Here is a 72,089-nt window from a genome sequence, read left to right on the forward strand (position 1 = left end):
TGATCTTTTTCCGGAAACACAGGTTGTTCGTAGATCAAACAGGAGTCATCATGAGCCCAAGTGATATTATAGATTTCTCTTGACTCAAGATGATGATGTAATGCTTATAGACAATGATGAGCCTCTTACCTACTAAGAAGCTATGTACATTCCAGACTCCGAGAGATGGCTAGAAGCCATGAAATTCGAAATGGAATCCATGTATCAAAATGAAGTATGGACTTTAGTTGATCCACCTGAAGGGTAAAACCTATAGGTTTTAAGTGGGTTTTCAAGAAGAAAACTAGCATGGATGGTAAAGTACATACCTATAAAGCACGACTAGTGACAAAAGGTTTCAAACAAATTCATGGTATAAACTATGATGAGACTTTTTCACCAGTTACTATGGTCAAGTCCATCGGGATTTTGCTAGCAATAGCTGCTTACTACGACTATGAGATTTGGCCAATGGATGTCAAAACGATGTCAAAACCGCTTTCTTAAATGGGAGCCTTGAAGAGGATGTATACTTGATACAACCTGAGAGTTTTGTCGATCCCAAGTTTGCTAAGATGGTCTGTAAGTTGCTTCAATCTATTTATGGATTGAAGCAAGCCTCAAGGAGATGGAATCGTCATTTTGATGAAACGGTCAAAGATTTTGGCTTTATTCAAAATGAAGATGAACCGTGTGTTTACAAGAAGGTTAGTGGGAGCCATGTGGCATTCCTAGTACTATATGTAGATGACATATTACTTATAGGGAATGACATACATTCTCTACAGATTGTTAAGACTTGGTTGGGAAATAGTGTCTCCATGAAGGACTTAGGTGATGCTACCTATATATTAGGGATCAAGATCTATAGAGATAGATCAAGGAAATTAATCGGCCTAAGTCATAGTACATACATTGATAAAGTATTGCATCGTTTCGGGATGAAAGAGGCAAAAATAGGATATATCCTAATGTCTCATGGGATATTGATCTCAAAAGACAACTACCCTAAATCATTAGATGATAAGGGCTGTATGAGCAAAGTTTCATATGCTTCAGCAATTGGATCTATAATGTATGCGTTGATATGTACTCGTCCTGATGTTTCATATTCCTTGAGCATGACGAGCAGATACCAGTCTAATCCAGGTGAGGGTCACTGGACAACTGTCAAGAATATTCTTAAGTACTTGAAGAGGACTAAAATTCATTCTTGGTGTATGGAGGAGATGAGAAGCTGGTTGTAAAGGGTTACACTGACGCCAGCTTCTAGATAGACAGAGACGATTCAGTATCTCAGTCAGGTTTTGTGTTTTGCCTTAATGGAGGTGATGTAAGCTGGAAGAGTACAAAGCAAGTGACAATAGCTGATTCTACAATGGAAGCCGAGTATATTGCTTCCAGTGAAGCAGCCAGGGAGGCTGTTCAGATACGGAAATTCATAACGGGACTTGGTGTGGTTCCATCAATTATAAATCAAGTTGATCTTTACTGTGATAATAATGGAGCAATTGTGCAGGCTAAAGAACCAAGGTCCCATTCTGGGGTAAAGCATATACTTAGGAGATATCAACTTTTTCGAGAAATTAATGAAAGAGGAGATATACATATTGTAAAGTGCATACTGATGAAAATGTTGCAGACCCACTCACTAAGGCTTTGTCGCAGCAAAAGCACGAAGATCATACTAGTTCCATGGGTATTTGATACATATATGGGTGATTGGTTCTAGTGCAAGTGGGAGATTGTTAGTGTGTGTGTGACCTAGAGACAACACTATTATGTTTATGTTATGAAATATTTGGATTATTAATTATGATTATATGGATTATACTTAGTAATTTATTATATCTTTATTTTTTGCGATAAAATGATAGATTAATAAATGTCCTTGGAATATGATACGTAAATCTATATCTCTAAGTACGTGACTTAGAAATGAGATTATGAGAATAGTATTAATATTCATAAAGGTCCCTAGTCAAGTATTATTATTAAGGGACGATAATAAATATGCTGAGACTAGCGTGTTTGTTGACTGATGATCACATCTCTTTGATAATAGGTATGATGATACTAAAGTCAAAACACAGGCACATGTATTAAATACATGGTGCTACATTGACCCATTGTGAGATACTACATGTTTAAAGTGTCATAAGTTAATCTCACAGTGACAATGATGTATTGGTCCTTAGACCTGGAATAATTATATTTCTATACGAGAATTAATATACTTTGATACTATTGAAAGTTATCCTTGACCGGGTAATCATAAAAGTAGACATTGGGTATATTATGAATCGTATGAGAAATATGAATGATCTAGATGGGATTTAGCCCTCCTATATTAAAGGAGTGATATTATTGGCCTTTTGATTGAGTAAGACAATAAAATGCATGGTCGTGCTCAAATACTGATTTGTTTAATAGTTTACTCATTGATCAAAGAAAGAAGGATTAAACGTTAACAGAGGATGACACAATGCATGCCACGAGTTTAATCTATAATATAAGGCTAAAGGGATTATATTATATTGTACATTATTCATGAAAGTTTTAATTGAATCACCAATTATTATTATTACTTGGGGAGCAATGATGTATTACTAGATGTCACTCATTGTTTATAACTTTATTATTAGAAAATAAAATTATTGCCAACGTAATAATTGCCAACGTTTAAAACGGAGTGTTATTTAAATTATGAATTTAAATATTTTATTGTTGTTTATTCGAATTAATTGTTAAATAAATTAAGTGAGACTTGATTAATTGTATATATATTAGAATTCGAATTTAATAATAATATAAATCCAAAATCTGAATGGGTCATTTTAGAAGCCCGTTATGATTAGGGTTAGGCCTGAATCTCCTCTCTCTCCCTATATATACATTAATATTTATATTTTTGGGTTAAGAAGTTAATCACGTTTTTTAGAAAAAAAACCCTAGCAGCTCTACATCTTAGGGAGGCTAGAGAGAGAGAGAGAGAGAGAGAGAGAAGGAGGCAACTAAATTGGCTAGTACCGGCTCCGGTGATCGTTAGACGGTCGGACGTTCGTGTGGATACCTTTGGAGAGCAGATCTTTGAAAGGAGGGCTGTTGTGTCGGTTCATCAAGATCAGAACGCCCATTACAGTCAGAAGGAAAGCTTTATTAAGGTAAACATATTACAGTCAGAAGGAAAGCTTTATTAAGGTAAACATCTATTCTCCATAATTATCCAGTCATTATACATAGATCCTGCGGTAGGGATTCAAAATTTTTATTTTTCCGTTGCATTTTAATGTTCGAATCCCTAACATCTAGATGGTCTGAATTTTTGAAGAATTTAGTATACATGAAGCACAAAGGAATGACATACAAGTCTAATTACATTCGAAAGTATATTAATGAATCTTGAGATACTGTTGATATGCCTATTGGAGGAGCCAAAGTGGTTAAATCTTTAAGAAGAGAAGTTCTAACTTTCAGTCCTGATGGTAAGATAATTGGATTTCTGGAACTGGATGACTTGGCACTTGGAGAATCTAATCTACATGACCTCACAGCTGCTGTTGATCAGAATGATGAGTCAACAAAGGAGCTCAATGATATCAAACAGAGAATGGAAATGTATGTGAGTGTGCTTGAACGACAACTACTCAAGAAATTCATTGATGAAGCTACTGATTTTACTGCAGTTCAAGATTGAAGATAAAGTCTGAAGACACTGATTGTAAGATTGATTATTTATTTTTATTTTTACATTTAGATAGTTTTGACATCATCAATTTAAAACTTGTACATATATTCCTAATGCACATGTTGGGGGAGATTGTTAGAAGAAATTGATTATAGTAGCTTATAAACTATCATAGTTTTTTATCAGTATTTGATATCAGAGTTTAGCAGATGGTGCTGTCATCAGCATTTATTATCAACATTTGCTAATCAGTAATTGATATCAGTATTTGATCACTTCAGCTGAAAGTCAGTAGATATCAAAGAAGGAAAGGATTGCAGAATACAAGTCGGTGTAGGACTTTACTTATTGTAGCAATCAATACATGGATATGTTTTGGGATTCCTTATTCTAATAGAATAAGATTATTTATTGATTGTGTAACTGTGCAGTATATAAGCACATATTAACTTTACACTTTATGTGTCACGAATTGATACCTCTTGTATGTAAGCCAACAGCTCTCAAGAATATTTGTTCATCCTTTGAAAGGGTAGTTTTGTAATCAGTTTTTATTAATCAATACAAAACTGTTTTATTCTGTTGAGTACTTAATTCGATTTGTCTACATAAACTGTATTCACCCCCTCTACAGTTGTATTAAAGACCTAACATAATAAATTCGATCAAGCAAAAAACCTTCCTTTGGGCTGGTTAGTTACTCACATGAAAATATTTTAATTATTACATCCCGCATGTACATTTATTATTTGGCCATTAAATAACTTTCATTAGGGCCGATTATTCAACGCATAAATAACAGATATACACATCATAATATTTCAAAATAGATAAATCTACGCATTAATAAATAACTCATGTATTACAAGGATTTTCAGAAAAACATTAAGATGAACTATAATATTTTTCAGATGATGTAAAACTATAATGGATATTTTTCTATATATTATTTCAGTTAATTAATAAATTTCTCATTTGCTTTTGTATGGAATAAAAATTTACTTACGTTATTAATTTGTTATGTCATATTAAATTATAAAATTTCTTATGGTTATTTTGTCTGAAAATCATGTATGTTCATTAAAAATATCAAATTTATCTATGTGCCGCTTGTAAGTATTTTTTTTAAACTTTTAGTTATTTTTAAGATTCTCATAATTTTTTAAGGTAAATGATCAAAATCTTGAAAATACTTAAAATATTTTCTAATTATGTAAAAATTTACTGTACGGACCTTTCAAGAAAATGACAAGAATATTTTATTAACATTTTTATAGGTACTATTCGTAGAATTCTCTTCTTGATAAAGTCAAGGATGGGGATATTTGATGTAGTGGTGTCGTATTGGAGATGTAGGGTTAATTGGTTAATTGGTGTGTGTTTTTGGAGCTCTGTTCTTTTTGTTATTAATAATTATATTTGTTGAAGAATTTTGGAGTATTTTTTAGTTTGCACCCAATAGTTTGAGATAACGTGGACGATCTCATTCTGCCCATAGAAAATGAGTCTATCATACTTGGGTAAATCGTGACTATACGTGTGTTCGTAATCAAAGGAAATAGTTGGTAGCGGATTATCATCATTAACGAGGGGATGCATTATCAGTCAAGTCCCGCGATTTCGGAAAAATATAGTTCTTTTATATATTTTATACTTAGTTAAGACATTTTATTGAGAAATATTAATGATTTATGATATTTTAATAATAGAAATAAATTTGAAAGGATAGAGGTAAAACTCGATAAATTAACACACTCGGGATCGTAGAAAATATTTATCAAACGAAATATTAATTAATGGATAAACTACTAATTTATTCATTCATCAATATCTATACTATACTATAATAGCCGGGATGGAGTATAATTTATAGTTTGGTTAACCCCTCATTTTGGTTATCTCTTTCTATCACGACCGTCGGATCTTCTTCATCAAATAATCAGACCCGTTAGATCTAAATACTAAAAAAATACACTCCACGAGTTTTCAGGTTCGAATCCTGTCAAAAACAAATATTTATATTATTATTTTTAAATATACATATAGGTTCTCAGGTTCGAATCTCGTTAATAACAAATATTTATATTATTTATAAAGATACATATAAGTTTTCATATTCGAATCTCACTCACCAACAATAAATATTTACATTGTTATATACGAATAAGATTTCATCAATCATATACTATTTATACTATTTGAACCTAACTTGAAATAATAACTATATAATCATTATATATTATTTAATTATTTATATTGAATTTTAATAAAATTATATAAAAAAATTTAAAATATATAAATACTAATCAAGACTCGTGCATTGCACGGGCCGTAAGCTAGTATTAATAACTTTTGAATTTGTGTATTTATCAGTTTTTATTTTTGGGCAGATAACGGGTTGAAATTTCAAAAAGGAAAAAGAAGAAACTGACAGAGAATATGAGTATGACAGAAAGAGGACAATTCTCTTAATGGTCGAACGTGAGAGCTTGAGTAGTATATATTCTTTTAGTATCTGAATGTAACGGTCGTGATTACTTGATTAAAAACATCTGACGGTCATAAACGGGGATGACCAAACTAACCAAAAATGCATACCAAATTATACCATATTTTGGTTATTATAGTATAGTAAGTATAGTATATAGTATAGTATAGATTAACACGCAACCAACAGGCTTTCTAAGTATCACTTGATAGCGTTTTCTTCTCTGCCGTAGGAAAGCATTGTAATGTATGCTGGTCAGAGCATAGGCCTCATCAAGGAGATTCTTCCTACAGGTGAACTTATACCAAGGATCGTTAGCAACTCAAAATGTGATTGGCAACTTATTTATATTTATTTTTTATTCTGTTTATAATAGCAAGAAGTAATACCAGTAACATTTTTGCTTGGCAATTTCCCTCACTAAATCATCATACATATTTATGGTTTGTGTTTAAGAATTTCAGTGATAAATACTACATTTTGTATCAGAGCGACGTTTTCGGTGAATGCCCAAATATATGCCAAAGATTGAAACAATGGAGACAGACAAGAGCACGGAAGGATCAGTGGGATTTAGCTACCTGATGCTGACTAGAAGCAATTATACTTTATATGTCACATCCATCTTATATGAATGTGTAAATTAGATCGCCTCCTCTCATTTTTTAAAAGACTATATACTTCTGCACCATTAAGCAAATATATGCACGTGTTAGATCTAATCTAAACGACATGCAACGATAGGAATAAGAAATCTGCCATTTCGCAGGGACAGCTCCGAACGTGACAATGGAGACATCAAACGTATTCAGCCCTCGATATACTACTGTTGAGTAATCAGCTCATCTAAAACCTTAAGGTGCTAGAGGAAGGCCCTAATTGAATCATATACTTAACACTCCCCCTCTCTCGAAAGCCCATTTATGGGTCGAAGAGCACCGGCACCCATTTTTTGGGTATTAATTGTCTTTAGTGTCCACGATAAATTGTGAGAATGTTGGGGGTGGCTGGAAATCGAACCTTAGTCCTCCCACCAGCCTAAGCTCTGATATCATGTTGAGTAACCAGCTCATCTAAAACCTTAAGGTGTTAAAGAAAGGCCCCAATTGAATCATATATTTAACAATTACTTATAAAAACATAGATTGCATTGCTTCAAATGCAACAGAGCGTCACAATTTTATTGTTGGAGGTCAAAACTTGAAACTGGTTTTACGGTCTTTACATAATTTGTATAAAGAAGTAATACATGAAACTGAGATTTAATTGACCCGATTTTTTCATATAGAAATTGAGATTCAATTGACCACATTTTGGTTTTATTTGAATAAAAACATTTTTTTAACTCTTTAAAATCCGAGAATGGTCCAAAAATTCCTAAGAAGTTACGGGAACACACAGTACAAATTGAAAAACAAACACAGTTAGTGGTTTTCCGGCGAGGGAGGTGCTAGTCGAAGTTGAGTTTGTTGTTACTGTGAACACCAAGCTCGGAGCTGTTTTATCTTAGAGGAGTTGTTGCAAACATCCCAACACAGCATGTGGGGCAATTATTTTTCAAGAGCAATCCGTAGTTCGAGTAAGGCGTGGCGACCCAGTTGTAAAGCCTGGCGACCCAGTTGTTAATCTATTTTGTTTGTTCCTGTTGATGGCTTCACCTTTTCTGTTTCTTAATAACTCTACTACAGTTATGGTTACGGGTTCAATTTCTGAACTTTCAATGTTATTATAGTTGCTGATATTCATGCTAATATTTTCATGTTTTGTTCGCTAATTATTTACTTGACCTTGACTTGTTAAATATGTTGTATAACTGTCTCTATGTTGTTTTAATAATTAATATTTCCAACAAACAAGGTGTGGACAGATTGTGTGACATCTTCGGACTGAGGCAGACCATCAGGGATCATTTTGAAGTGGAAATCAGGCAGGCCGTTAAGTGAGTTCAGGCCTCTTGATTTTAGCAAGCGTCTGTGATTAAACTCGGTGTTGACAAATGTTATGTGAAAGCCCTTGTGATGAAAAAGCATAGCTAGTTTTAGCATGGGATTTATATGACTCTGAGCCGGAAATGGTATGCACACAGCATGAGGCTTACATTTTCATATGCTAAAAGCTCCATCTCTTGTTGAAACTATGTTTAGGCTCTCAAATATGCAGGTATTTAGTCTCAAAATGAGTGAAACATACATAAATAAGTTATGCCAAATATGGCGGGCTATGCAATATATGAAACTATACATTTTTCAATCAGTAGTAGATACACAGTTTTTTTCTGATGTCTGCAGAGTAACGGTACTGTTTTTTGTGCCAGGTACATTAGGCTTAGCGTTGGTTTTGCTTGAATAGTGAAATGAGAACCACACGAAAACATAAATCTCATCACGCTGTACTTATTTTTAAGCTATTACTTAATATCCCTATTAGGTAATTATGATAATATTAAGCTATTACTTAATATCCCTCCTCCACCGTTCAACAAATTTCCGTTGAACGAGAATTGAATCCAGAAATAAAGGTTATATACTAACAAATGAGAAATCTCATCACGCTGTACTTATTTTTTGAACAAAGAAAAATTTGCCACCTGCTTACATGGATCAGTTTTGTGAACACTAGAACCTTAATTTCTATAAGTGTAAAATTAATACTGAAGTGTTTGTTTAACATTATATGAATTAAAAAAAATGTAAAACTTGTTACAAAATCATAATCCGCACCACGTTGGGGAACATTTTGTTAACATAACTTGAAATCCATAGATTGAAACAGAAGGTTCAACTTAAAGTACTCGTGCATTGTTTACCTTTCCATACAAAAAACTTCAGGGTTTGGACAATAGGACCTTATTCACTAATTTTTCTAGATCAGAGGATGATGAACCATATAATCCTACTGCTGCATTAGCCTTTTTCTTCCACTCGGTGGCCTTCTTCCTCATTTCGGTGCCTTTCTCTCCTTGCATCAATTCCCTGACATGCATCTCCAGTTCATCTCTATTAAGATTCTTATCAATCTCTATGCCTACACCCCAGTCACCGCAAGCCAAATTGCAGTTAGTAGTTTGATCAGCAAAAAATGGCCAACAAAGCATCGGGACACCACTGTATAAGCTTTCAAACATGGAATTCCATCCACAATGTGTCAAAAATCCACCAACAGCTGGATGATTAAGAACTTGTTCCTGTGGACACCATTCTGCTATAAGCCCTCGATCTTTAGTTGCCTCGAGAAATTCAATAGGAAAAACTGCAGTTTCACCAACAACCAAATCAGGCCTAACAATCCACAAGAAATTTTGGTTGCTATTAGCAAGCCCCCATGCAAATTCTACTAGCTTTTCAGGTGTCATCACCGTAATGCTTCCGTAACTCACATAAATAACTGAATTTGTTTCCTTCATATCAAGCCACTTTAGGCATTCCATATCTTCTTTCCATAAGCTGGATCCAAGGGACTTCAACTTATTTTCTGGAAGTTGGTCGACGAGTAACTGAAGAGGGCCTACAGCATGGACTGGTGGACAAACACATGAGAGGGCACCTAGAACATCAGACTCCAGAGCATTAAAAGAATGGAAGATTATAGCTGAGCCCGTGGTGCATCTTTCTACTTCAGTAACGAGGAACTGAACCATTGGATCATTGGAATCAGTTGTATGAAAGAAAGTCGGGAAATCTTTAATTTGTATACTTTTTATTCCTGGAATCCAATTTACAGTGGTGCTCAGCTGGTCATTCAAAGAACAGCTTCCGGCTGTTGAGACAATCAAGGTAGACATTTTCGATATTACAATTACCCATAAATGCTCGAATTAGTTCAGAGGCTTTAAGGGAAAAAATTAATATAATTCAAAATTTAATATACCTATGAGAAGTAATATTTAGGATAAAACAGGTTAAGCATTGAGCACATCCCCACATATTAATGGCCTTCAATTCATCAAATTATCTTAAGTAATTTTTACTATGCCAATGAAATTAACTATTTCGCTATATCTTCTTCAGGAAACAATGGGAGTAGTATTGGTTCATCGATCAAATTGATTGTCACTGATCCATTAAAGAAAGTGTTGCATTTGTAAACTCTGTTAATACGTTGATCTCCTTCACGGATTAACTATTTATTTTGTAATGTGACATATGATCTTAAAAATCTTGTCGATTTCTACATACATACCTTTTAGTGGTAGAAGGCCTTTTTCTTCAACTTGTCTATATTGCATGATCAACAAGAAAATAATAGCAGGTGAAGTAGAAAAACAAGCACAGGGGACACCGATCTCTTTGGCAGCTATGACAGCGAAGCTCATGATCGCATCTGCTACTATGCAAGTCACTTGTGGTACACCAGTAGACGAAGAGTTGAGCTTTTCCAGCAATAGCCGAAACGGGGCTAAGCAATTGTTTGGTGTTGACAAGAACAGTGACTCAGCAGATTGTGTAACATTTTCGTCCGTTGGAGGCAGACCATCAGGGATTGTTTCAAAACAGAAGTCGGGCAGGCCATCTAGTGACTCGAGGCCTCTTGATCTGAGCAAGCGCCTATGATTGAACTCGGTGTTGACAAATGTTATGTGAAAGCCCTTGTGGTGAAGAAGCATAGCTAGTTTTAGCATAGGATTTATATGACCCTGAGCTGGAAATGGTATGCACACAGCATGAGGCTTTCCATTTTCTGATGCTGAAAACTCCATCTCTATTTCTGATGGTGAAACGGTATGCTCTGTACTCTGTGTCCTATAAGCTCCCAGAACATGCAAGTCAACTATGGGGAGTATGAGGAACAAAGATAGATCTGTAAACTTGTCAGCATAATACAAGTGTTAGTTTAGTCAATACTTTCAAAAGATGACAGGGATTTGTGAGTCATTACAAATTATAATATTCCCTTGGAGATTTGGTAAAATATAATCTAATACTCCTCTTATTTTTTTAATACACGATATACAACTTTTCTGCACATTTCTTTAAATTCTTTAATTGCATGATTAAAATTGAAATTTTAATTTACAAAAAGAAAAATTTAGGAATAATGATTTTAACTACGCGATCAATGTATTTTAAAAGAAAAATGTTTTGTGTACAAATTGTGTACACAATTTTGTACATAATTTTTTAATTGGTGTTGTTGATGTAAATGCAAGGGACCATATTTTTTCAGATGATTAGAACTAATTTTTCTCAAATTCTCATATTTTAGCTATTTTGTTAATTTCCCTCACTCTTGTCAAGCCCAACTATTTGCAAAATTTAGGTCAATGTAAAACTCCTTGCATTCCGAGACGATGACCTTTTATTTTTCAAATAAATACTTGTCATTAATTCTTGACCTTATGGATTCTGTGGAGGTGTCTATATGTACCCGTCTGGCAAGTTTTTTTGGGTTGTTTGTCATGTCTAAGGAAAAGCATGTGATTTTTTCGTATATGTCTCTGCATTTTTATATGCATACTCAACTATATCATCTATAAGTTATATGAATTGTGTGTATGTGATTTTGCATGTTTCTTTCTCCCTTTATTTATTGGCCTTGCGGGTTTATATCTTGCATTCTGGAATCCATTTTTAAAATTTTGGAATAGTCAAAAGTGTCGATCATCAATAAAAAAAAGGTAAGGATTACTCATCTGAATTTTTATATTTTGATGAACTTGCAACTTTAAACATCTGCTGTCTCATGTTTCAGCTTCCCACTATTCATCATGTCACATAAATTGTGTATCTACACTCTAGATTACACTCACCAAATTATTTTCTACGAAAAATTCTGGTCCCATTTTTTCTTATTACCAAGGCCACTCTTAATTAATAAGAATTTCTAAATTTAAATTCATGTTACATTTGCAATCATAGATAAACATGAAGCATTTTAGACGGAGCTAAATTGCAAAATAATGTATTAAGTATTATTGAGCACCTAATCGGAAATGAAGTTAATTGTTAATGAATAATTTGACTTTGATGGACCGCTAGCATTGGTTAAACGAAAATGATTGTCGTGAGTATCTAATGTCACTACTACTTGATGTATGATTTTTGGAGTTGGCTGGGATTAAAGGTAGTAATAATAACAGTCATTACTCTTTATTTTTTGTCAGCCATCGGTATAGAATTCAGCAAGATAAGCAAACCAAGAGTTTGTTGCTCAAGATCTTGGGCTCCAATAAAGTCAATTAACCAAAGATGCTATAAATTGGTGCAATTCAATGAAAGTTGTTTTAGTTATTTGTGTATAGGAGTTGAAAATATTAGTCAAATGACTTATATTGTAAAAGTCACTGGGGTCATTAAAGAGAGGATCACTCAAAGATTTTTATTACTTCTTATAATGAGTGACTCGCTTATTTTTAAAAAAAAGAAGAATAGATGAGTGAGTTGAGTTTGGTAGCTATCATGGACAAAAATATTTCTCACATTTGTAGAATGTAAGTCATGTAACTGGGACCAATACAAATACGACATACAGAACTAAGCTATTTTTTCACTTGTAATTAATTTCTAAAAAACAAAAAGGATACAATGATTAAATTAGTTGCACAAATTGAAGGTTTGTGGAACATTAATTTTTTTTAAATCATATCATTTTAGTAACTTACCTATTCATTCCAATAAGTCATGCATACGAAGAATCATAATTTTAACTAAAAAAATTAAAATAAAAAGTTTATCGTTATATTTTTTTGAAATTTAATGAATAAAGAGATTTAATAACTTAATTAAACTCGATTTATTTTAGCACAATTGAGCTTGATGGTAATGAAAAGAAAACATATTGTAGAGTTTCTATATATATATATATATATATATATATATATATGTGTGTGTTCATGTAATCATTCAAATAAATCAAACATAAACGAATGATAGTACTAATTTAAAAAAACTTTAATTAACAAAAAGAAATTGTTACACTACATGTTATTTTCAATACATGACACATATTTCGTAATTTTTTTCCTAAAAGTTTCTTTTTTATTAAATGTTAAATATTAATTTTTATTTAAAAAAATCATTTAAAATGTGTATCGAATTTCCTGTCCTGGAGAACTCCGGGGAAACGAGTGAACTGATCAGGGAGCAATAGGGATTTTTCAATTTCAATAATCAGCCAAGAAGTTGAGGATATAATTCAAAAGTTAATTATACGAATATTCTAAACTTAAACTTGAGAGTTGCGAAAAAAGCTAAGTTTATAAATCATCAATGAAAAAAAGACAATAAAAGTTATAAATTTTAAATTATACTCCATCTGTTCCGCTCGATTGTTTTACATACTTTTTACTCATACTTAATACGCATTTTAACCCTATTATAAACTATAGTTCTATATTTTATTTTTAAAATTTATTTTTCTGTATAAAATTTTAAATATTATTTTTTATTTAAAAGAAAATATATTTAAAATTATTTAGAAAAATATGTTTTACTATAATTTTAAAATGCATGTCAATCTCCGTCCCCAATATAAAAAATCGAATGGGACCAAGGGAGTACAATATCATAATATCAAGCCCATTTAGAATAAATAAAATGTTAAGAGTTCGTAGAAAATCTTTTTGTATATTATATTGTACATATATTTTTGCTCTAAATATTTGTTTGGACCGCGCGAAGCGCGGTTTATTTACCTAATTTTAAAATATGTAAAAAAAATGCCAAACCACTTATACTTAAGTACGCAAATTCAGACTCTGCTTCAATATACTAGTTATAATTTATAGTTTTATATGATTCATGCTATGATTATCTTTTATCAAAAGGGAAGTTCAAGAAGTAATGGAAAGTATAAAAGACTTGCGAAGAGTAATAAGGAAAAATTGAATAGAAAAAAAAAGTACAGGGGTGATTTCTTTAAAAAACTAAAAAAGGAACATTAGTGAGAAGCTGATAAAAGGTGGAGTAGCCATATACTCGATAGATTTTTCGAAAATCAGTCGTAAAGAGAGAACTCGTTCAATTATTGTTTAAGTCATTTTTTTTTTTGAAATATGGATATCGAAATTTGATCCTTATTTTGTTCATATCTAGTTCAAAAAACATGATTACAAATTCAACCATCTCCAAATAAAATATGTGATCTTTTATAGGGCCATATTCTTAAAATTGGTTTGGGAACTAGGTTCAAAATTTGTGGTGAATCTTTTTAGCTCCGGCTATCTTATTAAAATTGACGGAAAATAAAATTCAACCCCGGTTAATATTTAAAATTTCACTTGTAATTTTGTACAGGAACTTCAACTCTGCCATAATTTTTAAAGCCCCACATGCATACTGATTTCAGCCCCCATTTGAATTTTGAGGTTAAATTAATGAATTCCATCTAAATGGATTACAGAAGGGTCAAAATTATATATGACTAAATTTTACAGTGGAGTGTAGAAAAACCGTTTTGCTCATTTTTAACTAAAAGTTAGAATTAATTTTATTTCCTTAAAATATTTACACAAACACCTTAGAACTATTTATGAAGTCTCACAAGTCACAATAAATTAGAAATATAAATTAAATTTCAAAAATAAGATTCATACAACTGGAGAGTTAAAATAAAATTTTTATAACTAAAACTTGAACACACACAATTTTTTATTTTTTTTTAAAAAAATCTTCTTTTAAAAAATAATGACATGTCATTTGACACATCATGCCACTCTATACATCCGTCACCTTTTATGTATTAAATCAAATTCCTGAAAAATTTCAGATATCCATTAGTTAAAAATTTCAACCAATACCATACTTGGATTTGAAAGGGACTGAATCAATCCCCAATATTGAAATCTTTTGAATCAAATGACCATTACAAAAATATCAAATACCAAATAAAAATAAATTATGATTTTGACTTTAGTGCAAAATCGAATTAATAGAATGATGCGGGCAAATGACCATTACAAAAACATCAAATGACAAATAAAAAGAAATTTTAATTTTAATTTTAGTACAAAATCGAATGTCTATTATAAATTAGATGACTGTTTGGAAGTGCTGTTAAAAACTACTATACCGTGAGAAAAGTGGAAAAAGTATTGTCACGAAAATTAGATGACTATTTGGTAAATTTTTTAATTTATGCATATTTTGAGATATAATATATAAAAATAATGTTTATGTTTTTGCTAACGGTTAGCAGCTTTTAGATAAAAACTTTTTCCAAATAAAAGTTTTTAAAATTTTACCAAACACATTTTTGAACAAAAAGCTATTGTACCAAACGGAGTCTAACTTAACAATGAAGTCAAGTTAACAATGAAATTTTGACTTGTATGATAAGAGAACAAAACAGAATTCAGTATGGAAATCAGTATGCTATCTCTCTATTCCTATTTCATGGCAAATTGTCAAGTATAGTACATTGTACGATCTACTAATCTGTCAAAAAATCCCAGGCCCGGATGCATTGGGAACGAGTGCATCGCAGTAACATACCGGTGCAACGTTATTTAGCAATGAATGAAGTCGTGTTGCTAGGAACAAGAAGATAAACAATGTAGAATGAATCAAAAGGATAACCCGTGGTTATACATCGTCGTGCTGTCATTGAGAGCTTTTGAGTTCTTAAGGTTGGAAAGTTCTTCAATTAGTTTCCTCTCTTCACCACTCAACCGTTTTGGTATCTCCACTTGAACTCTCACCAATTGATCACCCCTCTTGTTCTTTTTGTTTAATATAGGTACACCTTTTTTGGCCATCACCAATGTCGTCCCTGGTTGAGTACCTTTCGGAACTTTCAGATCTACCATTCCATCAACTGTGGGAACCTTAATTGTGGTTCCTAATATAGCATCAATGTAGGTAATCTTGCTAGTGTAAAGTATATTCGTGTCATCACGAATTAATACTTGATCTGGAATTACATCAATGAGCACAAAGAGGTCTCCGCGAGGTCCACCTCTCTCTCCTGCATTACCTTCGGCTCGGACTCTTAGTCGACTGCCATTATCTACACCAGCAGGGACTTTCAGATTTATCCTTTTTGACTTCCTCACTCGCCCATCTCCGCTACATGTGTTGCAAGGACTAGAAATTTCTCCAGTCCCACCACAAGAAGAGCACGTCATCACCTGCTGAAAGACACCCAGTGGGGTTCTAGCTGATTGGACAACTTGTCCTTGCCCCCCACAAGCTCTACATCTTGATGGCTTACTCCCTGGTTTTGAACCTGAACCATTACATGTGCCGCATTTCTCAAGTCGGGTTATTTCAATTTCTTTTTCAATCCCAAAAACAGCTTCCTTAAAGTTTAAGACAAGATTGTAAATCTGGTCCTCCCCTTCAGTTGCCCTACTTTGAGAGCCTCTTCCTCCCATACCACCCATCCCACCCATTCCATCAAATAATGACTCGAAGATATCAAAGGGATTGCCGAAATCCTGTAGAAAAAATTAATCAAATTATATAAGCACGATTTCATCGATTAGGACTGCCCAATTTCAGAAGGTACTGAAGTTGATTACATTAAATTTAGAAAGTACTTACCCCAGTTTCCATCCCAGAACCTTTAAGTCCAGCCTCCCCATACCTATCATATATAGAGCGCTTCTCATCGTCTGATAGAACCTGCAGTAAAAGATCAGTCGCTACTTAAACTCCAGCACAATTTGCAGAATCAGAGCAGCTACATGATTTCGGACGATGACTTGAAAACAGGAAATGTGAAGTTCACCTCATAGGCGTTGCTTATTTCCTTGAATTTCGCCTCAGCACCAGCCGCTCTGCAGTAAAAAGTTGCAGTTCAGAAAAGCTGATAAATACCATATCAAGTTTAAGGTTTATTAAAGTCTACTGAAAATCAAAACCAACAGAAAGGGCTTAGCTTCTCCAGAACAATTTGAGATGTCATTTGAATGACCCAAAAAAATGATACAAAGAAAGTATAAAAAGCAGTTTACATACTTGTTTACATCAGGGTGGTAACTCCTAGCAAGCTTCCGGTATGCTAAAACAGAAATACACATAATCAATTAAGAACTAATGAGACTACTAGTCAAGTCAATATATTATATACAAGATAATCTGGAAAAAAGATTTTACATCAGAAGAAGAAACTCTAGATAACAAGACCATATCTTACGTAAAATCATTTCACATGCTGAAAATACCTTGAATACTATAAGCAAGTAAAATGTGCTTTGAATACCTTATGCAAGTACAAAACCATTACACAGATATGCAAGAACATACATATGCGTACAATGTGACATGGGGAAAGGTAACCTAATAAACATTATAGTAATTACTTTTCATTTCTATTTTAAGTGCACCTAAGCTACATGGACTCTTTGAACCCCACATAGGTACAAGTGTCATCATAAAAAAATCTAACATAAGATATAACAGCCTCTCCGATAAATTCCAACAAAAATTAGATTGATTTCAAAAACCATAAAATCAATCATTTGAAGAAAACAGAGAAAAATAATAGAAATGAAGAACAATTACATCAGAATAATATTGACATGATAACAAGATGTAAGTTATCATCTATTAAATAAAACATTCTTTTTCAGGATTTAGCTCATTATTTGATCTGCATAATAAGCCTTTCATGGGAACCATGTGTGTTAAGCAACCAGATCTCCAAAAACCTTGTGGTGTTAAACAAGGCCTTAATTGGATCATATTATATTCAACACTGACCCTCAGTGATTTGGCACACTCCATTACTTTCATGGAATAACTACGAAATTGACATGAATCTCTACAGATTGTTTTTCTATGATACACAAAGTAGTACAGCATCATTGTTTCGAAGTTCCATCCCAAATAAATAGAGCAGCAGCAGCAATAGTCCAAGACTAAATCTGAGTGTAATGGCAGGGATAATAATAAAAAATGAATTCCATGAAAAGATAAGCTTTATGTTACTCAGACCCGGTTATGGAATGTGGGAACTGATACATATCTAGTGTGGGATCCCAAAAACACAAAGACTGGGACTATAGGAATCTTCTCCAGTTTGTACACACAAGTACGAAGACATTTTATTCTTTTTTTTTTTTTTTTTTTTTGCTAAATGACATTTTATTCTTTAGTATTGAACAAGTATTTTAGTTGATATTCACAGTAAGATTTAACACTAAAACTCGAATTAAATATAATTCATATATAACTCTGCAAATTAGGCATCTTGTTTTCCTCCTTTTTTAACACATCTCTACTTTTCTTTGTTCTTAACTTTAATTTATATTGCATCTTAATTTAATCTCGTAAGTGGTCTTTTGGTATGTCAAAGAGTCGACATTCAGTTAAACGATTAGACACATAGTAAGTGTAGTGCCCCAGTGTATGACATTGTACGTCGGCCACAACTGAAGAGCAAAGTTAAATAGGATAAGCATATAAGACATCTTAAGGCAACTATCCTAAGCACCAAGTAGTGCCAGCTGACAAAAGATATAGTTAAACATTAGTTTAGCAACAATATTATATCTGAATCAATTTAGAAAAAAAAAAGTATCTTAATCAACATATTCATAAACACATATAGGTTATCCAACACTTGTTGCACATTTCGAGAAGTCGAGAACCCTATGATATCCTAAAATAAGTGAAACAAAGGGACCATCTATCGAGAAATTATCCCTAGACAACACATAACTCCATATATATAGATTAAATTCCAAATATTTTCTTGAAAATGGAAGATAATAAAAAGTAAAGTATCTGCTATGACATAATATTGAAACAGCTGTATGAGATATATAGGTCCATGTACAAGCATATCCTTAGATATGTAGATATGACAAATAGGTTGCCTCGTGTTACTCTGCTAGCCAGAAGGCAGTTTATCCATCCATACAATTGCAAGATCTGATGTTAAATCTTACCAGCCATAAGTATGCAAAATTAGCACATTGTCTCATACAGGAAACAAAAGAGGCACCTATGCTTCATTGCCTAATAATTTTCCTCTTGATAAGTACTTAAATCGTTGTAGAAGTATGGCCAAGTTGATAGCTTTAGAAAATAACAGGAACATTGTTTTTTTTCTGTGATAAATAATATCAGGATTACTGAGAATCCAAATTCCAGTTCGGCAAACTCTTGTTTACGTCTATAAATGGCTCACACAAACAACTTTCATGGTCTAATGACAAATTGTAACAATAGATGCTACAGAGTAGAAATCTTTTCTTGCTCACAAGGCAGGAAAAAATCCTATCAACAATACCCAGATTAACAAGTAATCAAGTAATTTTTACATTTAGTGCTTGCAGATCAAATTGTAATGTCAACTCCACATGAAGTAACCATTAAGCTGTAGACAACAAATTAGACAACCAAGCAATAGTATACCAACCACTCTTTATTTCTGATTTGCTGGAGTTTCTTGACACACCGATGACATCATAGTAGTCCTGCACATGTAAATTGACAGAGCTAAGAATCAACATATTGAAAATAGCACAGCTCAGTAATGACTATATAATTGATGTGTTTACACCACAAGACTGAAACGGAAAACGTTCCACATAAACAACTTACAGTTTTAGATCTAACAGTGAAATGAGTTCCCTTGTGGGGAGACGGAGACTTAGACGGTCCAGTATTAAATAGTGTAAGCAGGAAATCTTGAGAGAACATGCTTGAACTACTTGAGGTCAATTCTCGTATCTTGGAGAACCTGCACAACATGGGATAAAATAAATTTTTATAAAGCAACCTTCAAAGAAATATCACTAAACACAAACTAGATATCCTCAAATATCATAACAAAATTTAGAAAACCTTCCCCATTATCGCGCCAATCACAATCTTCCCCACACCCAGAGAGAAGCAAGGAAGATTAAAACAGGGCACAGAAACTAAAATTAAAAACATGACTACAATTACTGCTCACCGAGGGGAATGCTTTGATAACTTCTTTGTGCAAAAACCTTTTAGTACTAACTGCGGTTGAACTCCATACAGAGCCACCCATGCACTTCCACAAGGTATAAGCGCCATCCAATTTTCTACATAATAACGAACAAAAAAGGGTCAAAACCCAAAACTTAAAATCAAGAATAACAAGTTCGAGGTTTATGCACGAAAGCAGTATTCAAAACAAGTGAATAATCAGTACCATGGATTAATACTGCTTAAATTAATCGCATAAAGATGTCTCAGCAATCAAACATCAATTCGAGGATTTTTACCAGTTGAAGGAGGACTATTAAATTTAAATGGCCGTTAACATAAAACTAACATAGCACAAAACTTTTTACATTACCACATTATCACTAACATTTCACTATCTTCATTACATCCACATTTCACACTCATTTCCAAGCAAATTTATAGAACAAAAATTTCAGTTAATACAAGAGATGTAAACTAATGAACTAAATCAGCATCCAAGATTGGAAGCTCCGCAAGCATACTTAAGAAAGGGAACTTTGAGGAATTGAAATAGGAAAGAAACCTGAGTTATTGGAAGCTCCGCGAGCTTGTAGTTCAGTCTCAGTTCGGTTTTTCTGGGTTTAAGATGGGGTTAAAATATCGATTGGTCACCAAATTACTGACCGAATGTATTAGTTTGGTTTTATTTAAATACTCCTCGGTCGCATTTTACAAGACTCTTATTTACTTTATTATAATTTTCTAACTTATTATAATAGTAAAATAACGTAATTCTTTTATATATATGATCGGTTGAAATTTTACTTATATTCTATTGATGATTATATTAGATTGATTTCTTTTATTTTTAACTTGTCTCATTTTTTAATAATATGTTAGATATATTTGTGATGTCATGTCTAATAATGATTTGAGTTTAATTTTCAGATCTTGACTAACATGAAAAATCAGGACTTAACTGGAAATCAATACTTATACTGAAGTCAGAACTTAAGATATCAGTACTTAAGTTATCAGAACTTAAGATATCAGAAGATATTTATCAGGAGATAATATCAGGACTTAAGAAGACTTTCAGATAAGGAAGGCGGCTGATTGAAAGAAAAGAAGATCAAGACTAAAACAAAATGAGATATGTATGAAGAAGAATTCTATGAAGAACAGAAGACTTGGAAGAAAAGATAACTAATTGATATATTTTAGGATACAGAATCATATTCGATATCAATTAGAAGATTATCTTGTAATTGTGTGTCTATATAAACACAACATAGGGTTTACACTATAAGTGTTATCATAATCGAGGATATTATTCATTGTAACCCTAGCAGCTCTCGTGATATTTGTTCATCACTGAGAGAGAACGGTTCCATTGCAATACTGTTTTATTAATAAGATTATTCTGTATTTCATACTTGTGTTCTTAATTCGATTTGATTGTACTATACACTGTATTCAACCCCCTTCTACAGTGTGTGTGACCTAACAAGTGGTATTAGAGCCTATCTGTTAACACATATACAGTTTAAGATCCAAAAACAATCATGTCTGAAGAAGAACAAACTCCAATCAAGCCCACCAAAACTGAAGAAACTCCAAAAACTCAGATCCACAGTCGATATGAGACTATTAGGGTTCTCATGCTGAAACCTTCTGAGTATCCCATATGGAAAGTGAAATGGCTATATTTCTGGAAGCTACAGATCCAGAATACCTTGACAGAATTAATGAAGGACCACATAAGCCAACCAAGCTCTCTGTTGTAGTTGCAGATCAACCAACAAAGACCGTACCAAAGGAGAAAAGTGAGTATACAGCTGAAGATATCTCATCAATTGCCAATGATGCAAAGGTAAGGCATTTGTTGCATAGTGTCATTGATAATGTCATGTCAAACAGGGTAATTAACTGCAAGACTACAAAGGAGATATGGGATGCCTTAGAGACAAGATGTCAGGGAAGTGATGCAATGAGATGAACATGAAGACTATACTTACTCAAGAGTATGCGCACTTTGACTTAAAACCTGATGAGTCATTAACTGGTTTATATGACAGATTTATCAAACTCTTGAATGATGTGTCACTGGTAGATAAGGAATATGATCTTGAAGATTCAAATCTTAAATTCCTTTTAGCTCTTCCTGAAAGTTGGGATTTGAAGGCAACTACTATAAGAGACAACTATGCTCTTGATGAAACTACTCTTGATGAAATTTATGGTATGCTCAAGACTTATGAACTTGAGATGGATCAAAGAAGCAAGAGGCATGGGAGAAAGTCAAGAATAATTGCTCTTAAGGCTGAGGAGGAATCCCCCAAAGTGGCTGTCTCAAAGAAAGGCAAAGGAAAGGCTCTCATCACAAAGTCTGATACTGAGTCATCAAGTTCTGATAATGATGAGGATTCAGAAACTGAAAGTCTATCTAAGATGGATGCTGATGAAGAGATAATGAAATTGTGTGCTCTTATGGTGAAGGGTATCACAAAGATAGCCTACAGGAAATTCAGAAGGGGAAAGAAGTTTTCCAGGAAAGTGGAAGTTGTGATAAGAAGGGATTCAGAAAATCTGAAGGCAAAGCTGGAAAGTCTGACAGAGGAGATTACTCAAATGTTAAATGCTATAATTGTGGTGAGAAAGGCCACATATCTCCTGACTGTAAGAAAGGAAAATATGACAAAGGCAAGGCACTGGTCACACGGAAGAAAAGCTGTACAGACACTTCAGATTCTGAAGATGAGGTGAACTATGCCTTAATGGCAAATGCTGATAGCAGTTCTGATGCTGCTAAGTTAAAGGTACCTCAAATAACTTATGTTTTTCATACTGATGACATTACTGAGTTGAGATCTTATCTTAAAACCATATTCATTAGTTATAGAGATCATAATTTAACATGCGATAGGTTAATTTCTGAAAATCTGGCTTTTAAGAAAAGGAATGACTATTTAGAAAAGGAGTTAGTTATGTTCCATCAAACTCAGAAAGAAAGAGATGATGTTTTTTATGTTAGAGATGAAGTGTTAAAATTGAATCAATCTCTAAAAACTGAGTTAGAAAAAGAAAGAGAGATTATCAGGACTTGGACTAACTCTGGTAGAACAACTCAGAATTTACTAAGTAGTGGAAACTGGAAAGAGGGCTTAGGTTATGGAGATGATAAAAGTGAAACAGGAACTGAACAAGTTAAGCCAAAGGTAAATCGTGTTAAGTTTGTAGCTGTAAAGTCTGATATTGATAAATAAGAAGTTAAAGAGAAATTAACTTCTGACAAACCAAAACAGGATAAGCTAACTGAAGTTAACATAGGCTTAATGACAAAGAAGCAGCTTAAGCATAAGCTGAAATAAATTAAGAATGTGAACAAGGTAAAGCCACCTAGGAAAAATAGGAATGGAAAGGAAGGTGTGAATAAAAGCAACAATTATAAGCCTGTTCCTAATTCTCCTAGAAAGAAATGTCATAACTGTGGAAAATCTAACCATTTGGCTTCTTTTTGCAGGAAGAATAAGAATATAAACTCCTTACCTTCAAAATCAGGAGTTAAGAATCAGTCTGTTAGATTTAAGCCACAAAATCCTTATTTTCATTGTGGTAGTTTATGGCATTCCATTTATACTTGTAAGGAATATCATAGTCTGTACTATGATTATTATCAGATAAAATCTTCTTTGAAGAAAGTTAGCATTATTCCTTCTAGTGTAAGTTCTGATGCAAAGTCTGATACAGTAAATTCTGATAAGAAAAATGTTAACATAAACTCTGATGTTAAATCCGCTGCAAATGTTAACAAACTTAATAAGGCCAAAGGATCCAAGCAAGTCTGGGTCCTTAAAACTAATCATTAGTGGTCCTTATGATTGCAGGGCAACAGGAAAAATATCCTAGTTCTTGATAGTGGATGTTCAGGACATATGACTGGAAATAAAGCCCTGCTATCAGACTTTGTGGAGAAAGCTGGCCCATGAGTTTCTTATGAAGATGGCAATATGGGAAAAACTCTGGGATATGGCAATATCAATCTTGGGAATGTCATCATTAAAGAAGTAGTTTTGGTCTCAGGACTTAAACACAATCTGCTGAGTGTTAGTCAAATCTGTGACAAAGGTTATCATGTGGATTTCTTTGAAGAACACTGTGAAGTTGTAAGCAAATCTACAGGCAAAGTTGTTCTGAAGGAATACATGCATGGTAACATTTATGAACCCAAGCTTTCAACAAGTTCTGATGGTTCTGCAATCTGTCTGGTAAGCAGATCATCAATTGAAGAAAGCTGGGATTGGCACAAGAAACTCTCTCATTTAAATTTTAACAATATAAATGAACTAGTCAAGAAAGATCTTGTGAGAGGACTGCCAAAATCAGTATTTGCTCCTGATGGCCTTTGTGATTCATGTCAAAAGGCAAAACAAAGAAAATCTTCATTCAAGAGCAAGACTGAATCTTCAATTCTTGAGCCTTATCACCTACTACATGTTGATCTATTTGGTCTAGTGAATGTCATGTCTATTGCAAAGAAGAAATATGCTATGGTCATAGTAAATGAGTTTACCGGATACACATGGGTGTATTTCTTGCACACAAAAAGTGAAATTGCATCTATCTTGATTGATCATATCAAACAACTGGATAAATTGGTCAAAGACTCTGTGAAAATCATAAGAAGTGATAATGGTACTGAGTTCAAGAATATGATTATGGAAGAGTTCTGCAAAGACCATGGAATAAAGCAGGAATTCTCTGCTCCTGGAACTCCACAGCAAAATGGAGTTGTTGAAAGAAAGAATAGATATCTTATTGAAGCTGCACGGACTATACTTGATAAAGCAAAGTTACTAACCTACTTTTGGGCTGAAGCTGTGCAGACTGCTTGTTTTACACATAATGCAACACTTATCAACAAGCATGGAAAAACACCATATGAGATGGTGAAGAAAAAGAAGCCAAATCTGAAGTACTTTCATGTATTTGGATGGAAGTGTTTTGTTCTTAAGACTCATCATGAACAGCTATCCAAATTTGATCTAAAAGCTGATGAAGAAATTTTTGTTGGATATCCAATTTCCACAAAAGCCTTCAGAGTCTACAATTTAAGAACAAGGGTTGTCATGGAATCTATCAATGTCTCTTTTGATGATAAGAAGATTACTGTACTTGAAGATTTCAATGATCATGATCAGCTGAGATTTGAGAATGAAGTTTTAAATTCTGATTCTGTAATTTCTGATAGTCTAAATCCTGATACTGCAAACTCTGATGGGTTAAACTATGATGTTATAGAAACTGTGGTGACTACGCCAAAGGAAAATGCACCTGTGCAGGGGGAGCATATTGAAGATCCAACCACATCCCAAGAAGCATCAGAACCTAGAACAGGCTCTTCAAGTTTTGATTCATCAAGTTCTGATGGGCCAAGTTCTGATAATTCTGGAAATTCAAATTCTGAAGGATCCAACTCAGAGAGCATAATTTCAGGGGGAGCATCAGAAAATGTTGATGGAGATATCATGGATCATGGGGGAGCATCCAGTTCTAGAGATCACCTTCCATCTGCAAGGAAGTGGACTAAAGCACATACACCTGACTTGATTATTGGAGATCCTGATGCAGGTGTTAGAACTAGAACAACAACATCAAATGAATGTCTCTATCATTCTTTTCTTTGTCAGACTGAACCAAAGAAAGTGGAAGAAGCTCTTCAAGATGCTGATTGGGTGCAAGCAATGCAAAAAGAGTTAAATGAATTTGAAAGAAATAAAGTCTGCACCCTAGTGCCAAGGCCAAAGAATAGATCTGTTGTTGGTACAAAGTAGGTGTTCAGAAATAAAACTGACAGCGATGGCATAATTACAAGGAATAAAGCAAAGCTGGTTGTAAAAGGATATTCTCAACAAGAGGGTATTGATTATGATGAGACATTTGCACCAGATGCTAGATTGAAAGCCATAACGATATTTTGGCTTATGCTGCTCACAAAAAGTTTAAAGTCTTTCAAATGGATGTAAAAAGTGCTTTTCTTAATGGAGAATTGGAAGAAGAAGTATATGTTGAACAACCTCCAAGTTTTGTAGATTCAAAATTTCTTAACCATGTCTACAGACTTGATAAAGCACTTTATGGCCTTAAGCAATCTCCAAGAGCATGGTATGAGACATTAGCTCAGTTTCTTCTGGAAAGTGGATTTAATAGAGGGACTATTGACAAAACATTATTCTATCTCAACCATGAAAAGGACTTACTTTTGGTACAGATATATGTTGATGATATCATTTTTGGTTCTACAAATGACAAACTTTGTAAAAGGTTTGCCAAGCTAATGCAGTCAAGATATCAAATGAGTATGATGGGAGAACTTAGCTATTTTCTGGGCCTTCAAGTAAAACAGAATGAAGAAGGAACTTTTATTTGTCAATCTAAGTACACCAGAAATTTATTGAAGAATTTTGGAATGCAAGACTGTTCAAGTGCATCCACTCCCATGGCCACTACAACAAAATTGGATAAGGATACTGGTACATCAGTAGATATTACTGATTACAGAGGTATGATTGGCTCACTACTCTATCTAACTGCAAGTAGACCTGATATCATGTATGCTACCTGTCTTTGTGCAAGATTTCAAGCAGATCCAAGAGAACCTCACTTAACAGCTGTGAAAAGAATTTTCAAGTACCTTAAGGGTACAGCTGATCTAGGATTGTGGTATTCTAGGGAATCAGACTTTAAGCTAATAGGTTACTCAGATGCAGATTTTGCAGGGTGCAAAATTGATAGGAAAAGCACTAGTGAAAGCTGCCAATTTCTTGGAGGCAGATTAGTTTCTTGGTTAAGCAAGAAACAAAAGTCAATTTCCACATCAACTGCAGAGGCATAATACATTGTTGCAGGAAGCTGTTGTGCACAGATTCTTTGAATGAACAATCAGTTACTGGATTATGGGTTAGAATTTTCTAAAATCCCTATTTACTGTGATAATCAAAGTGCTATTGCTATGACAGGTAATCCAGTGCAGCACTCAATGACTAAGCACATCAGCATTAGGTACCACTTCATAAGGGAACATGTGATGGAAGGTACAGTGGAATTGCATTTTGTTCCAACAGATCAATAACTAGCAGATATCTTCACAAAACCACTGTGTGAAGCTACTTTTACAAGATTGGTAAATGAACTTGGAATGGTTTCAGGTTCTTTCTCTAAATCTGCTTAGTTTATGTTCTGATACATTAGACTTTATGATCCGTTTTTATAGATATTATTATCTTCATGTAATCTGTGCTTAAATTGAAATTTTCCTAAGTGCTGATTGTTATCTGGTGTGATTCTAAACTCTGATAGTGATATGAATGTTTCTGTGACTATTCAATCCAATGAGGATAACTGTGTTAGATGCTGACCTAGTAGTCTCTCATATACTAGAGATCCCATGTTTGAAGTAATTGTTTATATGGAAATCTTTTAATACAAGGAAATTCTGATATTGAGCTTGGTTAAGTTTACTTTGTGTATCTTATTAATAAGTCAAAAACTAGAATAGTGCTTCTTATCTATTAAGTTTTGATGTTGGTAAATATTATGAATGTACTAAGTGCTGATAAGCCTCACTTATCAAAAGAAAAAGTAAAGAAAAGAAATAAATATCAAGTACTCCTTTGAGATCTAGAGAAAAATAATGTGGAAGGGAAGACCCAAGTGTATTGCTGGTATTAAGTAATATGCATTAGAAAAGCAAAATAAAATTTTCTTGGTGACCTTTCACATTCTCTGATTACTGGAGAAATACTCTGATAATAGAAATACTCTGATAAGCAGTCGTGACTCACTTACACTAAGAAGCCACTGTAAAAAGGAATTTCAAAAGATGCATAAAATGAGCACAAAACAGTTGAGGTGGACTCATACATGAACTCATTCTATATTAGACTTCAGACTAATGACAGATTTTGAGCAAAGTTCTTAGTTATGCCTTATTTCTAAGATATACTGAAGTGAATCAGACTTTACTCTTTGTTTGATATTAAGCTTAAAGCACACACTTACACTCCATATGAATGATGAAAATTACTGTGGTGATAAATTTTGTTTGAGATGAACATTCTAAGTGTCAGTTGCATAAATTCTGAGGACAAGTTCTGATGGAAGTTCTGATGATTAAGTTCTGAGGAAACCATATCAGTATTTGTGTGAAGAATTACAGAAATAAACATTCACTTTTCGAGTATAGAAGCTATATTCTAATGGCCTTTAAATTCTGATAATAATCAAGTTCTGATGCTGACGTGGCAGTATTTATTTACTTGATTTATTTTTGGTCACTACTTGAACGGTTATATTTTATAAGAATATTGGATTACGTGAGATAAAGCAGTAATAATCATTTGTTTAGTGGGAACAGTTTTTTTTTTGAAAAACTGCATGTGCATTATAATCATTACTTATTTACCGTGCCCATTAACTTTTGTCTTAACTACTGCGTGCCTGACAGGTGTAACGTCTGTTCCACTTCTCAATAATTGTTGTCACGTGGGGTGTCTAAGTAAATGAGATAAAAGAGTTTCAAATCTTTTATTTACATTTCTATTCTATTCACTCTCTCTCTTTTTCTTATTCTCTCATATTTTCTGACGGTTTACTATACAGACATTTTATCAAACACTTTTCAGGCATTCTAAATTCTCACTCATTTTTAATGGCACCAAAGGATATAATCTTCAATGGAGCTAAGTTTGTACCAAACAACTACGCTGCCATTCTCACTAAGAGTGAAGCTCCCACAGAACTTCATTTTATTCAAGATTTCTTAGCTTACAGTGAGATTGGGTACGCTCTGACTCAACCTCAATCTATTTTTGGCAAACAAGTGTTGACGTTCTGGCGAACTGGGTTATATGATGATGGTGGTGGTGCTGGTTCTCCAAGCATAATTTTCACATCAGGAGATGTCGAGTACGTGGTTACTAAATCGACTGTTCGTAAAGCTCTCCATTTACCTGAAGACTATACATTCTCAACAGTGGAGGAGCCTGTTTTACAACAGTTTATGGCCAGTCTGGGCTATGAGCAAAGCTTGGGAAAGCTAGGTCAACTGAAAATACCATATATCAGAAAGGAATAGAGTTATTTCTTTGACTGCATCACCAAGGCATTCGCAAATAAATGCTCCAACTTTAATGCTATTCCCATTCTGAGTTAGCAAATCGGGTATGCTCTTATAAATCAAACTCATTTTGATTATGCAAGTGTTGTGCTAGGTTTTATAGGGGATAGGATGACAGAAGATAGGAATGTAGTATATTTTGCTAGATTCTGTCAGCTTATATATAGTTTCTGTTGTGTTGATGAACCCCAACTAGCCAGTGACTCAATTTCACCCTTTAAGCTTGCAAAAATGGCCTTTAATGACCTGTTAAATACTGATAACAAGAAAAGTGTGTTGAGAACTTTACAAATCTCTCAATCAGTAAAACAAGTCTTGGTAAATGCTGATCCAGAAACCTATACACCTTTATATCTTAATGTCCAACCCACGAACACACAATAGCCATCAGAATCCAACACTAATCAACCACTGCAACCACAACCATCTGCACATACTCCTGTGAAGCCTTCTTCTTCTAGAGCAAAGAGGACAAAGACTGTACCTCAGACACAACAAAAGAGAAGGAAGATGATTCTGAGAGATGAATCAGAAAATGAGGGACAGGGTCAACAATCAGAATCTGTTGCGGAAGCAGCTGAGGAAGTCTCTCCTCAGAAAACAAAGGAAACTGGGAGTTCTAGGCCCCTCAAAAGGCTTAGAAAGATAAATTCTGATGACAAAGCTCCCAAAGTCTCTCCACCAGCAAAGAGACTAAAGGAACAAAGAGCCAAAAGGGACGTAGCTGAGTCAGTTTCAGAGGATGTGGAAGCAGCAACTAAGGAAGGGGATCAGGAATCTCTGATCCCAAAGGAACCAATTGTGATTGAATTCTTCCATCTATACAACCAGAATTTGCTGAAGCCACTGAATCTACACCTCCACTGTCACCAATTCAAGCTGAAGAAACTGCTCAAGATAGAGTACCTACACCTCTTGTGTCTCCTATCATTGATCCAGTACATGCTGAAGACTCAGGTACAAGTGATGAAATAGATATTCACAACTTGGTTGTGCCTGAGATTCTATACTTGGAAGCTCCACCCACTCAACTTACTCCACCAACAACACCAATTTTAGATGCTGATTTTAATACAGATATTCCAACAACACCTCTTCTGAATCTAGATGATGAAGATCAGATATTAGGTGGGCATCAGAGTTTGGATGTTGATCAGAATTTACTGGCTGATCAGCACTTAGAGGATGATTTTGAAACCTCTATAGCCTCACACACTATCATTCTATCAGAGGATGCTGATTCTGCAGGCTCTGTAAGTTCTGATGCTGCAAATGCTGACCATACTGGTGAAGATGCTACCAATCTTAATGCTGATGCAGCTGGTCCATCTGGACATGCACCTCAACAAGTTCCATGCAAAGCTGATCTAATCAAGAAATTTGTTAGAGAGGATGAACCAGTACCTTGGAGTGAAACTCCAAGAGGAAAGGAGTGGACCAAGGAGTGGAACAAAGTTGATTTTGTTCCTATTGCAAATATTCTTGCTGAGCACCTGGCCAAAGCTGATAAAATGCTGATAAATGATGATTTCAAGGCACAACTTAGAGCTACTGCATTGAGTACAAGGAATATTCAAGGTCAACACTCAATAACTGAAGCCAAGGTGAACAAAATTCAAGAAACCCTGATTCAGCAAGACATGAATGTCAAATTGGAAAAGAATAGGTTTTTTAAGCCAGCCTTTGACCGCATTGGGTATATAGAAAAGACTCAAGAAAAGCAGCAAGCTCAAATATCTGATATTTGAAAGAATCAAGTTGCTCAACAAGATCAACTCAATGAAATCCAAAACTTTGTGAAATTGCTTGTCTCTCTCCTAGTACCTGATGATGCCAAAAAGGGGGAGAAAGTGATTAAGTCCAAATGCAAATATGATCAACCACTGAAGGGTAAGGATGATGATAATGAAGATCAGGGAAACTCTGAAAGGGGTAGAGGTCATGGTCAAGGAAAAGGCTCTTCATCTAGGAAAGTAGGAACTTTTACACAGAGATCAAGTTCAGATGCTGATAGAAGAAAAAGTTTTGATAAGAAAGTTCTGACTAAGCCTGATGTTCTAATACAAGGTGAAAGTCAAGAATCACAGAAGTTTATGCAGACACTGAAGCTTAAGGGGAAAGAAACAACAGTTTACTATCAAGACCCCAAGATACAGAAGCTGGATGAAGAAATTTCAAAAAGATTATTTCTCAAAGACAATCCAGGAATGGACTTTGAAAGTCTGAAGGTAGAAGAAGCCAGACTTAAAGCGGAAAATGTCAATTCCAAGTCTAAAGCTTCTATTAGTGCAAAGAAACTACCAAAGCCTAAAGGCATTATGATTAAAGAGAAAACAAACTCTGAGGCAACAAAATCTGAATTCTAAACCAAATCATAAATAGGGGTAGATCCAAGGTTCAAGGGCAAAGCTAAAGTTTATAATTCTGTAAAAATCTATCTGCCAATCATGGATGAACAAGTAAATTCTGATGAATATACTAGTCTGATTTTGAAGAAGAAGAAGAATGTTCAAACAACCTCTGACATAGCTCATATTGTTCAAGATCAGGACTTAGTAAATTCTGATATTACAATGAAGCAAGAAACCTCTGACAGAGCTCAAGTTGTCTTGCTATCGGAAGATAAAGTAAAGGAAACCTCTGACATTGCTCATGTTAAACCTTCAAAAATTCTACTACCCGGGTTCAGTAAAGCTCAACAATCTACTCAACTTTTGAATACTACATCAAGTGGTTTTGAAGCAAGAGTTGTTCTAGGAAAGAAAGCTAGAGACAAATCAGGATTGGGTAGTTCTAATGAAAGAAGAATACACAACACTACCAATGATCCAACTTCCTTAAGTGCACCAGGAGTAGGAACAACTCCTAAAAGATTGAATCAACTGGAGTCTGTACAAATGGTCTACCACTATGTGCTAAAAGAAGATATCATGTTATACTTCATGACAGATGGGAGGGTATTCCAGATAAGAAAGGATGCTATTCGTTTAAAGTACTTTGAAGAATTGCAACATTTGATATTTCTACTTAAAGTGAAAAACAGATCAACAGATGGTGCTGCTAGTTACTTAAAATCTCATATTCAAAGGCAAAAGAAACTTTACTCTGTAAAGTCTGACAGGCCATAATGTCCTAAGTACAGAGCTCACAATGGTGATATTGTTGAGATGAAGCCTAATACTGCCAAAATCACTACATTTCTTGGTATTAAGGGACTTGAATTCAATCTAGAGTCTGATAAAGCCTATGTCATCAAACTGGATCAGGAGATAAGGAAAGCAAAAATAAATGATCTCAGGGCTGCTATCTTTCAGACAGGTGAAGATACGGTTGAACTTAAAGATGCAAAAAGGAGGATGCAGAATGAACTTGAATATGCTGAGAGGAGCCTGTTGAAGAACTATCTCAGAACAACTCCTAATATTAAAGAGATCACACACTGAAGCCAAGTCAAGAACTACAGCTGATAAATTTTGAAGGATATACAGGCTAAAGTTGATATCAAACTTTAAGGATGGTAAAAGCTTCAAGGATTGTGAGTTGTAGTTATCTAGTCAAATTCCCATATGCATTTGTACTTAATGTTTTTGACATCATCAAATATCTATTTTACAAGTTGGGGGAGATTGTTAGATATATTTGTGATGTCATGTCAAATAATGATTTGTGTTTAGTTTTCAGATCTTGACTAACAGAATAAATCAAGACTTAACTGGAAATCAGTACTTATACTGAAGTCAGAACTTAAGATATCAGTACTTAAGTTATCAGAACGTAAGATATCAGAAGATATTTATCAGGAGATAATATCAGGACTTAAGAAGACTTTCAGATAAGGAAGATGGCTGATTGAAAGGAAAGAAGATCAAGACTAAAACAAGATGAGATATGCATGGAGAAGAATTCTATGAAGAATATAAGACTTGGAAGAAAAGATAACTAATTGATATATTTTAGGATACAGAATCATATTCGATATCAATTAGAAGATTATCTTGTAATTGTATGTCTATATAAACACAGTATAGGGTTATACTATAAGTGTTATCATAATCGAGGATATTATTCATTGTAACCCTAGCATCTCTCGTGATATTTGTTCATCACTGAGAGAGAACGGTTCCATTGCAATACTGTTTTATTAATAAGATTATTATGTGTTTCATACTTGTGTTCTTAATTCGATTTGATTGTACTATACACTGTATTCAACCCCCTTCTATAGTGTGTGTGACCTAACTTAATAAATTCTTATTATAATAAGATATAATTTTGAATGTCTATATTAAAAATATCAAATTAACGGTTTAAGGTTGTTTTGGTGATCAAACTTTTGATAATAAGGTTCTTACACTTATTATATATAACTGTTATGCACAAATATGGACATGTGCTCTAAACAGACCCATTACCTGAATAAATTAATAATATTTGGTTTAATAAACAAGTCCAACAATATGGACGAGCTCTCATAATTTGTATATGAAAGAAGACCATGTACCGCATATTGACCAAGACTTCACTGGATGACACGGGAGAATATGTAAAGAAGGATAGTCATGTGCACCTCTTAATAGAAGATGACACCTGCCCGACTATAACTAGGAGGTGACACATGCCCACCTTTTACTAGGAGGTGAGTCATGCCCTCCTCTTACTAGGTAGTGAGTCCTGCCCTCCTATTACCACGAGGTGAGTCCCGTCCGCCTCTCCAGCATGAAGAGGGTCATGTCCACCTTTCCATCGGGAAGGGAGTCATGTCCACCTCTCAACAAGACTGGAGTAGTATCCACCTCTTCATCGGGAAGGGAGTCTTGTCCACTTCTCAACGAGACATAAGTGATGTCCATCTCTCAACAAGATAGAAGTCATGTTCTCATACTATTAAGAGGGGAGTCCTCTCCTCATATCATGCATGTCCTTATATTACTAGGAGGGGTGGCCTACCACTATATCACCATGAGAGGCACCATGTCCATATATTATCAAAAGGGAGTCATGTCCACCTCTCAATAAGAGATGAGTCTTCACCCCACATTATAAAGAGACTTGAAGAGACCAGTGGTAGTATAAACTCACGTGCAAGCTGAACAGAAAATATAATTACCACAACTTATCACTAGATGATTCGACAGGCATATCATAGAGTCCTTGCAACACTATATCACACTTGGAAAGGCCTCATTGAGGTCAACACTACTTACATTTTTCTTGGTCCATATCACATGACCAGACTCTAAGGGGTCGCATGTGAGGGCTCTAGGTGTTCTCGTGCCTCACCAATGAGATATCTTCGCCTAATGTCATGACAGCCTATTACAGCCTAATTGGGCTTGGGCTAGGAATATTATGGGCTTATTACAAACTATCCAATGGTCAACGAACCTTTGCTTTGATGGACCGGGCCAAACCCTAACCCGTCTAGGTAACTTGTTGTAACGCCCTCAAGTCCGGGGTCAGAGGATTTGGTCGTCACGATGAAACCTCAATCCAAAATAACCTGTTTAATCACTATACCAATGCTAGCGGAAGATATTTAGCATCTATGATCCCAAACTAATCCAAGATCTTTTAAGGTTACAGTTCTAGAAACAAGATATCCAAATTCCATAAATAATTTTTCACTTTCTTTTAGAACTCTTTTCAACAAATTATAAACTCAAAGCTAAACCCCCTAGTATAACTTCGAAAAGAAGTATATGTTAGATATATTTGAGATGTCATGGCTAATATGATTTGTGTTTCGTTTTCAGATCTTACTTAACAGGACAATCAGTACTTACCTGGAAATCAACACTTATACTGAAGACAAAATTTAAGATATCAGAACTTAAGTTAGCAGAACTTAAGTTATCCGAAGATATTTATCAGGAGATAATATCAGGACTAAAGATGACTTTCAGATAAGGCAGACGGCTGATTGAAAGGAAAGAAGATCGAGACTAAGACAGAAAGAAATATGTATGAAGAAAGAATTCTACGAAGAATAAAATACTTGGAAGAAAATATAACTAGTTGATATATTTTAGGAAGCAGAATTATATTCCATATCAATTAGAACATTATCTTGTAACTGTGCAGCTCTCGTGATAATTTGTTCATCACTGACAGAGAACAGTTCTTTGTAATAGAGTTTATTATGTTGAATAAAATCTGTTTTCTGTTACTTGAGTTCTTATATTTGATTTGATTATAGTAAACACTGTATTCAACCCCCTTCTACAGTGTGTGTGACCTAACAAGTGGTATCTAAGCAGATCTGTTAACACACATACATTTTAAGATCCAAAAACAATCATGTCTGAAACAGAAACTCCAACCAAGCCCACCAAAACTGAAGAACCTCCAAAAACCATAACCCATAGTCGATATGAGTCTATAAGAGTTCCCATGTTGAAACCTGCTGAGTATTCCATATGGAAAGTGAAGATGGCTATGTTTCTGGAAGCTATAGATCCAGAATATCTCGACAGAATTAATGAAGGACCACATATGCCAACCAAACTCTCTGTGGAAGTTGCAGGTCAGCCAACAAAGTCTGTACCAAAGGAGAAAAGTGATTACACTGCTGAAGATATCTCATCGATTGCAAAGGATGCAAAGGTAAGACACTTGCTGCATAGTGCCATTGATAATGTCATGTCAAACAGGGTAATTCAATGCAAGACTGCAAAAGAGATATGGGATGCTTTGGAAATAAGGTGTCAGGGAACTGATTCAATCAAGGAGAACATGAAGACTATACTCACTCAAGAGTATGAGCACTTTGACTCAAAGCCTGATGAGTCATTAACTAATTTATATGACAGATTTGTCAAACTCTTGAATGATTTGTCACTAGTTGACAAAGAGTATGATATTGAAGATTCAAATCTTAAATTCCTGTTAGCTCTTCCTGAAAGATGGGATTTGAAGGCCACAATAATAAGAGACAACTATAATCTTGATGAAACAACTCTTGATGAAATTTATGGGATGCTCAAGACTCATGAACTTGAGATGGAACAAAGAAGCAAGAGGAATGGAAGAAAGTCAAGGACAGTTGCCTTTGTGGCTGAGGAGGAAAGTCCCAAAGTTGCTGCCTCAAAGAAAGGCAAGGGAAAACCTCTCATCATAAAGTCTGATACTGAGTCATCAAGTCCTTATAGTGATGAAGACTCAGAAACTGAAAGTATACCTGAGATGGACCCTGATGAAGAGATGATGAAGCTGTGTGCTCTTATGGTGAAAGGAATCACAAAGATTGCATACAGGAAACTCAGGAGAGGAAAAAAGTCTTCTAGGAAATGTGCAAGTTCTGATAAGAAATGTTTTAGAAAATCTGAAGGCAAAGGAGGAAAGTCTGACAGAGGAGATTACTGAAATGTTAAATGCTACAACTGTGGTGAGAAAGGTCACATATCTCCTGATTGCAGAAAAGGGAAGAATGACAAAGGCAAGGCTCTTATCACAAAGAAGAAAAGCTGGTCAGATGCTTCAGATTCTGAGGATGAGGAAAACTATGCCTTGATGGTAAATGCTGATAGCAGTTCTGATACTGCTGACTTAAAGGTACCTCAAACTACTTATGCCTTTCATACTGATGATATTACTGAGTTGAGAAGATATCTTAAAACCATGTTCATTAGTTATAAAGATCAAACTTTAACATGTGAAAGATTAACTTCTGAAAATCTTGCTTATAAAAAGAGGAATAATTATTTAGAAAAAGAGTTAGTCATGTTCCATGAAACTCAGAAAGATAGAGATGATGCTTTTTATGTTAGGGATGAAGTGCTAAAAATGAATGAATCTCTAAAAACTGAGTTATAAAAAGAAAGAGAGATTATCAGGACTTGGACTAACTCTAGTAGAGCAACTCAGGATATTCTTAGTAGTGGAAACTGGAAAGAGGGCTTAGGTTATGGAGATGATAAGAACAGTAAGGGAACTGTAGAAACAGAGCCTATAGTTGTTAAACAAAAACCAAAGGTAAATCCTGTTAAGTTTGTAACTGCAAAGACTGATATTGAGAAATCAGAAGTTAAAGAGAAATTAACTTCGGATAAACCTAAAAAGGATAAGCCAATGGAAGTTAACATAGGCTTAATGACTAAAAAGCAGCTTAAGCATAAGCTGAAAGAGGTTAAAAATGTGAACAAGGTAAAGCCACCTAGGAAAAATAGGAATGGAAAGGAAGGTGTGAACAAAAGTAAAAATTATAAGCCTGTTCCTAATGCTCCTAGAAAAACATGTCATAACTGTGGAAATTCTAACCATCTGGCCTCTTTTTGCAGGAAGAATAAGAACATAATCTCCTTACCTTTAAAATCTGGAGTTAAGAGTCAGTTTGTTAGATATAGGCCACAAAATCCTTGTTTTCATTGTGGCAGTTTATGGCATTCCATTTATACTTGTAAGGAATATCATAGTTTGTACTATGATTATTATCAAATAAAACCATTTATAAAGAAAGTTAGCATTATTCCTTCTAATGTAAGTTCTGATGCAAAGTCTGATATTGTAAATTATGATAAGAAAATTGTTGGCATAAACTCTGATGCTAAATCCACTGCAAATGTTAACAAACTTAATAAGGCCAAAGGATCCAAGCAAGTCTGGGTCCTTAAAACTAATCATTAGTGCTCTTTATGATTGGAGGGTAACAGGAAGAACATCCTAGTTCTGGACAGTGGATGTTCAGGACATATGACTGGAAATAATGCCCTGCTATCAGACTTTGTGGTGGAAGCTGGCCCAGGTGTTTCTTATGGAGATGGCAACATGGGAAAAACTCTTGGATATGGCAATATCAATCTTGGGAATGTCATCATTGAAAAAGTAGCTCTGGTCTCAGGACTTAAACACAATCTGCTGAGTGTTGGTCAATCTGTGACATAGGTTATCATGTGGATTTCTTTGAAGAACACTGTGAAGCTGTAAGCAAATCTACATGCAAAGTTGTTCTGAAAGGATACATGCATGGTAACATTTACGAAGCCAAGCTTTCAACAAGTACTGATGGTTCTGCAATCTGTCTGTTAATTAGAGCATCAATTGAAGAAAGCGGGAATTGGCATAAGAAACTCTCTCATTTAAATTTCAATAATATAAATGAACTAGTCAAGAAAGATCTTGTGAGAGGACTGCCAAAATCAGTTTTTGCTCCTGATGGCCTTTGTGATTCATGTCAGAAGGCAAAATACAGAAAATTTTCATTCAAGAGCAAGACTGAATCATCAATTCTTGAGCCTTACCACCTACTACATGTTGATCTATTTGGTCCAGTGAATGTCATGTCTATTGTAAATAAGAAATATGCTATGGTCATAGTTGATGAGTTCACCAGATACACATGGGTGTATTTCTTGCATACAAAAAGTGAAACTGCATCTATCTTGATTGATCATGTCAAACATCTGGATAAATTGGTCAAAGACTCTGTGAAAATCATAAGGAATGATTGTCATTGAGTTCAAGAATTTGATTATGGAAGAGTTCTGCAAAAACCATGGAATAAAGCAGGAATTCTCTGCTCCTGGAACTTCACAGCAAAATGGAGTTATTGAAAGAAAGAATAGAACTATTATTGAAACTACATGAACTATGCTTGATGAAGCAAAGTTGCCAACCTACTTTTGGGCTGAAGCTGTGGAGACTGTTTGTTTTACTCAGAATGCTACACTCATTAACAAGCATGGAAAGATACCATATGAGATGGTGAAGAAAAAGAAGCCAAATCTGAAGTATTTTCATGTATTTGGATGCAAGTGTTTTGTTCTTAAGACTCATCCCGAACATCTATCCAAATTTGATCTAAAAGCTGATGAAGGAATTTTTGTTGGATATCTACATTCCACAAAAGCCTTCAGAGTCTACAATTTAAGAACAAAGATTGTCATGGAATCTATCAATGTCTCTTTTGATGATAAGAAGATTACTTGACTTGAAGATTTCAATGACCATGATCAGCTGAGATTCAAAAATGAAGTTTTAAATTCTGATTCTGTAAATCCTGACAGTCTAAATCCTGATACTGCAAACTCTGATGGATTAAACTCTGATATTATTGAAACTGTGGTCACTACGCCAAAGGAAAAAACACCTGTGTAGAAGGAGCATATTGAAGATCCAACCACATCTCAAGAAGCATCAGAACCTACAACAGGCTCTTCAAGTTCTGATGGGCCAAGCTCTGATAATTCTGGAAACTCTTATTCTGATATTTCCGGAAACTCAAATTCTGAATGATCCAAGTCAGAGAGCATAACTTCAGGGAGAGCATCAGAAAATGTTGATGGAGACAGCATGGATCATGGGGGAGCATCCAGTTCTAGAGATAACCTTCCATCTGCAAGGAAGTGGACTAAAGCACATACACCTGACTTAATTATTGGAAATCCTGATGCAGGTGTCAGAACTAGAACAACTACATCAAATGAATGTCTCTATCATTCTTTTCTTTCTCAGACTGAACCAAAGAAAGTGGAAGCTGCCAATTTCTTGGAGGCAGATTGGTTTCTTGGTTTAGCAAGAAACATAAGTCAATTTCCACATCAACTGCAGAAGCAGAATACATTGCTGCAGGAAGCTGTTATGCACAGATTCTTTGGATGAAGAATCAGTTACTGGATTATGGGTTAGAATTTTCTAAAATCCCTATTTATTGTGATAATCAAAGTGCTATTGCTATGACAGGTAATCCAGTTCAACACTCAATGACAAAGCACATCAGCATTAGGTACCACTTCATAAGGGAACATATGGATGAAGGTACAGTGGAATTGCATTTTGTCCCAACAGATCAACAAGTAGCAGATATCTTCACAAAACCACTATGTGAAGTTACTTTTACAAGACTGGTAAATGAACTTGTAATGGTTTCAGGTTCTTTCTCCAAATCTGCTTAGTTTATGTTCTGATACATCAGATTTTATGATCAGTATTTGCAGATATTACTATCTCTGAGTATTCTGTGCTTAAATTAAAATTTGCTTACGTGCTGATTGTTGTCTGATGTGAATTTCTAAACTCTGATAGTGATATGACTGTTTCTGTGACTATTCAATCCAATGAGGATAACTGTGCCAGATGCTGACCTAGTAGTCTTTAATATACTAAAGATCCCATATATGAAGTAATTATTTATGTGGAAATCTTTTAACACAAGCAAATTCTGATATTGAGCTTAGTTAAAGTTTACTTTGTGTATCTTATTACTAAGTCAAAAACTAGAATAGTGCTTCTTATCTGTTAAGTTCTGATGTTAGTAAATCTGATGGATGTACTAAGTGCTGATAAGCCTCACTTATCAACAGAAAAAGAAAAAGAAAAGAAATAAATATCAGGTACTCCTTTGAGATCTAGAGTAAATTCTGATAAGCAGTCGTGACTCACTTACACTGAGAAGCCACTATAAAAAGGAATTTCAAAAGATGCACAAAACAGTTGAGGTGGACTCATGCATAAACTCATTCTAAAGCAGACTTCAGAATAATGACAGATTTTGAGCAAAGTTCTTAGTTATGCCTTATTTCTAAGATGTACTGAAGTGAATCAGACTTTACTCTTTGTCTGATATTTAGCTTAATGCATACACTTACACTCCATATGAATGATGAAATTACTGTGGTGGTAAATGTTATTTTAGATGAACAGTTTATGTGTCAGATTGCATAAATTCTGAGGACAAGTTCTGATGGAAGTTCTGATGATTAAGTTCTGATGTAACCATATCAGTATTTGTGTGAATAATTACAGGATTAAACATTCACCTTTCGAGTTAAGAAGCTATATTCTAATGACTTTTAAATCCTGATAATAATCAAGTTCTGATGCTGACGTGGCAGTATTTATTTACGTGGTTTATTTTTGGTCATTACTTGAATGATAATATTTTTACAGAATATCAGTTAATGTGAGATAAAACAGTCATAATCATTATGGGTTAGTGGTTAACGTGTATATCCTGAAAAACTGCACGTGCATGGTATTTATTGCTTATTCTTAAAGCTATCCAAATAACCTATGATCCATTTAAATACACTGAACTATATCCTGATGTCCAACCATCAGAACCTCATCCATCACCACCTACCACCTCTACACAAACACCTCAAACTTCTCAACCACAACCCTCAGCACCTACGGTGAAGCCTTCATCTTCAGAACCCAAGAGGACTAAGAAAGTACCTCAGACTCAACAGAAGAGAAGAATAATTATTCTGCAAGATGATTCAGATACTGAGGAATAGGTTCCAATATCAGAACCTGTTGTTGTAGAAGCTGAGAAGGTCTCTTCTCAGAAAGATACTGTAACTGGGAGTTCTAGGCCCCTCAAAAGGCTTAAAAAGTTAAATTCTGATGATAAAGCTTCTACAGTGTCTCCACCTTTGAAGAAATTAAAGAAATAGAGAGCTCACAGGGACATAGTTGAGTCAGATTAGAGGATGTAGTGGAAGCAGCTAAGGAAGGGGATCAGGAATCTATGATCTTAACATAACCAATTGTTATTAAATCACTTCCTTCTGCACAACCAGAAACTGCTCAAGACAGAATACCTACACCTCCTATGTCACCTACAGTTGATCCAGTACATACTGAAGAACCAGGTACAAGTGCTAAAATTGATATTCATAACTTGATTGTGCCTGAGGTTTTATACTTGGAAGCTCTACCAATTCAAATCACTCCACCAACAACACCAATTTTGGATGTTGATCAAAAGCTGGCTGCAGATCAGAATTTAGAGGATGATGTTGAAGCCTCTATAGCCTCACATACTGCTATTTTATCAGAGGATGCTGATACTGCAGGATCTGCAAGTTCTGATGCTGCCAATAAGGAAACTACTGGTGAAGCTGCTACCAATCTAAATGCTGATACAGCTGGTCCATCAGGACATGCACCTCAACAAATAGTTAATAAAGTTGATCTAATCAAGAAATTTGTTAAGGAAGCACGTTCTTGGAGTGAAACTCCTAGAGGAAAGGAGTGGACTAAGGAATGGAACACAGTTAGTTTTGTTCCTTCTGAAAAGATTCTTGTTGAGCATCTGGAAAAAGCTGATGAAATGCTAATAAATGATGGTTTCAAAGCACAGCTGAGAGTTACTACATTGAGTACTAGGCACCTTCAAGGTCAATACTCAACAACTCATGCCAAGGTGAATAAAATTCAAGAAACCTTGATCCAGCAAGATATGAATGTGAAACTTGAAAAGAACAGATTTTTCAAGCCAGCCTTTGACAGAATTGCCAATATTGAGAAAACTCAGGAGAAGCAACAAGCTCAGATTTCTGAAATTCTAAAGAATCAAGCTTCTCAGCAAACTCGGCTCAATGAGATCCAATCCTCAGTGGAATTGTTTGTCTTTCTTCTTTTACCTGCTGATGCCAAAAAGGAGGAGAAAGTGATTAAGTCCAAATGCAAATCTATTCAACCACTGAAGGGAAAGAATAATGGAAATGATGACCAGGGAAACTCTGATAAGGGTAGAGGTCAAGGCAAAGGATTTTCATTAAGTAAAGCTAGAATTACAAGTCAAGGAACAAGTTCTGATACTAGGAGAAGAATAAATTCTGATACTGGTAAAAGGATAAGTTATGGTGAACATCTGGAACTTAATGAAGAAATTTCAAAGGAGTTATTTCTTAAAGAAAATCCAGGAATGGACTTTGAGAGTCTCAAGGAAGAAGAAGCTAGACTCAAAGCAGAAGGTGTCAAGACAAAATCTAAAACTTCTGTTGTTGAAAAGAAATTTCCAAAGCCTAAGGGTATCGTGATAAAGGAAAAAACAAATTCTGAGGCAACCAAAGCCAAATCACAAGTGGAAATTGATCCAAGGTCCAAGGGCAAAGAAAAAGTTGATGAACCTGTAAAGGTTTATATGCTAGTCATGGATGAAGAAATAACTGATGATGAAGAAGATGCTAGTCTTACTCTGATGCCAAAGAAGATTTTTCAAACAACCTCTGACATGGCTCATGTTGTTCAGAGTCAAGATATAGTAAGTTCTGATATGACAGTGAAGCAAGCAACCTCTAACATAGCTCAAGTTGGCTTGATATCAGAAGATAAGGAAAAGGAAACCTCTGACATTGCTCATGTTAAACCTTCAAAGATACTCTTACCATGATTCACCAAAGCTAAACAGACTCAACCTTTGAAGACTGTAACAAGTGGTTTTGAAGCAAGAGTTGTTACAGGAAAGGAAGCAAGAGATAAATCTGAATTGGGTAGTTCTGATGAAAGAAGAGTACATAACACTACCAACGATCCAACTTCCTTAAGTGAACCAGGTGTTGGAGCAACTCCTGAAAATTGAATCGACTTGAATCTGTACAAATGGTTTACCATACCTTTTTGAAAGAACATATCTTGTTATATTTTATGACAGATGGAAGGGTATACCATATCAGGCAGAATTCTATACCACTGAAGTATTTTGAGGAACTAGAACATGTTTTATTCCTACTTCAAATGAAAGACAGATTAACAGATAGTGCTGCAGGTTATTTAAAGTCACAAATTCAAAGACAGAAGAAGCTTTATTCTGTAAAGACTGACAACACATACTGTCCCAAGTACAGAGATCACAATGGTGATATTGTCGAAATGAAGCCTAACTCTGCTAAGATCATAACTACTTTTCTGGGTTATAAGGCTATGGAATTCAATCTAGAGTCTGACAAGACATATCTGATCAGACTAGATCATAAGATAAGAAAAGCTAAGATAATTGATCTCAGAGCAGCTATTTTTCAAACTGGTGTAGATACAGCTGAATTGATAAATGCTAAAAGGAGGATGGTCAATGAACTTGAATATGCTGAGAGATGTTTATTGAAGAACTATCTCAGAACAACTCCTGATATTAAAGATATTAGAAATTGAATCCAAGTCAAAGATCTACAACTGCTTAAATTCTGAAGTGTATACAGACTGAAGCTGTTATCAGACCTTAAGATGGTAAAGCTAAAAGGACTGTAAGTTATAGTTATCTAGTCAAATTCTCATGTATTTGTACTTAATGTTTTTGACATCATCAAATATCTGTTGAGCTTGTATATTATGCTAATTTACAAGTTGGGAAGATTGTTAGATATATTTGTGATGTCATGGCTAATATGACTTGTGTTTAGTTTTCAGATCTTACTTAACAGGAAAAATCAGTACTTAACTGGAAATCAACATTTATACTGAAGACAGAACTTAAGATATCAGAATTTAAGTTATCAGAAGATATTTATCAAGAGATAATATCAGGACTTAAGATGACTTTCAGATAAGGCAGGCGGCTGATTGAAAGGAAAGAAGATCGAGACTAAGACAGAAAGAAATATGCATAAAGAAAGAATTCTATGAAGAATAGAATACTTGGAAGAAAAGATAACTAGTTGATATATTTTAGGAAGCAGACACTACGCCATAGATTGGATTCCGTAACTGTTCACACTAGGGTTGCAAACAAAAGTGTAATAATAGCCTTCTAAACCCATGTCTATCGCAACCCCTATTTTTTGATGTTGCGGTATAGTCAAAATTTGTTACCAAAATGACATAAATGATTAAAGATGATTTTTTAATGTAACTAATTAATAATTATTACACCACAACTTATTCTATTATTCAAAAAAAATAAAAAAATAGTGTTATATATTCGCTAAACTACTAAATTGTTAAATTATTAGATATAATATATTTATCCTACTAAACTACGACCACATGTTGTCCTATTTTTTTATAAATTTATTATTATATATTTACATAAATAATTTTAAAATTATAATATAACGTGAAAAATAAAAAATTTAAATATTAACAAAAACCGTATGATATCCGCATCTATTCACATACATCAAACAAAAAGAAATATATATCTTCACTCCTAAAATCCTAGTATTATTAAAGTATTTTCCGGTGACAGATTTCCGGGGTGGGTAATTGGGCAGTACGCATTTGTGCGAGGGGTATTGAAAACAGTATTTTCAACCAACCGACCCGACAAATGGCAATCTCGTGCTTTTCAATTAATAAACGGTTATTTTTTACATTTTTTCAGAAAAGACCCGGCCTTTCCCCTGCTTATTTCACCAAATATTTCCCCTCTTTAGACCAAAATTATTTCCCTCTTAAACCAAAAAATCTAATCTCCCCCTTCCCCCCTTTCCTCTCACACTCACAGTCCCACTCTTTCACTCATGTCTTTCTATGTTCTCTCCCGTCTCTTTTTCTCTCTCTCATATCCCTTTCCTCATCTCACATTATCTCTCATCATCTTATATTATTTGTAATTAGGATTTTAGGGTTTAAATTGAACCCCAAATTGAAGAACATCCCAATTAATCAAACTACAACTTTGAGAAACCCTAGTTTCATGATACAGTTATTGTTTGTATCTTTCGATTTGTTTTTTTGCCTATTTTTTTTTGTTTTTTACAGATCTGAGCTTTCTTCCCGATCTTTGTATATATTCTTTGCTTTATTTTGATGAGACAATGTTTATGTGTGTGTGTTGGTAGGTGTTTGTGTTCTTATATGTATTTATATTCGTGTTTGATTTAGGTTTTTATGTGTGTTTTGAGTCAATTATTTGTTGGATTTATGTGTACCTGAATGCCAATTCTTGTATTCGTCTAGGGGTTTAAAGGTGAGAAGGAATTGAAATTTCTTTTACAAAAGTTGTTCAAGGTGAGAAGAAATTGTATATTTTGTTATATTATCGATTTAGTTGAATATTTTCTTTTTATGAATAATATTTTTGATCAGTTAATGATAGTACTTGTGTTGGATAGTTGTATAGCTGTGAAGTATTCGAATCTCTGTTTTTTTGTTCTATTTTGATAGTTGTACATCCTTAAATTATTTAACAATTATAAATGTTTGATCTTTTACAATTTATGAGGTGACTCATGTATGCTAGTTTCTCAGGCTTGTTGCTCATAATGTTGTGTAAACATGACATGTTGGGTACATTCTGTATAAGTAGTAATAGCATCTTACATTAGAAATTGCGGCTAAATTATTATTTTCTAGAAGTAGTTGCACATACCTTTTACAAGGAATAGTTGCACATAGCTAAATTTCTAATTACATTAGAAATTACAGCTAAATAATTTATTATGAAGTATATATATATGAATGAATGAGCAGGTAATCGACGGATGTCTCAATCTTTCTTTCCCACACAACTTGTTTTCTAATAAATTCACATTTTGTTGATGGAATTGAATGGTTATAATCACAGATCAATTATACTTACCTACTATTCTCTGTCCTAGTCGTACTGTAGTTACACAAGATAATCATTAAATTGCTAAAATATATCTTATATTTAATTATTATCTAATTTTGTAAGTTAGCAATTGCTATATCTCCTTCCCTTACATGTTATATCCTTCAGAGTCATTCAACTTAATCATTAGATAATTTTAGTTTTTACACTTGCTTATTTAGGAATGTGTGTTTTCTTTTGTGAATTATTGTAATTCTAATCTCTAATCTACAGAATCTTGAAGAACAAAAACAAGGGCCTATTTCTGGTATGGAATTTATGGACACTGTGTACCACTTTGATAATCCGGCGGCAAAAAACTTAAGGTATATAAATTTACTTCTGATTTAGTTCTTTCTTGTACATTAAATTTTATTTCTATCTCTATATCCACATTATATTTAGTTTAATTTTAGTGGTGAATTCTTTGTTCTCTTTACTTGATTTTAACTAATTGATTAAATCTAAATTTTTAAACTTGAACTATAATCAAGTTAAAGTACATTTAGTCAAATTATTAAGATACATTTAGTCTAAATTTAATACTGAATTTAGTAAATATAACTCTGTAATTGTAATTTAGTTTGTGCATATTTGATTCAGTTTAGTATCCCTTTTTCATCCATAATTTATTACATATTGGAACTATAGTTGGTTGTTGTATTTGTTATTATTAAAAGTTAAAGTGATTCTGAGTGAGGCATTGTAGTTGAATTATAAGATCAAAGTGACATTATTAATTTTCTTTTAGAAGTTAAGAGCTAGATATAAATCAATGTAATTTAAATAAAACACATTAACAGAATCTGGTAAATAGGTAAGTTGGTTTTACCTATGGCGAGATGTGAATAGGAAGTTCTGGTTTCCTCTGAATATATTATACAAAAGCGTTGGTTCTGTTAAGGCCGTAGAGGAGTCTATTCATTTGATATTTCATCTTTGCCTCTATGAAACATGTTTTCTATACATTTCTGCAATGCATAAAATTTGATATGTTTATGTGTATGTTAAATATGAAGTAATATTCAAATATATTCATCATCTGACATCATCCATAGCAAGAAGAAATAAATGTATTCCTTTGATGGTTTTTAGCTGTATTTTTAAACCTGAAATATACTAATGGATATATTTTGTTTAATTTGAAATCTGAATTAGTTCTTAGGAACCCTTGAAGGGGTTTTTATTATCGTGAACATCAAGGAATTGATTCGGAACTACAGAATTCACAAAATTTGTTTATAGTGGAACCACTTAGATTTTGTACTGTAGATTTTCTGATTTCCTTACGTTATTTTCTTAATATTTTTGCTTGTGAAATGGTAGACTTTGATAAAACAATTTTAATTTGAGAAGTTGGAATTTTGTTTTTCCTGACAAAGGTTATGGAATCTTGAATTAACATTTATTTTTCTTTACACCTGAATGCTGGACTTAAAAAGGATGGCTAATATTTCAGAATGTAAGACCCAAATAATGTCATTATTATTCTTGAAATTTGATTTGAACGGCCAGAACAGGTACTGTAACATAGCCTTAGTCAAGGTCGTCTATTTTGTGGAAGTATCTCTATGTTTTCTAGTGATTTTAGGTTTATTTTTCCCTTATAGTTTTTATTATGTGCTTCACTGCATTTTCACGGGTATATTTACAGGATGTACGTCTTGCTGCTATGAGCTGCATTGAAGGGCTATTCAAAGTATGGCCACGTGTTACTCTTTCAGGAAGAAAGAATGGTACTGATTTTAATGTATGTTGTTTATTCATCTTCAAAATTCTTCTATACGGACCTTATAATTTAGGAAGTTACAGGAAGTGCATTGGGGAGTCAGTTTCTGGGGGAGCTTTTAGGAATCCTGATTGAGCAACAAAGGCTAATTATATCCGACGGAAATATTTTCCTCTCGTTGTTTACAAATTTGCTAGGCACTTCCCATCATAGCATTTTAGTTTCTGAGAGCGTTGGACAGAGGTATTTAAATAACCTTTAACTATTTTTATTCAAGCCCTTCCGAAGTTTAAGGTTCAATGCCGTTCTTTTGTATGTTAAGTTATATGTTCTTACATGAAATGCATGCCAACGGTGACCGATGAATGCCTCGGAAACTTTATGCCCCACTCTTTCCAGTGACTTGTAGTGCTCTATCTTATACAAGTTGGGGACTTTTATATGTAGAGTTGTTAGCTACTGCTAAGTTGATGTGTTTTCTTTATCCAAAAACTGAAATTTATCTATGGTCTTGGTTAGCTCGACATACCTCATAATTCTCAGTTTTCACCAGAATCAACTTATGATACGTATTACTATTAGTGGTCCCATACAGTTTCTAATTCGTTCACTTAGTTTTAATACTTCAACTTTAAAGTGAATGCTCATATCCACTTGTACCATAATTTATTCTCTTTGAATTCAAGTTTTTATCAATATTAATGCATTTTATTCACGAGTCACTGGTAATTTTTGAAACTGTGAGTTACTTTATCAAATGCATATTTGTTTGTTTGTTTTACAATTTTGTTTGATCCATTTTTTCAGATTTGAGAAGTCTGTGAAAGAGGATATGAACTTCTGAACCGTCGCCATCAGTTTCACCTTGGAAATGATCATTTATGTATGAAGTTATCAAAGATTGAAGTTGATACTATGTGCCTTTTACTGGAGGTGATACAATTTCAAGTGACCATGATGATGGCACTCATGTTACCATGGTCACTCCTATTACTGGAGGTGGTTCAACCTAGTTAGAAGCGTTCTAGCAGCATTCTATGTTTAGATTTTGAATTTCAACTTTAACTTATTTAAACTTCCGCTTTTGTTTTATGGTTGGTAGACAATTAGTGGTATAAGGATGGTAGTATGATGATGGTGAAGGTTATGGTAGTATGGGGAAACTGATGGTAGTATGGTGAAGGTAGTGGTAGTATGTTGATGGTTGGTGGACTGATGTTTATGGTTTGTGGATTGTGAATTGTGTTGGTTTAAGACAATGGTCTTATTTATGGGCAGGTTCATTTATAAATAATTTCTAGCATTTTTTTTATAAAAGCGTTGCAATAGGTCTTTATAGTGTTGCTAATAATCACTAAAAAATATTGCTAAAAACACTAAAAAGCGTTGCAAAAAACACTAAAAAGCGTCGCAAAAAATACTAAAAAGCATTGCAAAAAACACTAAAAAGCGTTGCAAAAAGGTTGCATCGAAACCCCACATGTGGGCCCCATTGTGGGGCCCACAAATATTGTACTGATAGCCCAAACCCTACTGTAACACTTTTCAAGACCTATTACAACCCCATTGGTGTTGCAATAGTACGTTTCTGTAATGGATAAACAAGGGTGGCAATAGGGTGTCACCGGGGTTGCAAAAAATTCTATGGCAATGCCTAAAATTGCAACCCCGGAAAAGAGTCGCCATAGCCTTTTTTTGGCCTTTAGCAATGCTTTTTGGCCTTTAGTTACGGTTTCTTGGGGTTGCGGAATCCAATCTATGGCGTAGTGAGAATTATATTCCATATCAATTAGAACATTATGTTGTAACTGTATAGTATATAAACACATGCATAGGGTTTACACTATAAGTGTTATCTTAATCGAAGTTATTATTCTTTATAACCGCAGCTCTCGTGATAATTTGTTCATCACTGAGAGAAAATAGTTCTTTGTAACAGACTTTATTGTATTGAATAAAATCTGTGTTCTGTAACTTGAGTTCTTATATTCGATTTTATTGTAGTAAACACTGTATTCAACCTGCTTCTACAGTGTATGTGATCTAACTGTATACTAGGCTTAACTATAAAATACACAACTATAAAATAATATAATATAAACAACTTTACATTATAGAACTTACACTAGTCTGCAAACCCTGGGCCAGCCCCTTTCCAAAAGCTTCCTCTTTGCTTCCTTGAATTACACGACTAAACAGCGCAAGCTAATCCTCACTGGAGGTTAAATTTGAAAACAGGCAAGCATGAGCGAAATAAATGCTAGCAAGTTCATTATAGCATATATAAGGTCATTTTGATATAAAACCGACATCTGCATAGAGCTGAACATTTGAAATCATAATTGCTGAAACATAAAATTTATTAAAGAATCGGATAATTGTTTCTCACTGTATTCAAAACTCTTTTTGATATTTTTCAGCGAAATGCTTCAGCAATACTTTGAATCTTGACTTGAATAAAACTCGTAAAACAGGGTTTACGGAAATATCGTAAACAACAATAACAAGAAATAATGATTATGGATTTAATCATAAATGTTATTCAAAACCAAACCCTTGATATTAATACTCATTTTATTGTCATATCAAATTATATATCACTATGAACTTTGTTGCTTACAACATTCCATACTGAAGTCAACACCAATCATCTATACTAATACCACCTTTGATATTAAACAACAAACTAAGTATCGACCATAAAAGAAACTGAATCAAAACTGCATTTCATCTTTTATCCGAAACCAAAATACTCGATAAACCATTCCTTATAAGATTATCAAAAGCATTATAATAATTTAGATTGGAGTCCTCGATCGACGGTGTGTTGCCGCCGGTGATCAGCCGCGGAGCAACACTGGTATGCCGAAGCACATCCAACTAAACAAATGGGGCACCCAAGGCACATATTGGCCTAGCGAGGTATTATATCCTGTATAATATATGGCTCTCCGCTGGACCGCCGCCTCGGCCTCTTACGCAATTAGTAACCATCCAATCTTAAAACTCTTTATTGAAAATGGGTCGTAATACTCGACACCCGAAATGATTTTATTCCCTCATTCGCTTGGGTAGGAATGCTCACAACCAAATCATTTCTCTCAAAATCCAAAACATTTAAAAATCCAGTAATTTCATAAGTAAAAACAATTAACTATCCTGAACATAGAATAGCAGAGATACTTACATGATAAACATTTAACTTAGCGATATGTAAAACATTTATCTATTCTGAACTGAGAATAGGGAAAGCAATACTTAGATAATAGGATTCAAAATATATATCACTTGAACAATAAGTAATGATAGGGATACTTACCTTTGGGTCTTTTTAGCAGTTAGCCACACTCGCAATAACACAATCCCTCATTCTGGAATCTCATGGCATCACCGTCTTTCCTTTTGACAATTCACTGATGTGTTGTTCTCGTGATCGTTGGAAGCCAAATATCCAATACCATTCCATTTCATTCTTTATCCAACGTCTTCTCCTGATCAACTCGAATGATCCGCCTCTATAATTAAAATATAATGCTTTAATCGTCTAAATGATAATTACTCGGCGAGCTGCGTGTCAAAACCCTATCCTCAACCATACGATACCCTACACATAAAGGAAACAGTTAAACACAAGACTATTGACCCATGTACGCACATAATTCACATAACATATAAACACATAATCTACGTATCACATATTCCTATAACACATACCTCGATTCGTCAAAAGGTTCGACTCAGTACTTTTAAAACTGAAATTAGGTTAAAAATATGATTTATCGCTAAAAAATTGACTCAGAATGACTCGTAAAACAAGCGACCTTTCGAAACAAAAAAGTTTGGGTCTCGAAAGTATTTTTATTGAAAGCGTAATGTTTTTTTGAGTCTGTACGCGTTCGTTTCGTATTAAACGGACAAACGGTTTATTTATTACGAATAAAATAAGAATTAAATGGGAATAAATCAAATAATAATAATATTAATTGATTTTTAAATACATAAAAATAAATTTTAAAAGCTCAAAAGTAATTTTAGGAATTATTTGAATTAATTATAAATAATTATATTTTATTTAACTATTTATAAATAAAATTAATTGATTAATTATTTAATCAATTAATTAAATCGAGGAATAATTAACTAAAACAAATTATAAATAATTAAATCAAATTAGATTTTTTTGAAAATAATTTTTAGAATTTAAAATATTAATTAAATGATTTTTTTAAAAATAAAATAAATGATTTTTAGAAAAACAAAATTAATTTTGGAATAAAAAATAAAAATAAATCAGCAAAAACAAGTTTTAGGTTGGGGAGTTGGGATATTTTGGATTAAATCTGGGTTATTAAACCGGGTTACGAAGAACACGACCGGGTCCGGGTTGAACACTGGTCGGTTTCTGGAATAAGCCCAGATTCCGGCGGGTTCTTGCCGGACTCCGGCGAGTCTCTGGTGGCTCGATACAGGCCAGAACAGAACCGTTCAATACGGTCTTGATGCTAAACAACTCACCAATCAACCCAACATTCAGAAACATGATTGTCTCCCTCAAATCACTACCCGAGTTCAAAAATCCGGCCTAAACGGCCATTAACACCGGTCAAATGATAAGTTATTCCAGCGAGTAGTGATTTTACTCAATTTCACACCAAATTAGACGATTTTGCTATCAAAACGAAGTTCTACTTACACACAATCGATCCAGAACATCAAACACAATCACAATTTCAAGAATCACTCTAAAAATTGATTCAAAAGTTATATAAAAGCTAAACTCGGTTAGATCATTATGGGAATAAAACAAATCAAACAAAAACATGAATCAACTCTCTTGGTTATTTTAAAGCTATCTGTAACTTCAAAATCAATCACAGATCAATAGAAAACCAAAAACGAATTCAAGCCAAGAACACCCGAAAATCGATTTTAATCAATAGCTAACCTCAGCTCGTGATCTTGGTATGAACAGAAAGAGCTTGAAACAAGCTTTGATTTGGTTCAAGAATCATAAAAAATGGTTGATTCAATCTCCTAAAATCATTGATCAAAGTTTTGTTCAAGAATTTTACCCCCAAAACTATGTTCTTGAAATTTCTGAAAATAAAATGAAAATAAAATAAATAAAATAATGTAATCTGCTATTTATATTAAACGAAAAATTGTATCCCCAAAATTAATTAAGGGTTTGTTTTTCCGAATTAAAATAATTAGGCCAAAAAATACCAATTACGGGGAATAATCTTAAAATCGATAAAATATAAAATTTGTATAAAAAATTCCTAAAAATTGCGAATAATTCAGAAATACAAAAATATTGGGTATTTGAAACACAAATGACTCTATAAAAATAAAAATATGAATTTTTATGGGCCTTGACGTCCCGGTGGGATCCCGGTCCGTTAATTTTTGAAAAACAGAAATGATTCCTAAATTAACTGAAACCCCCGAAAACATGTAAAATACATTCAATTGCACATAAAACGAGATAAAACGAGCACCTCGATAAAAACTCATATAAACACGCGCTCAAATTGCGGATCGATTCATATAAATACATCTTAAACACATAATGAATATCCCATTGGATCATATCAGATCCGAAAATACATTACTTAGCCGCTAAGTAACTATAAAAATGATACAATTTAATATCAAATTTGGATAATTATCAAAACCGGCTTCTTATAAAATACCTTATGAGAAAACAACGTAAAAATATCCCGTCTCTCGAGAATACGGGTTTTATTGATTTTCCGAAATGATTATTGTATCGAAAATTTTGCGCCGGGATACGTACTGGTCAAACCGTAATCCGGATCGAAAAAGTTAAAACATGGAAAATGTTCAGAATATCCGGATTAGGTTAGGAAGGAGTTTTCTGAAGAGTTTCTGGTTGTAAAAACGCAAAAACGGTTGAAGTTGGACGATTCCCGACTTTATAAATACTCAGAAAATAATTAATAAATCCACTAAATATTAAAAATTCATATAATAGTCCAAAAATTACCAGAAAAATATCACAATTATCTATATTCTATTCTGCACATATAAAAATTAGAATACTCAAAGAATATCATATATAAACATCCAAACATCAATTCCAATTATCATATAGTTCACTAAAATTCACATGAAATCACATAAACAAATTCAAATAATAATAATAACAAGATCTGAAAATATGGGATATTACAATCTACCCCCTTATAAGGATTCCGTCCTCGGAATCAGCAGAGAAGAGCACCAAGGATCTTTTGACTAACTTTCCAATCTGGCATACACAACTTGTCTCAAAATTCTAAATAACACTGAAATTCCTTATGCCACACAGTTATAACGGAAGCTTCAATCTGCACCTTGTTCCTGCCACATCCTTTGACCAATTTCTCAATAGAATCACCTTTACTGATTGCGAGAAAAAAGAATAGAGAGAAAGATAGAGGGAAAGAAAAAGAAAGAGGGAGATAGAGTTAAATAGAGAGAGAAATAAAGAAATAGACTGACTTCGTTGTAAGCCACTGATATTCTAATCATATTGCAATCCACTATTGCTAGTGGTAATCCCAGCACATAGCCTTACTTTGACTTGACCAAGATAACTCAGCCCAACTTGATTGACATACCTTCTAATGTTTGAGATGATAAAATGAGGGAATTTTAAAGAGAAAAGAAGTTCATATTATATCGGGACCAAAATCTGAATTTGAGAACAAGTATTTTTGAAATAAAAGAATAACTGAGAGATCAATATGATCAATTGAACATGGTATTGCGTGTCCAAATTAGGACACTACTAAAGGTTGTTAACCTTCTTGTAGTCACAAGACACACAAGTGATGGTGTCCCATCCAACTCCTATCACACAGACAGGTATACCTTGTGTCCCCTATAGTTAGGGTTGTTCATCTCAGTCAGAGTAAAAGAATATGAAAAGAATTCAAAATTAAGTGAATAATCAAGGGTTTTTGAGAAATGACTTGTTAATGCAATCCTTGGATCAAAATTGAAAAAGTTTCAAAGCTGATATTTCTGGAGAAAAATGAAATCCAAAAAAAAAGACACAAAATGACTAAACGAGTGTCAGGGAATATATACTCAAGTAGATACAGCTTTTTGAGAGAGGTCAAAAGAAGTTATAGAAAGAGAAGGTATTGCCAAGATCTTAATATTTATCTTCTATTTGAACTCTTCTGTTGACTCGTCACCCAATTCTAGACACTTCTTCACGTTCTAAGGATATCGATAATCTTCATCGTCGTCGAATCGTAGTAGCCTCCGAAGATTCCACAATGGAAGTTTGCAACTGCTTGGATTTTTATCCAGCTCAACGTAGCCATCTCAAACGAATGCACCTATCTTAGCTTACTCGTTGGTACTATATCCAATAGCCCAACAGGAACTCGATATGAGCTCAAAAGTCGTTATATAACTATACACACTCCTATACACACTCGTTTCTAGTTTACTATAACCTCAGCTCTGATACCAACCTGTAATGCCCTCAAATCCGGGGTTAGAGGATTTGGTAGTCACGATGAAACCTCAATCCAAAATAACTTGTTTAATCAATATACCAATGCCAGCGGAAGATATTTAGCATCTATGACCCCAAACTAATCCAAGATCTTTTAAGGTTACAGTTCTAGAAACAAGATATCCAAATTCCATAAATAAATTCTCACTTTCTTTAAAAACTTTTTTCAACAAATTATAAACTCAAGGCTAAACCCCCTAGTATAACTCCAAAAAGAAGTATACTAGGCCCAACTATAAAATACACATCTATAAAATAATATAATATAAACAACTTTACATTATAAAAATTACACTAGTCCGCAAACCCCGGGCCAACCCCTTTCCAAAAGCTTTTTCTTTGCTTCCTTGAATTACACGACTTAACAGCGCAAGCTAATCCTCACTAGAGGTTATATTTGAAAACATGCAAGTATGAGCCAAAGAAGTGCTCAGCAAGTTCATTATAGTATATATAAGGTCGTTTTGATATAAAACCGACATCTGCAGAGAGCAGAACATTTGAAATCATAATTGCTGAAATAGAAAATTTATTAAAGAATCGGATAATTGTTTCTCACTATATTTAAAACACTTTTTGATATTTTTCAGCAAAATGCTTCAGCAATACTTTGAATCTTGATGAGAATAAAACTCATAAAATAGGGTTTTCGGAAATATCGTAAACAACAATAACAAGAAACAATGATTATGGATTGAATCATAAACGTTATTCAAAACCGAACCCTTGATATTAATACTCATTTTATTGTCATATGAAATTAGATATCACTACGAACTTTGAAGCTCATAACGTCCCAAACTGAAGTCAACACCAATCATCTGTACTAATACCACCTTTGATATTTAACAACAAACTAAGTATCCACCATAAAAGAAAATGAATCAAAACTGCATTTCATCTTTTATCCGAAACCAAAATACTCGATAAACCATCCCTTATAAGATTATCAAAAGCATTATAATAATTTAGATTGGAGTCCTCGAATGACGGTGTGTTGCCGCTGGTGATCAGCCGCGGAGCAACACCGGTATACTGAAGCATATCCAACTAAACAAATGGGGCACCCAAGGCACATATTGGCCTAGCGAGGTATTATTTCCTGTAATACATGGCTCTCCGCTGGACTGCCGCCTCGGCCTCTTACGCATTTAGTAACCATCCAATCTTAAAACTCTTTATTGAAAAAGGGTCATAAGACTTGACACCCGAAATAATTATATTCCCTCATTCACCTGGGAAGGAATACTCACAACCAAATCATTTCTCTCAAAATCCAAAACATTTAAAAATCCAGTAATTTGATAAGTAAAAACATTTAACTATTCTGAACATAGAATAACAGAGAGTACTTGCAAGATAAATGTTTAACTTAGCAATATATAAAACATTTATCTATTCTGAACTGAGAATAGGGAAAGCAATACTTGCATAATAGGATTCAAAATATATATCACTTGAACAATAAGTGAGGATAGGGATACATGCCTTTGGATCTTTTTAGCAGTTAGCCACACTCGCAATAACACAATCCCTCATTCTGACATCTCATGGCATGACCGTCTTTCCATTTGACAATTTACTGATGTGCTGCTCCTGCGATCGCTAGAAGCTAGATATCCAAAACCATTCCATTTCATTCTTTATCCAACGTTTTGTCCTGTTCAACTCGAATGATCTGCCTCTATAGTTAAAATATAATACTTTAATCGTCTAAATGATAATTATTCGACTAGCTACGCGTCAAAACATGCGTTATTAAATCATGCAAGTATACGCGTTCGCAAGTATACGTTAATAAATCACACAGGTCTTAGACACAAAGCATGCGTTAATAAATCACACAAGTATACGCGTTCGCAAGTAATATAGAATAATTTCTAGTTCGTTCCCACAGAGACTCTGATTAATTATATTTAATTAACACTTACTCACCAATGTATGGTTATTCTTCAATGTTAAGACAATAACAATTAAGGTTGATTAACTAATATTAACTACGAGAATTAAACACTTAAATTATAAATATTAAACACACCTGAGACCATAACTTCATTACTACTTCATTCAATAGTTATTGTTATTACCCTTAGCATGTAATGGTGATGATATTAATCGAACAACACGGAACTGATAAATGCCAACTTTTGTTATACGAATACCATTCTACCAAACATCCACAATTAAGATAGAAGTTGAATAAACATCAATTATGTTGAGACACCATATGTCTATAGAATTTGACAACATAACGATTTAAGTGCAAGTATTTCATTATGATTACACAAGGCAAGTAAAACGGTTAGAGTTACCTACTATTCATGCATACAATACATGAACCTATTCTACCATGGCAAGTTCTAAATCTCGAGATTCACTGTCGCTTCACAAGAGATTAACAGACTATCTTATATGTTCGCGACGTAAATAAGACGAATAAGCACAACATAAGCTAGATATCATACAATCACCACATACTAAGGTATTAAACAATTAATTAAAGAAATCCATAGTAAATCCGCTATGATCCCATGATCATGATTAGCCCATAATTGAACTCATCGTCATCATGGGTTCATATGAAAACATGATAATAACACAACGTTATAAACTAATAAGAATACTTAATAAATAACAGAGTACGTCACAAGAGTATTAAGGTTCAAAGAGTAAATAAAACTAGCATCCACTGTTACAACGAATTAAAAGAATCACAAGATAAACGTATGCTTCCTCTTCTTCATTATTGCGTGCTAAAACGGTCTTCTTTATCTTCTCTCCTTTTTACTTGTTGCTTCTCAACTTTTTTTATGAAAAACGTCTCCTTAATAGGTTTATATAAGAGTCCACAAGAAACAACATTAACAAAAGCCCAATAGAACTTTAATTAGAAATTACAGAATCTGAAATTCCGACCCCAGGCGGCCGCCTCCAATCTCCACGCGGGCACCTGCTACCAGGAGGTCGCCTGCTCTTTCCAGGCAGGCGCCGCATGCCTTCTGGAAAATTCTCAAGTTTGCTTCTGATTTTGCTTAATTCTTCGCACAACTCCCCGAGACTGGTTCCAAGTACTTCCCCAGTCTTATTTCGATGAAATTCTCCTGTACAACCAAGTTATACCCTGAAATGCAAAAACACTCGAAAATGCTTTATATACCCAAAATACTCGAGTTCAAGACACCAATTCAAGCCATTACAAGACGCTCTAAGTGGTATAAAATGCCACTTATCACACCCCCAAACTTAAATCGATGCTTGTCCTCAAGCAGAACAGACTCAATCTCTGAATAAAATATGCATGAATGCAAACTACATGAAATGCAGTGATCCCCATCGCGATGACTAAACCAACCAACACATGACATATCAATAAATGCAATTAGGCGACTAATGATCAATCAAACCACGCAAGCTAACATACAACTAGAAATGTGGTGTGTGCGAATGCTTATCAGATATGTTTCAAAACTAGATCAATCATCATAACTTAATTATTCTCAAGGCAATCACAAGATTATACGAAGAATATATTCTAGGCACAAAATGACTTACAAAACTATAAGATTATTGGAGTTTATTACGGAATCATGGTTTTTATTCAACACAACAAACAAATGATTATTTAATCGTGTAATGAGTGAGGTCCACAAAAGACTTATGTAATGGTATCCATTTAACGAGTGTTAGGTTAGCGGATCCCAGACTATAAAACCTTAGGTCACTAGGAACAAAGTCCCCTAAGAACTTAATAACTCGAATACCAAAGAGCTCACTCATAATCAATTATGCATTAAACCATATTTTTTCCTTTTTTATTTTTTTTTCTCTTTTTTTTTCAATTTCTGAGCAAGTGCGTTTCGCTCCATCTTGCTCAACCCTAGACTACTCGTACACAATACGAGCCGGCTACTAGCCATTTGACGCCTAGCCATAACTAGCAATGAATTCCAATTTTTACTCTAATTTTATCTTTTCATGCCTTTTATCATTAAGAGCCTATCATACATTCTAAGTATAAGCAATAGATTAACCTCAAAAACCATCAAACCATGACAATAATCTAGCCCTTAAGCATACTTTAAGACTTAGTGAAATTACAAGTATTTCCAGCATGCATGCCAACCTAACAAGATTCAACATCACTTTAACGCTATCACTACACTCGCATCAACATCTCATATCAATCGATAAAGCAACACAAAAGGGATCATGGAATATGCATGAGCTATATGACATGATAAATAAATCTATAAAAAACTATATGGCAAAAAATATGCAACTATATGAGCTAAACTATCATGAAAATGCAACTACATTACACACACACAAAAATATGTTCCTTAACTACCACCCCCAAACTTAGAATCTTCACTGTCCCCAGTGAAGATAATAGAAAGGAACACATGGTATCATCATCATCCTCAGAGGGTGGAGTGTCAGGAGGTGGATAAGCAGAATCCTCACCAAAATTGGGCCACTGGATGTCAGCTCCAATACCTCTAAATGCAATCCTAAGCGCTAGGGTGTGCTCCTGTGCAAACCTACTCTGCGACTCATATATCGCATCCATCCTCCTGGAAAGCCTCCTGTACTGGACATCAGCAAATCCCGAACCATCTCTTCCCTGGACTCAGGCTCTCCACCTATCCACTCCTGTATTGTATTCATCGTCGATGAATCAATAGGAGCAGCTGGCATCTGCAACTGCTCATAAGAAGGCCACTGGACTCCAACTGCCTTGCACAGCTTTGTGACAATAGAGGCATACAGGATATTGTACTGCGACTTCCCCCTCAAAAACTTCAAAATCCCTTGGTAGATGAACTCACCAAGGTCCACATAATACTCCTCATTCAGAATGCCCCACAACAACCTGGCTCTCTCAACTGTAACCTCATGTGTATGTGAAGAAGGAAGAATATTAGCACAAATAAATGCATTCCATGTATGAGCATACCTGTTCATGGAGACAGCTGGGAAACTACGATAATCGTTGGATCCCCTCTTAAACTTCCACACCATGCCCGAATGACAGAGAGTAGCAATAATCAAATCTGATTCAAAATCCTCAGGGGCCATTTCATTCCAATTATCCTTCTGGGGTTTCCTTAGTCCCTGCCCAATAACACGGCGAATCGCCTCGGGCTGGTAATCAATAGTAAGCCCACGAACAACAGAAAACCCATTCTTGTCAGCTTTGGCATTCGCATAGAACTCACGAAAACCACTCATCGGGACCACCTCAGGTGACTTGCAGAAAGTAATCCACCCCTTCTCAGCAATCATCGGTAATAACTCACCATCCCTCCACGACGGCAAAACCCCCCATCCCCTTCATAATCGTCTTAGTTAGAAGCTTAGCATACTCCTCTTCAGCAGCCCTATCAACCAATCGAGGCCTCGCAACAGTGCTCCTCGACGAATCAGTAACAGTCTGGTTGGTGTTGCTGCTACCCATAGTTCTTGATCTCTTTGGAGCCATGGAAACTGAGAATTAGGGCTTGAGAGTTTGTGTTTTGTGTGTAGGAAAGGGTTTGAGGGTTGAAAGTATAATGGATGTGTATGTATAAGGTTGTATGTATATATAGGGTAGGTTTAGGGTTAGAAATTGATTAGGATTGGGATAGTGGCTAATTTGTAGGGAGAATTCGTGGGTAATGGGGTAATGGTGCTGTGGTTTTTTTATTTTTTTATAGGCTGAAACGAATTTTTCAAAACTCATGTCCGCAGGTGGTCGCCTGGTACCAGCAGGCGGGCGCCTGCTCGCACGCGGCCGCCTGGTCCTAACAGGCGGGCGCCTGCAAGGTCTCTGGAAAAAAAAATTTCTTTCAACATTTTTCTGATTTTTTTGGGTTTTTGGAAAGAGTACAAAATTCTAAGGTTTCTTATGGTCTCATATTTTTGGTTGCCTCCCCAGAAGCGCTTCTTTTACGTCATTAGCTTGACGTAGAGTAATGCGATCAAGTTGACAATAAAACGGCACTAACCACTTCACGGTTTGCCGTATCCCCATAATAGTGCTTCAATCTCTGACCATTTACTTTGAATGCTTGGCCCGGATCGTTCTCAAAAATCTCCACCACTCCATGTGGAAACACAGTTTTGACGATAAATGGTCGAGACCACCTTGATTTCAACTTCCCAGGAAAAAGTTGGAGACGAGAATTGAATAGAAGAACTTCTTGCCCCGACACGAATGACTTAGGAGATAGCTTCCTATCATGCCACCTTTTTACTTTTTCCTTCTACATTTTGATGTTTTCGTACGCTTGAAGTCGAAATTCATCAAGTTCATTTAACTGAAGCATTCGCTTCTTCCCAGCTGCATCTAGATCAAGGTTTAACTTCTTCAATGCCCAATAAGCCTTATGCTCAAGCTCCCCAGGTAAACGACATCCCTTACCATAGGCAAGTTGAGATGGGGACATCCCAAGTGGAGTCTTGTATGCTGTTCTATAAGCCCAAACAGCTTCATCGAGCTTCAAAGACCAATCTTTCCTTGACGGACAAACGACTTTCTCTAGAATGCGCTTGATCTCTCTATTAGACACTTTAACTTGACCATTAATTTGCGGATGATAGGCAGTAGCAATGTGATGATTCACATTGTAGTGTTGCATCATAGAAGTGAACTTACGATTGTAAAAATGCGACCCTTCATCACTTATGATAACTCATGGTGTTCCAAACCTTGTGAATATCTGCTTATGAAGAAAACTCAACACTACCTTCGCATCATTAGTTGGTAAAACCTTGACTTCTACCCATTTCGAGACATAATCGACTACCAACAAGATGTACTGATTATTGCAGGATGAGATAAATGGTCTCATGAAATCGATTCCCCAAATATCGAAGACCTCAACTTCAAGCATCACATTTAAAGGCATCTCATCCTTTCTGGTAAGATTCCCAACTTTTTGGCAACGATCACACCTTAAAACGAACTGATGTGCATCCTTAAACAACGTAGGCCATAAAAAACCTTCTTAAAGAATACGAGCTGCTGTATTTTCATCACCATAATTTCCACCATAAACTGTGGAATGGCAGTCTCGTAATATCCCCTCCATCTCACAGAATGGGATACATCTCCTGATGATCTGGTCAGCTCCTTGTCTAAACAAATATGGTTCATCCCATATGTACCACTTCACCTCATGCAGAAACTTCTTCTTTTGAGCCACAAACATATTAGGAGGCATTATATTGCTAACAAGATATTTCACAATGTTTGCGAACCATGGCTCTTCCTCTTGAATTACGAACAATTGCTCATCCGGAAAAGATTCATTGATCAATGTCTTATCATGTGAAGTAGAATTGGGATTCTCCAATCTAGAGAGATGGTCAGCTACTTAATTTTCAGTACTTTTTCGATCCTTGATCTCTAACTCAAATTTCCTGTAGCAAGAGCACCCAACGAATAAGTCTAGGCTTCGACTCCTTCTTTGAGACCAGATAGCGGATGGCCGCGTGATCAGTGAACACTGTCACCTTTGTCCCAAGTAGATAAGATCGAAATTTTTCGAAACCAAAAACTATAGCCAAGAGCTCCTTCTCAGTAGTGGTGTAGTTCAGTTGAGCTCCATTTAGTGTCTTACTAACATAGTAGACCACATTAAAGATAGTAGACTTTCGCTGCCCAAGAACTGCTCCCACTGCATAATCACTTGCATCGCACATCATCTCAAAAGGTTCTCTCCAATCAGGTGCCGTAATAACTGGTGCAGTGATTAAAATCTTCTTGAGAGTCTCGAATGCTGCCAAACATTCATCATCAAATTTGAAAGGTACATCTTTCTCGAGCAAGTTGCACAACGGCTTAAATATTTTAGAGAAGTCCTTGATGAAACGCCGATAAAAACCCGCATGACCAAGAAAACTATGGATTCCTTTCACAGAAATAGGTGGCAGAAGATTTTCAATGACTGCTACCTTGGCCTTATCCACCTCAAGACCCTTACTAAAGACCTTATGCCAAAGAATGATGCCTTGTTGCACCATAAAGTGACATTTTTTCCCAATTGAGCACTAGATTGGTTTCCACACACCTTTTGAGCACCAAACGAAGATTATTCCCGCATTCATCATAAGAATGTCCAAAGACGGAGAAGTCATCCATGAACACTTCGACATTATTTCCAATCATATTAGAGAATATAGCCATCATGCATCTCTGAAAAGTGGCAGGTGCACCACATAAGCCAAAAGAAACTCTGCGTAAAGCAAACGTGCCAAATGGACAAGTGAAAGTAGTTTTGTCTTGATCTTCTAGTGCAATGCATTTCTGATTGTAGCCCGAATAGCCATCCAGAAGATAATAATATTCATGACCAGCCAACCTGTGACTATTCGAGTGGGGATGAGCTCGTTCTTCTCATTTTCTACCACAGTAGTACCTCATTTCTTAGGAACACATTACACGGGGCTCACCCAAGAACTGTCAGAAATAGGATATATGATTCCTGCATCCAGCCACTTTAAAATTTCTTTCTTCATCACTTCTTTCATGATAGGATTAAGCCTTCGCTATTGCTCAACAGTCAGCTTCCTACCTTCTTCTAGCAGAATTTTATGCATGCAGTACGAAGGGCTGATCCCTTTTATATCTACTATCATCCATTCGATGGCCGATTTGAATTCTCTCAGAATCCTCAAGAGCTTGTCCTGATCACTACCTAAAAGGTCAGATGAAATAATAACAGGCAAAGTAGATGCTTCACCTAAAAAAGCATACCTCAAGTGTCCAGGAAGTGGTTTAAGCTCCAAAGTAGGTGCTTCCTCAATAGATGGTTTGAGCTTTCCCTCAGCATTCTTGAGATCAGTATTACCAAGAGATTCAAATGGCATGTCTAGCTTTCATTTCCAAGGAGAAGTATTTAGATATTGTAACTACTCATTGCCTTCCTCATCATCACTGTCAAATTCCCCCAATAAGGCTTTTTCTAAGGCATCAGACCTTAGCACATGATCAAGTTCTGAAGTAACTGTAGAATCAACCAAATCCACCTTGAAGCACTCCTCATCTTCTGTAGGGAATTTCATTGCATTGAACACATTGACGGGTCAAATCTTGATCTTGCACCGTCATAGTAAGTTCCCCTTTTTGCACATCTATGAAGGTACGGCCTGTAGCCAAGAAAGGTCTTCCCAAGATTATGGAAATCTTCTTATCTTCTCAAAATCCAGAATGACAAAATCTGCAGGAAAGATGAGCTTGTCCACCTTTACTAGCACGTCCTCCACGATGCCTCGTGGGTAAGTGATCGAACGATCAGCCAATTGTAGAGACATATATGTGGGCTTCGGATCAGGAAAATTCAGCTTTTTGAAGATAGACAACGGCATCAGATTGATGCTTGCTCCCAAATCGCAAAGGCACTTGTCGAATGATAACTTGCCAATGGTGCAAGGAATGGTGAAGCTACCTGGATCCTTAAGCTTTGGAGGTAACTTTTGCTGTAGCACGACATTGCACTCTTCCGTCAGAGCAACGGTATCAAGATCATCCAGTTTCACCTTCCTTGAAAGAATACCTTTAATGAATTTTGCATAATTAGGCATTTGCTCCAGAGCCTCAGCGAAAGGTATATTGATGTGAAGTTTCTTGAACACCTCCAAAAACTTACCAAATTGCTTGTCCAGCTTTTATTTTTACAATCTCTTAGGAAAAGGTGGTGGAGGATAGAGCTGTTTCTCCCCTATATTACCCTCACGCAGAATGTGTTCAACAGTAGTCTTCCTTGGTTCCCCCTCTTTCTCCTTTTGCTTTTCTTCTTCATCTACAACTTTAGCTTCCCCATCTTTTGCTTTTTCAGCATCAGCAACTTTTCCAGACCTTAAGGTGACAGTTTTAACTTGCTCCTTAGCTTCCTTCCTGCCTGGCACTTTAGTATCGCTGGGAAGTGTGCCAGGTTGACGATTACGCAAGGCATTGGCTATTTGTCCAATTTGATTTTCTAAGGTCTTGATCGAAACAGCCTGACTTTTGCACAACAGCTTTAACTCCTCAAAATCAACACTAGAAGGTGGAGCATGTAATATCCGGGATATATCGTGTAATTATTTTTGCTATTATATAATTATTATGTGTGTTCAGTATCTATTCTGTGAGCTAATTGTTAAGTGTTATCTGTACTTGAATATTCAAAAATAATATTAATTGAGTATTTTAATTCTTATATGTCCAAAATAAAATATAGATAATTGTCATATCTTCCTAATTATTTTTATGTTGGTTCATGGATTTATAAGAATCATATGAAATTTCTAAAATCTTTTTCCGGGTAATTAAAATCTATTTTTTAAAAACGGGAACCAACTGACGTCAACCGTTGTTACGTTTTTGGAACCCGAAACTCTTTCGAGAACTCCTTCCTAACCTAATTATAATATTCCGAGCATTTTCCATGTTTCGACTTTTTCGATCCGGCGTACGGTTTGTCCTGCGCGGGTCCCGGCGTAACATTTTCGATACAATATTCGTTTCGGTAAATCAATAAAACCCGTATTTTCGATAAACGAGAGCTTTTTATTAAACTATCACAATTTTCACTTCGTAATACGTGTAACCAGGCGCTGAGACCAAGACCGCAGTATAAATTGTACTGATTTGGATAATTATCCCAAAAACTGATACAGTTTGGATCAGTTTTTACAAATAAATGTACCGTTTTATATCCGGAATGATCCAACGGGATACAAATTTTCCGTAATTATAAATAGCCTTTTACCGTATTTTATTTTGTATCAAAATCAATTGCAGATAGTTAATTATATAATTTTCAGAGAAAAACCCTAATTTCCTAAAACTGTTCTAAGAATCAAACAGCAAAACGAAGGTGTTACCGATCTCTGTTTTCAAAGCTTGAGTAACCAAAACGAAGGATTTGAAGTGTTCTATCAGATTCTGAGCTTTGTTTCACTGCAGAAATCAAGGTTATTTTTCTAAACATTTATTTATTTTTGAATTTATTTTATTAAAAATATGAATTTTTGTTCGGATGATTGTTTGTATGATTTGATGATTGCATGTCGTAGAGCTTGTTTTCCTGGTGATTTTCATATGTCATACGTCTGATTTGGAGTTCAATAACATGTTCAAATTTGAGTTTGATTTTCGAATTTCAAAATTATGTTTTATAACCCGTATGAATGTTCTTAATTGAAATTTGGGGGTTTCTCATTCTGTGATAGATTGATGTTGTGTTGTAGTGGGTTGTGTTCTCTGTGAAATTTGCAATCTAGTAATATAAGTTTCATGAACCAACGAGGTCTGTAGAGAAGGGAGTTGTGTTTTGAAGTTTTCCGATGTTCGCCGGAAACTGGAAAACTTCACGGCCAAATTCCGGCCAACTCAGGGATTGTTAGGATGAATTGATTGCATGGTTGTGTTCCTGATGTTGTGTAGATGTGATCTGGAGGTGTTGGTGGGGTGAGGACGCCGAGAACGTGTTCTCCGGCGAACCCGACTGTTTTCCGGCGAAGAGCTGGAAAATTACAGTTTAGTACCCCAACTTTTGAAAACGATGTAGTTAGGTCCCTGAAGTTTCCAGACTTTGCAAATTTAGGATTCCTGTTTATAAAATGTTTAAAAATCATATTTCCTATTTATTTTTATTATAAAATTCATTTTTAAATTCTGAAAATTCTAAAAAATATTATTTTAATTCTGAAAATTATTTTTAATTCACAAATAAATCTAAATTAATTAGTTAATTTTATAATTGATTAATTGGTCAATTAATTCGAAAATTAATTGATTAATTGATTTAATTAATTATTAATTAATTTTAATTAGTTATTTAATTAGATTTAATTATTTAAAAATGATTTAAAAATTCTGAAAAATAGTTTCGAGCTTTAAAATATTATTCTAAATTATTTCCAAGGCTCGATAATTATTCTAAAATTATTTCGGAGCCAGAATGGGCCAACCGAACCCTGTTTATTAACCCGAAATTGATCCAACGACCCGTTTTAATTTCGAAAAATGTTTTAAAAATCATTTTAAATACTAGAAAGCCTATTTATGACCCGAGACTTCTTTATAAATAATATATCATTGATTACGTGATGTATTATGTGCTATATGTGACTTGTTAATTGACTATTGGTCTATATATTCGGTGTTTACTTGATTATTGCATAACTTTCAATCCGTTAATCGGATTTGGGTAAAACGAAGGGTAGATAGAAGTATGTGTTGAATAAAATTCCATGAGTAAATTATTGATAGATGCTTATGATATGTGAGCAGAAGAGGCAAGATGTAGGAAAGGGAAACAGGTAGTTGAGGAGTAAAACGGTTGTGATTGGAAGCGAGTGCAGTGTAGTAAGCTAATACCAGGCAAATGTTCTGAACTTTCTCGAGATATTGTAGTACTTGATAATCCTGTGATATTGCAAGTGCTTTGAAGCACAGAAACCTAAATCCTGATTTCAGTTATTGTCCTTGAGCCATGAATCATATTCTTTCTAATCCATTGATTATTGTATACCCAAACAAGAACCACAAATCTACGATACTACTCTACAAATACATACAAACTAAATACCAAACACTGAAATGAACTATTATATACTCAACCCATGGTATCTTATACTTTGAAAGACCAAATCCTTGAAACCTTGAAACGTTGATTCCTTTGTTATCCAATTCTTTCATTACCCAGCATCCAAGCTTTTAAATTGCCTTATTGATCCTTACAAGGATTGAAACCCTTTCATTATTAAACATTTATTATTATTAATGATTTCGGTTATTGTTTATTATTGCATACTCTGTTATTATGTTAAAATTAGATTGTTTTTATAAAATTATGGATCAGATTCGTGGTCAGACCATATAATGGTCAAGTTAGGCCAATGTGTGCCTTGGATCCAGTAGTTAGAGCAATGATGTGTGCCTTGCTCGGGGTTAGTGCGTGACTGATCAGCAGCCTAACCTTGGTTTTTAAATTAAAAGTATAATATCCAATTCTAAATCATAATCCATTGTTCACTTGATATCATAACCATATTCACCTGATGATCATTATTCTCAGTTTTGTCATTGTGACTTGCTGAGCTAGTTAGCTCATTTGTGCGATGTTGTTTATATTCTTTCCAGTTAAAAAGGAACCAGTTGGTAAAGAGGATCCCCAGTCCAGCGCGAGAGCTAGGGGTTCAGGTTGAGAAAGCTGAGCTAGTAGGCTTCTTTTGGAATGATTTAAGTTTATAAAAGTTTGTAATAATGTTTAATACTCAGTTTGAATTTGAAATAGTTGGGATTTGAACGGTTTGTAATATATTAGTGTGTTTGGCTTGTGTGCATACTTTAACCTGTTGCGGTCCGTGGTGGTTGGTAAGTAGGGTCATTACATATATTATTATTATCTTTATTATTATTATAAGCAGGTTATAATTAAGGTGTGTGTGTGGACCCCAAACTTCTGACCCGGGTTTGGAGGGCGCCACAGGTTTGGTATCAGAGCCACAGGTTATAAGTCACTGAAACAAGCCTTGGTTGACGGGAATGGGTAGAGGGATAGGATTAGAAGTAAGGTATAGGATGATAGAACGTCTAGAGATTGAGTGTTATGGTATAACTGGTATTAGTATAGTTTGCGTCGTGGTACGAGATTCTTATATTACGATATGATTTCAGATAGCAGAGATGGCCGACTCTTTTATTCCCGTATCAGCTGATCACTCAGAGCCTTCAGTTGGAGCACCATCATCGGATCCACATCCTATTATTCCACCAGCATTGGCTATTCTACCTCCACCGGTGTTGCAGCCCGTACCATTGCAGGCTATTCCACCTCCAGGCATGAGGCCACCTGTTAGAGGACCCCCACCTGCTGATTCAAGCTTTACTAGTCATTCAGTCACAGGAGTACCTTTCCAGTTCTCTTCCTATCCTGTTCCATATCATCAGTTTGAGGCTTGCCTTATGGAGCAGCGATTCCTACAGGGTCAGATCCAGGAGTTATTGCATATCATGCGTACCAGAGAGATGGGGAGTGGTGAGAGGCGACTTAGGGAGAGGCTCCAGGCGTTTCGCAGAACAGCTGCTGTGAGGATTGCTGAGGCTACACATGAGGACATCACCCCTGATTTCCTAGTGGAGTGGGCTAAGTGGGTTCTAGAGGAGCTTGAGGAGATAGGAGGTCCAGATTTGCCATGAGTTAGAGATTTTGAGATGGAGATGCTGAGCAGTGTTGTTATGGTTATGTAGTATGGACAGTAGTGTATAGTGTGTATCAGAAGACTTTTGAGTTATATTTATAGACTAGCGATGCTGACTAGTGAGTAGGTTGTTGTACCCTTTTTGCTTTTACTTTCGAAGCATCTTTACGCTTGTACTACCTAAAACTTTTGATCTATATATCAGTACCTTTTCCTTTCCAACACTGTCATTTACTTTATTACACCTGTTTTACTTTACCTTATTTATTGCACCAGTATATCCTGTGATACCATGTACCCTGTTTTCCATAACTGTTTATATTCTGTAAAGAAGCATGCAATTTACTTAGTTACAACTATTTTCAAAAAGAGATATTTCTATTTCGCAAAACTTTTCTTTTATACAAAGATTTGATTCAAAAGCTAAATAAATTGATTGATTCTTTACAGAAAATGCCTCCCAGAAGAAATACCCGCACCAACACCCAAAATGAAGAAACCAACAACAACAACAATAACAACCAAAATGATATAAACCAGAATGTGAACCCAGGACCCATGGACCCAACAATAGCCCAAATTCTTCAAATCTTGGCCCAACAAACAGTTCACCTGGCACAACAACAGCAGAGACAGACCAATCCCCAGGTAACTTTCAAAACTTTTCAGGCAGTAAACCCACCAGAATTCAAGGGTTCCTTAGAGCCCATTGAAGCAAATATGTGGTTAAAGGAAATAGAGAAGGCTTTTGCCTTGATAAAAGTGAAAGAGGAGCAGAAGGTTGAATTTGCAAGTTACTATCTGAAGAATGAGGCCACCTATTGGTGGGAAATGGTGAAAACATTGGAAAGCACAGATGTTATTACTTGGGAAAGGTTTAAGGAATTGTTTTTAGAAAAGTATTTTCCTCAGTTTGTTCAGGATCAAATGGAGCTGAAGTTTTTAGAATTAAAGCAAGGGAACATGTCGGTAACAGATTATGAGGGGAAGTTTGAGGAATTATCAAGGTATGTGTCATCGTATGTTGATACTGATAGAAAGAAAGCTAAGAGATTCCAGCAAGGCTTGAAGCCATGGATCAGAGGGAAGGTAGCTATTTTTGAATTGGATACCTATGCCGCGGTTGTACAGAAAGCTATGATCACAGAGACAGAGAGTGAGATGTTCCAGAAAGAAAAGGAAAGCAAGAAAAGGAAAGTTGAGGGAAGTGAGGGTCAGTCACAAACAGGGAAGTTTCCAAATTTTAAGAAGGGCAAGTTTCAGCCAGGGAGAAATTTTAATTTCAGGAGACAAAATGCAGGAGACGGAGGCCAGGGCAATCGTTCAGCTAATGTGAATCAGCCGAATCAGTTAAGATTAACTTTTCCAGATTGTCAAGTATGTGGAAAGAAGCATGGAGGAGTTTGTAACAAGTTGAATGTGGTATGTTTTAAATGCAACCAGAAAGGGCACTACTCAAGGGAGTGCCCAAATCAGCCAGCAAGAGAGCCAGCAAATAAGGATCAGCCTATCCGGAATCCAGTATTGAAAGTTCCAGTCATTGGATATACATGCTTTAAATATGAAGAGCCAGGACATATGGTCAGGGATTGCAAGACACCAACCCCAGTCAGTAATGCATTAAGGATTATGGAATCTACCCCAACAGTGAATGAGACTCCGAGGGCTAGAGTTTTTGACATGTCGGTGAAGGATGCGATCCAGGATACGGATGTCGTGGCAGGTAAGCTTAATGTGAATTCTTTATGTGCCAAAATGTTAATAGATTCGGGAGCAACTCGATCGTTTATTTCAAAAGATTTTGTTAGTAAGTTAAATTATCCAGTTGGGTATTTAAATGAAATAATGACTGTGGAATTAGCAAATCAAGAACGTGTAACTGTTAACCAAGTTTGTGGGAATTGTGAGATTGAGATTTCTGGTAGTAAGTTTTGTGTAGATTTGATACCGTTTAAGTTAGGAGAATTTGACGTTATATTAGGAATGGATTGGTTATCTAAGCATGATGCTCAGATAGATTGTCAAAATAAGAAAGTAATGGTGAAAATGCCAGACGAAAGAATAGTAATGTTCAAGGGACAGAAGCAGGTAAAAAAGTTCTTAACGATGATTCAAGCCAAGAAGTTACTACGACAAGGATGTGAGCATTTCGTAGCATATGTGATCGAAAGAAGTCATGAGCCAGCAAAACTTGAAGATATTCCAGTTGTAAATGAATTTCCAGACATATTTCCCGAT

General features: G+C 34.8%; 2 protein-coding genes across 3 annotated transcripts; both read right to left on the minus strand.

Annotated features, from left to right (window-relative positions):
* Positions 1-8,804: 8,804 nt before the first annotated feature.
* On the minus strand, positions 8,805-10,981 carry LOC141663974 (7-deoxyloganetin glucosyltransferase-like). Its single transcript, XM_074469823.1, has 2 exons — positions 10,335-10,981; positions 8,805-9,911 (listed from the first exon to the last, which is right to left on the minus strand). Exons 1-2 carry the CDS (start codon positions 10,849-10,851, stop codon positions 8,980-8,982), a joined length of 1,449 nt encoding a protein of 482 aa, XP_074325924.1. The 5' UTR covers positions 10,852-10,981; the 3' UTR covers positions 8,805-8,979.
* Positions 10,982-15,397: 4,416 nt separating this feature from the next.
* LOC141668768 (chaperone protein dnaJ A6, chloroplastic-like) lies at positions 15,398-20,649 on the minus strand. 2 transcript variants are annotated; one of them, XM_074475775.1, is made up of 8 exons: positions 20,562-20,649; positions 19,998-20,112; positions 19,643-19,781; positions 19,458-19,515; positions 17,051-17,093; positions 16,821-16,869; positions 16,634-16,714; positions 15,398-16,527 (listed from the first exon to the last, which is right to left on the minus strand). In XM_074475775.1, the coding sequence occupies exons 2-8, from the start codon at positions 20,102-20,104 to the stop codon at positions 15,655-15,657; spliced, it is 1,350 nt and encodes a 449-aa protein (XP_074331876.1). In that variant the 5' UTR covers positions 20,105-20,112; positions 20,562-20,649; the 3' UTR covers positions 15,398-15,654. The 2 variants fall into 2 exon arrangements, with proteins under 2 accessions (XP_074331876.1, XP_074331877.1); XM_074475776.1 differs by lacking the exon at positions 20,562-20,649 and adding an exon at positions 20,223-20,341.
* Positions 20,650-72,089: the final 51,440 nt, after the last annotated feature.

The sequence above is a fragment of the Apium graveolens genome, chromosome 6 (assembly GCF_009905375.1).
Source record: "Apium graveolens cultivar Ventura chromosome 6, ASM990537v1, whole genome shotgun sequence".
Lineage (NCBI taxonomy): Eukaryota > Viridiplantae > Streptophyta > Magnoliopsida > Apiales > Apiaceae > Apium > Apium graveolens.

Bases quoted from the DNA above. Each gene is read 5' to 3' on its own strand.
- LOC141663974 (XM_074469823.1), bottom strand. From the start codon at position 10,851: ATGGAGTTTTCAGCATCAGAAAATGGAAAGCCTCATGCTGTGTGCATA. The intron at 9,912-10,334 runs GTATGTATGTAG...TTGTCTCAACAG, and splicing joins AGGCCTTCTACCACTAAAAG to CCGGAAGCTGTTCTTTGAAT.
- LOC141668768 (XM_074475775.1), bottom strand. From the start codon at position 20,104: ATGGCGCTTATACCTTGTGGAAGTGCATGGGTGGCTCTGTATGGAGTT. The intron at 19,516-19,642 runs GTAAGTTGTTTA...TTACATGTGCAG, and splicing joins TCACTGTTAGATCTAAAACT to GACTACTATGATGTCATCGG. The intron at 16,870-17,050 runs GTATGTAAACTG...TTTTTACTGCAG, and splicing joins TACCACCCTGATGTAAACAA to AGCGGCTGGTGCTGAGGCGA.